This window comes from Rhinatrema bivittatum, unplaced genomic scaffold, assembly GCF_901001135.1.
Source record: "Rhinatrema bivittatum unplaced genomic scaffold, aRhiBiv1.1, whole genome shotgun sequence".
NCBI classification, from domain to species: Eukaryota; Metazoa; Chordata; class Amphibia; order Gymnophiona; family Rhinatrematidae; genus Rhinatrema; species Rhinatrema bivittatum.
In genome coordinates this window covers 106,579-178,667 of record NW_021820576.1, presented here as the reverse complement: position 1 = coordinate 178,667, position 72,089 = coordinate 106,579, and positions in this window count along the sequence as shown.

Sequence of the window (72,089 nt, the reverse complement as noted above, 5' to 3'; positions counted from 1 at the left end):
AAACGCACTCCATTGTGGATCTCAATCCTGGAAAGATTCCTATGTTTACAACCATAAATACCTTTGTCCCTACAATCGAGCAGCCAATCCATCCAGTTGGATACCGTGTGGGGGGGACCTGACTCTGTCTGGTTGGGCCCTGGTATGCGACTACACGGGAGGAGGTTACCATGGCTGCCACGGAATCGGCAGATTAACAGCAGTAACTGGTAACATTGTGTCCTTGCAATGGCCAATAAGAAGTGAAGGATCCCCCTGGCAAGACACTTGGGGATTTGGTATCGACGGAACTGGAAAGGACCCAATGACTTACATTACCATCACACAGCGAAGAGACAAACCCCGTCCAATCATCCACCAGACCACTGTGGTTGGTTATCAATCCTTCTTTGATGAAATATCCCATGTGACCGAAGAACTGAGAAAACATACATTTTCACATCAAGCAAAGAATATGTTCGTGAATTTGGCTGAGAACATAGCTCTCTCTCTCGAAGTTAAAAATTGCTTTGTATGTGGAGGTACAAAGACAGGAGAGCAATGGCCTTGGGAAGCCAAGGAGATATTCCAATCAGACCTCGATAAACTGAATACAACTGTAACTTATAAACGGAACACTAATCCATATGAGTGGGCTCTCCAGACTGATGTGATTGGCAGACAATGTATATCTCGACATCATTCACGTATATATACTATATCCGTTGGAAATTCCCCGTGTACAGGGGTTCTCACTGCTAACCTAACCAAACACACATGGTGGCAGACTGAAAATTCCACTATGCCCACTCCCTTTTGGACTGACTTAACCTTAAACAAAACATGGACTGTTGCAGGAGTGCCCACCACCCCCTTCGCTGCTCCAGATGGATATTATTTTGTTTGCGGGCGAAGGGCTTATGAACAGTTACCCACAAACTGGTATGGCACCTGCTTCTTGGCAACAATCCGACCAAGCTTCTTTCTATTACCGATCACTGCTGGTGAAACGTTAGGAGTACCTGTATACAGCCCCATGAAACCGAATAAACGTCGCAGAAATACTAAAGTTTCTATTGGAGACTGGAAGGATCAGGAGTGGCCTCCAGAAAGAATTGTACAATATTATGGCCCCGCCACCTGGGCTGAAGATGGTTCTTATGGATATAGAACCCCTATTTATATGTTAAATCATATTATCCGACTACAAGCAGTATTGGAACTCCTGACCAATGATTCTGCCTTGGCTCTCAACATCCTTGCCAAACAAAACACAAAAATTATCACAGCTGTTTACCAAAATCGTCTAGCCTTGGACTACCTCCTAGCTCAGGAAGGAGGTGTGTGTGGAAAATTTAATCTCTCTAATTGTTGTTTACAGGTGGATGACAAGAGTAAGGTCATCAAGGAGATCACTGATCGAATGGTACGCTTAGCCCATGTTCCTGTACAGACGTGGACTGGAGCTCTTGACTGGACAGCCTCCTTACCAAATTGGCTTACTTCGATTCCAGGACTGAAAGAACTCTTCATCCCTCTGTTGTTTCTTATTCTAACCTGTGTTTTATTTCCTCTGTGTCTACCTCTCGTTTTCAGAAATTTACGATCCATGATTGAAACCATTGCCGATCGAAGAGCTGCTGCTCATGTTATGATGATGAATAAGTATGTGTCAATTTCTACATTCCCCTCATCCGATTCATCTGATTCCGATGTTAATATTGATTCTGATGATGACTACCTTGATACTAAACTCTAATGCAATCTAAGTAACTAACCAATTTGGGCCACATTGTTAGCCAGGGTAAGTCGGGCTACAAAGGGGGGTGACACCAATAGGGTCCACCCGTCTCAAACCCGTGAAGAAACCAACAACCTGGCAACATCTTAGGGCCCACCTTGAATGTCACCAGTATTAATTCTTATCTGTCGTTTCAGTTACTTCCTAGATAAGAGTGATACTTCCGCCTTCCGTCGAAGTTGAAGTATCAAAGGGGGGAATGAAGGAGTTCAATTTCATGAACCTCTGAAGACGGAACAACTGAAAAGCCTCTCGTCTAACCATGCCAGCAGTGAAACACACAGCCATTTTTGATATACTAACATTTGCAACGCAAACGGCACCTAATACGTAGTGACGTAGTTACGTACTAACATTTAGTGGAACGTAACTCCATTTTGGAATAATAATTTGTATTGTATTAATACAGACGCCGCTGTAAAATGTCTAACACATCAATTAAATGACGAAACAATAGTCTGATCATAAGCTACACCTACTAGAGGACCACGCTAGCTAATGCTTGTTCAGCAGTTTGTAAATTGTTTGTTCAGCAAAAACCAGAATGCATGTGTGAAAGATAAGAACTGTAAAGTGTATAAAAGTTTGCTTCTGAGGGGGCGTGGCATGCAGTTGTACTAAGCCTTTGTCTTAGCTGCATCTTGCTGGCAATAAAAGTCTATCTTTACGGATCAGTTGTCTGGGCCTCCTTACTGACTTTTAGAGACGGTTACAATTGTATCAGAACCTGGGTGCCTTAACTCTGAGAGTGGGAGAAGAAGGTGGCACTCGCTTGAGACTACAGATATTTGGATTTGCAAGTCTCCAGTGGGAGGTATTAGAGTGAACCCAGAAGTAGGGTTAGCTGCCGGCATTGGATTCCTACGAGCATCGCTCCCGGCGGGACATTTCAGATATTTCTTTATTTTTTGGGGGGGAATTTCCCTTTGAATGACTGGAGAATCCCTGGACCTGTGACCACTGTGCTTGGGCTATAACTGGATAATTTTCTGGCTGGATGTTTTAATCACAAGACTGGGTGTTACACTTGCGCAAGGCCCCAGGGTTTGTTCTAACATTTGGAGTTCGGGTTGGCTGTGAGAGAGGCCACTCTTGTGGACGCCGGGGGCTCAGATACGCTGGAATTGGACAGAGGGGTGTGAGTACCGCGGGAAACGCCGCAGCAGGACCCTTCGCAGACCCAGCGGATAACGCAGCTAGATTTCTTTACTGACATTTTCATATGGTGTACACTCTATATTACAAGATTTCTCATAAAAATGGGTTGGGCTGTGGGGAATTCTCATAACTTGGATGGTGGTACTGATTGTCTGTTACCTCTCATAAACATTTTATTTAGAGTGTTTTCTATTACTGGTAACTTAATACAGGCTCAAGAACAGTTAGCTCGAATTGTTTCTAGGGGCATCACAGAGAACAGGTGATAGAGTCTCTGGGCCTTGTTTTTAGAAGCACCTCACAGGGGAGCAGAGTGTGCCAGTAAGACTTTTATTTTATTTATTTATTTATTTATTTATTTTATAGTAATACAGAGCATGCCACTCGCTTACGGTTTTGTTTTGTTTTTTTCAACAGTTTACTTATGGGGCAGGTGGGGGGGACGGTCAGTTCCCACTAGTTGTATGGTTATCTGATGTTTGGTGGGGCGAAGTTAGGGACACATCTATACGTGATCTCAGGTCTCCCTTTATGGGAGCGAGGGAACGAGGGAAGAAAGTATGTGGTTGGGGGATGAGTCAAGGGGACTTGGGTGGTGGGCGGAGGGTGGAACTGGGGGGATCAACGATTTGGTTGGGGAACATGGTTAAAAAGAATGATGGGGTTGGGGGGGGAGGGTGGGTGGTAATCACACAGAGTGAAGGCAATGCTGTTGTTCTACTAAATCCCCGCTTCTGCTTGTATTGTGTCATGGAAATGTGGAAAGTTTTCTCTGGGGGGAGCCCTAGCTGGGGGGGCTTTTTCCATTGGGTTTCTGTATTCTCATCAAAAAAGACTTCCTTCAGTTTATGCTATGAGTAATCCCATTAGGTTGGTTTCTTGGAATGTGTGTGGAATAAATTCGCCAATTAAACGCTCTAAAATAATTTCTCAGCTAAAAAAAAAGGCGACTAAGATAGCTTATCTGCAAGAGACTCATCTCTCTGTGGAAGAGCATGCTAAATTACAGCGGGATTGGGTTGGAGAGGTTCGTTTTGCCGTGGGATCATTGAGGTCGGCAGGTGTAGCCATATTGATTCACAAGACGCTTCCCATAAAAATTAGCAAGGAAATAGCGGATCCTCAGGGCTGCTATATTATTCTGATCTCGGAGATTTATGGTAAGACAGTGGTTTTATGCAATATATATGCCCCCAATACTTATAGCCCACTATTCTATCGTAACATCTACTCCCATTTACTTCCTTATATCAATGAGATTCTGTTGATTGGGGGGGATTTTAATACCATACGAGACGCTGATCTGGATTCTTCGACGTCGCGCGTACGAGAGCGGGGAGTGGGCAGAGGACCTCAGCTGTTAGAACAAGCCTTTCATTTGTTGGATGTATGGTGAGTGCTTAATCCTACGGAATGGGACTTTACACACCTGTCCCAAGCACACGCCTCTCACTCCAGGATTGATTATTTTTTAATTAGTGATCATGCCTTTTCTTTCGTCACAGATGCAAAGATTGGAAATATAGTAATCTCAGATCATGGACCTATTTGGGTTGATTTGCAATTCAATAAAGGCTATTCACCAGCACGTATCTGGAGATATCCCTACTTTTTGACCAATGACATGAAATTTCGGAATTTTTTGCGCGCTAAATGGACAGAATACGAATCCAACAATAAATTACACATGGCTCAACCGGCCCTGTTTTGGTCCACGGCCAAGGCAGTTCTTAGGGGGGAGATAATATCCTACGTCTCACACCGTAAACGTGTTTTGGATCGTCGTATAATATCGTTGAATCGTCAGATGCGCCGGTCTAAGAGGTTTATCCCGGCGTTAAGAACGACATCCTCCCAGGTGATTCAAGATACTGATGGTATTTTGGAACGATTTAGAGAGTTTTATTCGTCTCTCTATACTTCGGAGGGGGGGTCAGAGGAAACGAGGGACAGGTTTTGTAATGCTTTGCCAATTCCCACACTGACTCTACAACAAAGGGAGCGGCTAAATCAGCCCATACAGAAAGAAGAGGTAGTTCAGATTATCAGAGGCCTACCAAGTCTAAAGACACCTGGACCTGATGGCTACACTGCAGAATTTTTTAAAGGGGTGGTAGATCAGATAGCGGGACCGCTGGTGGCAAATTATACAGAACTGATAGAGCGAGGATCTTTCTCCCCACACGAAAATTTGGCCTTCATTACTTTGATTCCTAAACCAAACAAAGATCCCTTGAGACCGGAATCGTACCGTCCGATCTCTTTACTGAATCTAGATCATAAAATATTGGCAAAAATCCTGGCAGAACGCTTGGCTCCTTTGTTGCCCTTGTTGGTAGGGGATCACCAAGTGGGTTTTATTTGGCAGAGGTATGCTTTAGCCAACATAAGTAGAGTATTGATAGCTCAAACCATTTGTAGGCAGTTAGAACAGTCACACCTAGTAATAAGTTTCGATGCCAAAAAAGCCTTTGATAGAGTAGAGTGGGAATATTTGTTTTACATACTATGGCAAATGGGGTTCGAGGGATTTTACCTTCAGGCCATTAGTCTCTTATATACGGACCCCAGGGTGGTGATTTGGGCCAATAGTGGGCAGTCCAGCCCATTTGTGGTCGCTAGGGGTACCAGGCAGGGATGCCCGTTGTCCCCACTACTGTTTATATTACAATTGGAACCGCTCATGTTAGCAACACACCAAAACAAGAATATCCGGGGAGTGAGATTGGGCCCGCGAATTTTTAAGGGGGTGGCTTTTGCGGACGACCTGCTGGTCTTCATAACAGAACCCCAACGATCATTGCCGGTATTATTGGCTACGATCGAGGAATTCGGCCGTTTCTCCGGATTACGTTTAAATGAGTCTAAATCCTCGGTCTTGGCTTACCCTAACACACTCCCCGCACAGTGGCAGGGGGATTTTCCTTTACAATGGGCCCAAGATAATTTATCATATTTGGGTATTAATCTTCCTGCGGATCCTGACTGTGTTTATCAGACTAATGTCCCACAGAGATTGCAGGCTACCATTGCACAGTTAGCAACATGGACCAAATTACCGCTGTCTCTGCTTGGCAGGATAAATCTATTTAAAATGATGATATTGCCCAGGTGGCTTTATCTCCTTCAAAATTTGCCAATTCTCATACAATGGAAGGACTTACAGCGCTTGGAAGGAGCGCTGGGGAGATTTCTATGGAGAGGAGGGAAAGCGCGTCTGCCATTATCCTGGTTGAAATCTAGGTGGGGAAGGGGCGGGCTGGGCGTGCCGGATTTGGCTTTATACAACATGGCTTGTAATCTGAGGCTTGTTAGGGATTGGCTGCTGGGTTCCTCTGCTCATGCCCCGTTCTATGCGGATGCTGCTTTGATGAACCCCATTGCGCCGGCTTATGCGGTACAATCTGTGTCGCCGGCAATCCCCTCGTTTATAAAGAAAACAAAATTGGTGTGCCCACTTACGGGTCGATACAGTAAGGCCGCGGTAGAAACAGTGCGGCAGTGTCAGGCGCACCCTTCCTCCCCGCACGCACAGTTCTCTAGACCTAGCGCCTGATACTCTCTTCTAATTGCATGCAAATGCATGCCGCGGCTGTGAAGCGATAGGGAAGGGTTATGCCCGTACAACCCATTTTACTGTATAGGCGCTTAATACAGCGCCTATACAGTAACCTGGGTGCGCTGGTACCTGTCATTTCAAATGTCATTTCAAATGACATTTGGAATGACAGGCACCGGGAGGAGGGAAGCGGCGAAGCGACTTACTTCTTGCTTTGTCTCTCCTCCTCCCGGAGCAGGGCGCGAAAGCAGCCTTGCTCCGGGAGGAGGTGGGACACAGCGGCGAAGCAAAAAAAAAAACCAAAGGCGCGTGTTCGATCGGGCGGGTGGGCGCGTGTTCGATCAGGCGGGTAGGCGGCAGCAGCGGCGGCAGAGAAGAAAAAAAAAACCAAAAGCAATTTTGTTTTTTTTTAGAAAAAGCGACAATTTTGTTTTTTTCCAAAAGCGACTTACTTTTGGGATCTGTCAAGGTCCCAAAAGTAAGTCGCAAAAATAACTTACTTTTCTGAAGCCATCAGGAACAAGATCGTAGCTCCTCCCGATGAAGACGAAGATGGCCGCCTGCACAGGAAAGTGTGCAATTGGCCGCTGAAGACGTGACGTCACGACGTTTGGCGTCACGGGATGTGACGTCACGTCTTCAGCGGCCAATTGCACGCTTTCCCCCGTGCAGGCGGCCATCTTCGTCTTCATCAGGGGGAGCTACGATCCTGCTGATGGCTTCAGATCCCGGGGGGCGGGTGGGCGCGTGTCCGGCTCCCGCCGCTGCCTGGATGGGTGGGCGCGTGTCCGGCTGGATGAATGCCCGTGCGATTTTGGCGCTCATGGCATGAGCGCCAAAATCGCATGGGCATTCATTCCGGCGGGGGCCGTGCGTTCATCCAGGCAGAGGGAGCCGGAGGTCGTTCGCCGTCGGCTCCCTCTGCCTGGATGAATGCCCGTGCGATTTTGGCGCTCATGGCATGAGCGCCAAAATCGCATGGGCATTCATTCCGGCGGGGGCCGTGCGTTCATCCAGGCAGAGGGAGCCGGAGGTCGTTCGCCGTCGGCTCCCTCTGCCTGGATGAATGCCCGTGCGATTTTGGCGCTCATGGCATGAGCGCCAAAATCGCATGGGCGTTCATTCCGGCGGGGGTCGTGCGTTCATCCAGGCAGAGGGAGCCTGAGGTCGTTCGCCATCGGCTCCCTCTGCCTGGATGAATGGCCGTGCGATTTTGGCGCTCATGGCATGAGCGCCAAAATCGCACAGGCATTCATTCCGGCGGGGGCTGTGCGGTCATCCAGGCAGAGGGAGCCGGCGGTCGTCGGCTCCCTCTGCCTGGATGAATGGCCGTGCGATTTTGGCGCTCATGGCATGAGCGCCAAAATCGCACGGGCATCCATTCCGGCGGGGGCCGTGCATTCATCCAGGCAGAGGGAACCGTGGGCCGTTTTCGCCACCGGTTCCCTCTGCCTGGATGAATGGCCGTGCGATTTTGGTGCTCATGGCATGAGCGCCAAAATCGCACGGGCATCCATTCCGGCGGGGGCCGTGCATTCATCCAGGCAGAGGGAACCGTGGGCCGTTTTCGCCACCGGTTCCCTCTGCCTGGATGAATGGCCGTGCGATTTTGGCGCTCATGGCATGAGCGCCAAAATCGCACGGGCATCCATTCCGGCGGGGGCCGTGCGTTCATCCAGGCAGAGAGAGCCGGAGGTCGTTTCGCCGTCGGCTCCCTCTGCCTGGATGGATGCCCGTGCGAAATCGGGAGGAAGGGAGAAGGGACTGCCGTAGCAGGCCCGAGCCTTGCTACTTTTTCGTTTTTTGTTTTTTTTTGCTTCGGGAGGAGGGGACCGGACGGGCTGCAGGAGGCCGGACTGGGGCTACACCGGAGACCGGACGGGACCAGGGCAGGTAAGCAATGTTTTTTACACTACACTACACTACACTAACTCCTACTAGGGGGAGGCGGTAAACTAACACGTTAAGGCCGCGGCAAAACAGCGGGTTACTGAGGAGATAGTATCAGCGCCCGTTACAGTATCGGAGGGGAATAGCTAATTCCTTCATTATACAGCTTTTTTGTTCATTTACATGCTGGGTGCGGAAAGGGTTATGTGTCTATTTTAGGAAGCGCTAAGGACGCGTGAAACTGGAGACTGTATCGCTGGATCGCCTTACTCGTCTGTATTGTGCGCTCCCAGCACGTTACAGACGGGGAATCTTTAACTGCACGTTACTGTATCGACCTGTTAGGCTAACATGGAGGCGGCTGATGCGACTTTTAAAGCTGCCGACATCCTGTGCCTATTTTTTCCCGGTGGTGGGAAACCCTGATTTTACCCCGGGGTCTCAATCCTCATCTTTTAGGGTCTGGACAGAGAGAGGTATCACGCATATGGGGCACATATGGACAACCACGGGAGAAATACTTTCTTTCAAGGATTTCCAGGCCCTTTATGGGTTCGGGATCACACAAGCCTTCCCATATATGCAAATTGTCCACTATTTACGAGCGCTACCAGCTTCTTATAGTGATCCCTTGGTGTATCGGAGGCTGGATGAACTTTTCCGGTTTGCGGAAAATAAGACACCTTCCTTATCTCAGTATTATCAACGCCTGAAAAAAGGGCTGGATGTGGATATATACCCCAAATTGGTCACCCGTTGGGCAAGGGATGGCGATTTTACTATCACCCAGGATATTTTGAGCGTGGGATTTGGGTGAATCTCCAAGATCTCCACTAATATGTATTACAGAGATTTGCAATTTAAATTTCTAAGTAGGGCATATTTTTCCCCCCAAGTGACCTCCCAACTAACTATAACATCTTCAGCGAACTGCTCCAGATGCCATGACAAGCTGGGGACGTTGTCCCATGCTTTTTGGACTTGCCCAGGGGTACAATGCTTCTGGCGCAAAGTGGCAGATTATCTGGCGACGATATTGGATGTCGCATTCCCAGTTACCCCTTACTGGATGTTATTTGGTTGCATATCGCCCATTAGGATACGGGACCCAGGGTCACGCCTTCTACTTCAAAAGGCTTGCTTAGTGGGGAAAAGGGTGATACTCTCAGTCTGGCGGTCGACAAAACCTCCATCGTATTGGACCTGGAGGAATTTATTCCATGCAATGATGACTATGGAAGCTTTGGCTTCACATGCATCAGCACGAGGCAGACATCTCTTTCTGTCGGTGTGGCAGGCCTATCTGCAATCAATCTCCCATAGAGCACGAAGTCTTGTAGTGAATGATTAACTTTGTGGGTAGGCAATTGATTAATGGGATGGTGGAATATGTCACTCTGTGTGGATAGGAGGTGGGGGGGGGGTGAGGGGGGTTGTTCTGTACAGTTGTGATGTATTGTATTTTTGGTCTGAGGAGAGATCAGATTCCACTCTCCTCAGTGTTGTATTTTTATTGGAAACTCAATAAAAATCGTTTAAACATAAAATCTGCCCCTTTCTGTTGTGATGTTTTGTGTCGCTTGAGGGCAAATATTCATGTTTACATATTTTACCAATTTGTTTTTCATTTTTTTTGTTTTGGAAATAAGGGGTTATTTTTGCAAATAGTATGCACTATTTTTAAATAGTATACTTTATTTCAAATAGTGCACATGTAAAGGAGTGTAGTGTAGACCCTTTTTAAAAACCAGGCATTTAAGATGGTCCACCTTAAGCCACAGACAGGAAGGGATCTCTGTTCTAAGGACATTTTCCTTAGAAGAGGATAAGAAGATAGACCCAGGGAGAATAAGAGGCCCCAGAGGAAGAGACAGAAGCCAAGGAAAGGCAGCTATTGACTAACTGTGAAATACATTACTGTATTTTATTTTTTGAAAACTGCTAAGGTAAGCAGCGCTGTTTCTGTTTGTTTTTCTGCAAGTAATAAAAAGTTAAAGAACATAAGAAATTACCATACTGGGTCAGACCAAGTGTACATCAAGCCCAGCATCCTGTTTCCAACAGTGGACAATCCAGGCTATAAGTACCTGGCAAGTACCCAAACATTAAATAGATCCCATGCTAATGATGCCAGTAATAGCAGTGGCTATTCCCTAAGTCAACTTGATTAATAGCAGTTAATAGACTTCTCCTCCAAACCTTTTTTAAACCCAGCTACACTAACTGCACTAACCACATCCCCTGGCAACAAATTCCAGAGCTTAATTGTGTGTTGAGTGAAAACAAATTTTCTCCAATTAGTTTTAAATGTGCTACTTGCACATTTATGAGCAACGAGCCAGTGTCCAGCCTAAATCTATTCTCTGGCCAGCCACAGACTGCTCGTGGTACCATATATGGTGTCAGTTTGTGGATTTCTGTGCTAAGCCTTGTACTGGCAGAGAACCATGCCAAAAAAAAAGAAGGAAAATAAGAGAAACATTTTTTTTCTTTCCTGGGTCCTGGCTGGAGTTGTGGCCTGAGATTATTTTACAGCAGGCTAAGGAGGGTAGCTCCACTTGGTAAGAGGAACTTATATAGTAAGCCAGAGCTGAACCGGAAGGTTTTTTTGTTGTTTATGTTCTTCTGAATAAGACAGAGTCCTTCAAGAGAGCTTTTTGTACTAGCAGATCCAGTTAACTAGCATGGAGCAATTACTACAGACCCTCACAGAAAGGTAGCATCAGCTCCAGAAATGGGTTCAAATCCTACATGAACAGTATGGCTAGCATCTCGAAGTGTTGAACCAGCAGCAGGGCCTCTGACACAGATGGCCCAAGCAATATACACCGTCATTACACGAACTACCCTAGTACCTTCAGTGTTGTTAAGAACATAAGAAACATAAGAAATTACCATGTTGGGTCAGACCAAGGGTCCATCAAGCCCAGGATCCTGTTTCCAACAGAGGCCAAACCAGGCCACAAGAACCTGGCAAGTACCCAAACACCAAGAATATCCCATGCTACTGATGCAATTAATAGCAGTGGCTATTCCCTAAGTAAACTTGATTAATAGCAGTTAATGGACTTCTCCTCCAAGAACTTATCCAAACCTTTTTTGAACCCAGCTACACTAATTACACTAACCACATCCTCTGGCAACAAATTCCAGAGCTGAACTGTACGTTGAGTGAAAAAGAATTTTCTCCGATTAGTCTTAAATGTGCTATTTGCTAATTTCATGAAATGCTCCCTAGTCCTTCTATTATTCGAAAGTGTAAATAACCGATTCACATCTACTCGTTCCAGACCTCTCATGATGTCAAAGACCTCTATCATATCCCCCCTCAGCCATCTCTTCTCCAAGCTGAACAGCCCTAACCTCTTCAGCCTTTCCTTATAGGGGAGCTGTTCCATCCCCTTTATCATTTTGGTTGCCCTTCTCTGTACCTTCTCCATCACAACTATATCTTTTTTGAGATGCGGCGACCAGAATTGTACACAGTATTCAAGGTGAGGTCTCACCATGGACCGATACAGAGGCATCACGACATTTTCCATTTTATTAACCATTCCCTTCCTAATAATTCCTAACATTCTGTTTGCTTTTTTGACTGCTGCAGCACACTATGCCGACGATTTTAAAGTATTATCGACTATGATGCCTAGATCATTTTCCTGGGTGGTAGCTCCTAATATGGAACCTAATGACATGTAACTACAGCAAGGGTTATTTTTCCCTATGTGCAACACTTTGCACTTGTCCACATTAAATTTCATCTGCCATTTGGATGCCCAATCTTCCAGTCTTGCAAGGTCCTCCTGTTATGTATCACAATCCGCTTGTGATTTAACTACTCTGAATAATTTTGTATCGTCCGCAAATTTGATAACCTCACTCGTCGTATTCCTTTCCAGATCATTTATATATATATTGAAAAACACCAGTCCAAGTACAGATCCCTGAGGCATTCCACTGTTTACCCTTTTCCACTGAGAAAATTGACCATTTAATCCTACTCTCTGTTTCCTGTCTTTTAACCAGTTTGTAATCCATGAAAAGACATCACCTCCTATCCCATAACTTTTTAGTTTTCTTTGACTTTGTCAAATTCCTTCTGAAAATCCAAATACACTACATCTACCGGTTCACTTTTATCCACATGTTTATTAACCCTTTCAAAAAATGAAGCAGATTTGTTAGGCAAGACTTCCCTTGGGTAAATCCATGTTGACTGTGTTTCATTAAACCATGTCTTTCTATATGATCTACGATTTTGATCTTTAGAATAGTTTCCATTATTTTTCCTGGCACTGAAGTCAGGCTCACTGGGCTATAGTTACTTGGATCGCCCCTGGAGCCTTTTTTAAATATTGGGGTTATATTTGCCACCCTCCAGTCTTCAGGTACAATGGATGATTTTAAGGATAGGTTACAAATTTTAACTAATAGATCAGAAATTTCATTTTTTATTTCCTTTAGTACCCTAGGATGCATACCATCTGGTCCAGGTGATTTGTTACTCTTTAGTTTGTCAATCTGGCCTATTTCATCTTCCAGGTTCACAGTGATTTCATTCAGTTCATCTGACTCATCACCCCTGAAAACCATCTCCGGAACTGATATCTCCCCAACATCCTCATTAGTAAACACGAAAGCAAAGAATTCATTTAGTCTTTCTGCAATGGCCTTATCTTCCCTAAGAGCCCCTTTAACTCCTCGGTCATCTAATGGTCCAACCGACTACCTCTCAGGTTTCTTGCTTCGGATATATTTTAAAAAGGTTTTATTATGAGTTTTTGCCTCTATGGCTAACTTCATTTCAAATACTCTCTTCGCCTGTCTTATCAATGTTTTACACGTAACTTGACAATACTTATGTTTTATCCTATTTTCTTCAGATGGATCCTTCTTCCAATTTTTGAAGGATGGTTTTTTTGGCTAAAATAGCCTCTTTCACCTCACCTTTTAATCATGATGGTAATTGTTGCCTTCCTTCCACCTTTCTTAATGTGTAGAATACATATGGACTGCGCCTCTAGGATAGTATTTTTAAACAATGTCCATGCCTGTTCAACACTTTTAACCTTTGCAGCTGCACCTTTCAGTTTTTTTCTAACTATTTAACTCATTTAATCAAAGTTTCCCTTTTGAAAGTTTAGTGGTAGAGCTGCAGATTTACTTATTGTCCCCCTTCCAGTTATTAGTTTAAATTTGATCATGTTATGATCATTGTTGCCAAGCAGCCCCACCACCGTTACCTCTCTCACCAAATCCTGTGTTCCAATAAGAATTAAATCTAAAATAGTTCCCTCTCTTGTTGGTTCCTGAAACAATTGCTCCATGAAGCAGTCATTTATTACATCCAGGAACTTTATGTCTCTAGCAAGTCCTGATGTTACATTTACCCAGTCAATATTGGGGTAATTGAAATCTAGAAATATACGGAAGCAATCTTGCACATAAACAAATCCATAAAGTCACTGGTGCAAGTAAAGGAATAAGGTTCCATTCAATAGTATAAGAATTTTATTAGACAGAGTTTTATAATTCAATCATTTAACACGGCAACTTCATACGGGTAGCAGCAGAAGAGTTAAAGTCCCCCGACACGGTCCCGTGTTTCGCGGTGGCTGCATCGGGAGGGACCAACAAAACGTTTATTCACATCTGAAATATAATATACAGTAATAAGGAACGGAACAAGGAACTGCCATAAGGATTACATAGAAAATGATGTACATACCTCTTAGAGTTTCACAGGAGCGCAATCGCCCTCAGTGTTTCAAACATTTAAAGAGCAAAAAAAGGCGCGAAGGGCAACTCTCGCGGGATGCTGTGATTAGTGAGCCGACACCTGTAGTGCAGACATCCGATCAAGATTTAGTAAAACTGATACCATTCGATATCTTTATTTAAACCAGAAGGGGCAACTGTATGAAGGGTGTATATCCATCGAGCCACTAATCTAAGAGACCGACTCGTGCACACAGCTTTACCCACGCAATCGCCATTGCGGTTGAGTGGGCACCATAACCCTTGTGGTCATTGCACGATGTGTAAGCACACAGAATCAGTATCTACATTCACACATCCTCTGACTGGACGTGTGTTCAAACTCAATTCCCAATCCAACTGCTGCACAAAGGGGGTTATCTATGTCATTAGGTGCCCCTGCCCATTGCTATATGTGGGCAAAACTGCCCGGATGATTAAAACACGAATTATAGAACACTGCTCAAATATAAGATTATCCAGAGTGGATGAGCCTCTGGTGTCTCACTGGCTTGAGACTGCACACTCCATCGATGCTCTTTCCTTCACGGTATTGGAGGTGGTCTCGCCCCCCTTGCGGGGAGGGGACTTTGCCGGCATGCTGGGTCGGAAGGAGCAACGATGGATATACACCCTTCATACAGTTGCCCCTTCTGGTTTAAATAAAGATATCGAATGGTATCAGTTTTACTAAATCTTGATCGGATGTCTGCCCTACAGGTGTCGGCTCACTAATCACAGCATCCCGCGAGAGTTGCCCTTCGCGCCTTTTTTTGCTCTTTAAATGTTTGAAACACTGAGGGCGATTGCGCTCCTGTGAAACTCTAAGAGGTATGTACATCATTTTCTATGTAATCCTTATGGCAGTTCCTTGTTCCGTTCCTTATTACTGTATATTATATTTCAGATGTGAATAAACGTTTTGTTGGTCCCTCCCGATGCAGCCACCGCGAAACATGGGACCGTGTCGGGGGACTTTAACTCTTCTGCTGCTACCCGTATGGAGTTGCCGTGTTAAATGATTGAATTATAAAACTTGGTCTAATAAAATTCTTATACTATTGAATGGAACCTTATTCCTTTACTTGCACCAGTGACTTTATGGTAATTGAAATCTCCCATTATTATTGCACTGCCAAATTAGTTAGCTTCCCTGATTTCTCTTAGCATTTCATCATCTGTCTGACCATTTTGTCCAGGTGGACAGTAGTATACTGCTATCACTATACTCTTACCCAACAAACATGGGATTTCTACCCATATAGATTTTACTGAGCATTTAGTCTCTTGTATGATCTTTATCCTGTTGGACTCTATACCCTCCCGGACATAAAGTGCCACACCCCCACCAAGTTGATCCTCCTTATCATTGCGATATAATTTGTACCCTGATATAGCACTGTCCCATTGGTTATCCTCCTTCCACCATGTCTCTGTGATGCCAATTATATCAATCTCATCATTTGCTGCTATACACTCTAACTCTCCCATCTTACTTCTTAGACTTCTGGCATTGGCATACAGACATGTCAAAGTGTGTTTTTTGTTTGTATTAAGACCCTGCTTTTCAGTTGTTAGGGATAATTCAGAAATCATTAGCTTCGGTGATTTTTTACATATAGGCACATGGACTATGTTTGCTTTTAATGGAATCTCTCTGTTGGGATGCCCTAACTCTCCTGTTTCATTAGTATCCTTCAAGGATACATTTCTCCGAACCATGCACTGCTGAGTGACTGTCGGCTTTCCCCCTTGTTCTAGTTTAAAAGCTGCTCTATCTCCTTTTTGAAAGTTAGTGCCAGCAGCTTGGCTGCACTCTGGTTAAGGTGGAGCCCATCCTTTCGGAAAAGTCTCCTCTTTCCCCAAAAGTTTCCCCAGTTCCTTACAAAGCTGAATCCCTCTTCCCTGCACCATCGTCTCATCCACACATTGAAACTCTGGAGCTCTGCCTGCCTCTGGGGCTCTGCACGTGGGCAGGAATTATTTCAGAGAATGCCACCCTGGAGGTTCTGGATTTTGGCTTCCTACCTAAAATCCTAAATTTGGCTTCCAGAACCTCTCTCACACATTTTCCTATGTCGTTGGTGCCCACATGTACCATGACAGCCGGCTCCTCCCCAGCACTGTCTATAATCCTATCTAGGTGAAGCGTGAGGTCTGCCACCTTCGCACCAGGCAGGCAAGTTACCAGGTAGTCATCACATCCACCAGCCACCCTGCTATCTACATTTCTAATAATCGAATCACCAACTATGATGGCCGGCCTAACCCTTCCCTCCTGGGCAGTAGCCCTGGGAGACTTGTCCTCAGTGTGAGAGGACAATACATCACCTGGAGAACAGGTCCCTGCTACAGGATCACTTCCTGCTACACCAGGGTGATGTTCTCCTACTGGAAGACCTTTCTGATCCAAGGCAGCACTGGGGCTGCCAGACTGGATTTGGGACTTGGCTACTATGTCCCTGAAGGTCTCATCAATGTACTTCTCTGTCTGCCTCAGCTCCTCCAAGTCCTCCAAGTCCTCCAAGTCTGCTACTCTGGTGAAGACCCAGATGTTGTCCTAAAGAACTTTGAAAGAACTGCCTGCATGACCGGCTGCCCAGAAGTTAGCTGGATCACCTACTTGGAAAATCTACTTATCAGCAAGAGCCAAGCTACCTTTCAAGCTGCCAATTTATATGGGAGAGTCAATTATCCAATGTCAAAACTATTATCCTGTAAAAGGTGGGCTACATGATGAAAACATACAGTTCTACAGGAGCACCTTACATCCCAGAGAAACTCCATGAAGTCTTGTCCATCAGCTAAAAGATGCCAGATGGAAGTGGCTACAGCCAGAAGTGAAAACAGACCTCAAGGTAGCAGTTTCTGTATGGCTAGACTGGCCCATATGGAATTGAGTGTGTTGGCACCCAGGGTTCAACCTGGAGAAAGCATTAGTAGTGGTGGATGTCTTCCATCAAGCTGGTACAAAAACTAGAAAAACAATCTGCACAGGTTCCCTGTTGTGGCAAAGAGAGTGTAGAACCCCAGCAACGGTTCTCAGAGCAAGATAGCTCTGGTTCCATACTCGGATCACAGATTCCAGGTCCACTATCTTGTTCTAACTGTGAGAAGAGAGACCATTTGGTCAAAGACTGTTGTTATATAAGAAGCGAACCTATGGAGGTGACTCAAGTATCGTAAAGCTTAAAGTACCCACTGGAAAAGGGCAACCCCCAAAAGGGGGATGATAGCTGAATTGGAGGGGAGGACCTGAACAAACAAGTAGCAAGATTGCTGATGTTTTTCCCTTTTGCTCACTCTGTGCTGGACAGGGGCATAAAGAGGAGCAATGCCCATATGGTAAAGAATAGAATAAAGAACCCTTTGTAGGAAGCATTAAAGTTTAAAGGGGAACCGACTTCACATGTGTGCTCCTATTAAGGAGTGAAAGAGCACATTGTCAAAGACTGTCCCTGATTTGAAGATAAAGACTGGAAGCACATTTTTTAGGAAGAATAGGGGCACAATTTTGCATAGCTCCATAGCTGGAACTTCATGGATATTCCCCATTTGGGACGGACCCAGAAAACAAAGCGGAAGCCGATCCAGTTGGCTGTATTACAGTGAAAACAATAGGAATCGGATGATGATAAGAAGCCCTTTATTTCAATGCCCGACTCTGGCCAAGTTTCGCTCATAGAGCTGCCTCAGGGGCAACTAAAAAATGAATAAATATATAAATACAACAACTTAAAACAACACAATTAAATAAATCAAAACAATTAGAAACATAAAATACATGTATAGGTGTACATACTTAAATCATAAAATAAAATACATGTATAGGTGTTCAAATCAAAATTGATTCTAAATGTAAAGAAACTGAATTAAATAATTAAAAACATAGAATTATAAATACATGTAAAATGTGTAAACATAAAATACAATACATGTATAACTATACAAACTCATGGAATCCAAACAAATTAAACTTAAAAAAGTATTGGACACCAAGATGGTGTAGACAGAAACAATGAAGAGTTAAATGAAACTGGAGAGGCTATCTTAGCGTGATACTAATTGATAAACAGATCATATAGTGGAGTCAATGTCATTAGAATTAATGCTTACTTCAACTTGCAGGACTTAAAATATGCCTGCTGGGCTGCTTTCAAAATGTCACAATATCACATGCGAACATGCACTAGTTCCTAAATGGAAATCTCAAAATAAATAACATATCTCAATTAAATACTAAAACATATTTAATAAGCACTGTAAATAAATATAAGAGATCCGAGGGTCATAATCAGTATATACACCAGATATATAGTATGAGGGAAATTTAGAATTAGTTTAATACTGATTACGATCCTCGGACCTCTTATATTAATTTACAATGTTAGTAATAGTTGTGTGTGTGATATGTTTTAGCATTAATTGAGATATGTTATTTATTTTACAACGTCGGCATGAAACTGTTTACTGGCTGCATTCACATACACCAGATAAATATTATGATGGGAACTTAGAACTAGTTAATACTGATTATGACCCTCGGATCTCTTATATTTATTTACAGTGCTTATTAAATATGTTTTAGTATTTAATTGAGATATGTTATTTATTTTGAGAAACGGATAAAGTAGCAATCAAATGTATCTGAGCCTTAATGCTAAAGGATACACTTATGAAACATCGGCATGAAACTCTTTTTTGATTGTAATCATATACACCAGATAAATATTTATGATTATGAGTCACGGATCTCTCATAATTATTTACAGTGTTAGTAATAGCTCATTAAATGTGGTTTTGTATCTAATTAGCATTATGATATTTAATAAATACTTTAGGTACAATAGAAATTAATGTTGAGATTAATCCCCCGATGTTGTTTGTTTTGATATTCATTGTTGATTTCCATTTAGGAACTAGTGCATGTTCGCATGTGATATTGTGACATTGTGATATTTTGAAAGCAGCCCAGCAGGCATATTTTAAGTCCTGCAAGTTGAAGTAAGCATTAATTCTAATGACATTGACTCCACTATATGATCTGTTTATCAATTAGTATCACGCTAATATAGCCTCTCCAGTTTCATTTAACTCTTCATTGTTTCTGTCTACACCATCTTGGTGTCCAATACTTTTTTAAGTTTAATTTGTTTGGATTCCATGAGTTTGTATAGTTATACATGTATTGTATTTTATGTTTACACATTTTACATGTATTTATAATTCTATGTTTTTAATTATTTAATTCAGTTTCTTTACATTTAAAATCAATTTTGATTTGAACACCTATACATGTATTTTATGTTTCTAATTGTTTTGATTTATTTAATTGTGTTGTTTTAAATTGTTGTATTTATATATTTATTCATTTTTTAGTTGCCCCTGAGGCAGCTCTATGAGCGAAACTCGGCCAGAGTCGGGCATTGAAATAAAGGGCTTCTTATCATCATCCGATTCCTATTGTTTTCACTATTCCCCATTTGGGACTTAAGGACTTTATGATCACAGTTGAGCTGGATGAGATCCCTATCCAAGCTCTGGTAGATTCAGGGGGTGGAAAGACTCTTATCTGTAAGGAGTTAGACTAGAGTGGGTATATTGATTATAGGAAGAAGGTGACAATCTCCTGCATACATGGTGACCAGCAACAGTATCCAACCAGTCAAGTCTTACTGATGACCTTGGCAGGACAAGCCTATGTAGAAGTGGGAATATTTCTCAAACTTCCATACCCCATTGTTCTGGGATGTGATTATCCACAGTTTGAGACTTTGTAGGATCAGCTCATGGCCAGCTGAGCCAGCCCAGATGGAATAGAAACATCTCCTCTGGAAGCCTTTCCACTGGACATTGTGAATATATACCGCATGGAGTCAAAGATATTCAAACCACAGAGGAAGTACCTGAGAAGAAAATCTAAGAGGTCTCAGTGTCTAAAGACTGCCAGGGACTTTAATGTTTTAACTTTGTATAGTGAAATGTATGAGAGGGTCAGGGAGGATAACCTTAGGAAAGTTAAGGAAGCCCTGCTTGAAAGTAGTTCCCTTGAGTTGGGCCTGAGGTATATACAGATAGGGAAGGAAACAGTATCCTCTGTTCTAGAGGACCCTATACCTAGCCTATCTCCACAAGGGAAAGAAATGGTCAGTCCCAGTTTATGGTGGGAAAATACTTTATGAAGAATGATTTATTTTCCTTGGAGTTAACCTGGATAATGGCCTGACAAAGTCGAGCTGCGGGGGAAGGGTATTGTGACGGGGTCTATGTCCCAAACCCGAGAGGTCAGTTAAAACCCCGGAACCAAAGATCCAGGAGAGGGGGGGGGGAAAGGAAAACACAGCAACACCAAGCTAGGGATGTCCCCTGGTTCCTTCCCCAGATGATACAAGGACAGAAGAACCACAGGTGCGGGAGGTTAAGGGTGGGACTTCCCTGGAGCCAATCAGCTGGCAGAGGAGGAGGAGTTTCTACAGGATAAAAAGGACTCCCTAGTAGAGCAGTTTCAGTCTCCTGCTGGGGACTGAGGAGGAAGGATCGGATTACCGGGTTGCTCTGGGAGACCTTGACGCTGGATATTCTCCGACCGTGTGAAGAAGGACTGCACCAACTATCACAAAGAAGGTGAGCGCGGGGACTCCTGTTTGTTTGGACTTACGACACGGATACTTTGCCTGGAGAACTGCCAAGCGGGTGGTTGTATCGGAGGGACGAAGAAAAACATCCCGAGAGATACGGTGGGAGGTGGCAGTTAGGCCCAGTGGGGCCAGACTTTTGAACATTGGACTTGATATTGGTTAGAGATGAACTTTTGAAGCCAGCCTTCAGGAATTGAGTTGCTGGCTCAGTGGGGAAGGCATCCACCTTCCAGGGTTCAAATCCCACCTGAGGACTTTTTAAGATAAATAACTTTAAACAGCTATTTGAGTTTCCGAGTGGCCAGTGAAGCTCGTCCAAGGTTTGGACCCGGGAACGGACGCAATCTACGGTGCACGGACCGGTGAAAGCGTCACAGGTATGTATGTATGTATTAACTAGCTGCCTTCACTCTGGTTTACAGATACAACAACTTAATACATTTTGGAAGCAACTGAAATCAAACAGGTTAATGGTCAACAAGAATTGATTCAACTTATATAATTTATATCAACATTTTTTAAGTAACATGGGGGTGGGTTATGATACATAATCCGAATTATGTTATCACTGGATAGAAGCGAATATCGACGTTAGATGAACCTATGAATACTAATTTTAAAAAGCCTGTGAATAGATGTATAGTATCATCAGTCTGTGAATAGATAAATAAATAATTATTTACTTGTCGGTAAGTTACAGAGTTTAAAAGAACTCTATAGTAGTCTTGAGATTGTAATTATATAACCGAAAATGGTTATGTGATAGCTATGTTATGTGTGGTTAACCAATTCCATCTTTGAAGGTTTGTCTGAAGATCCATGTTTTGAGCTCTTTTTTAAATTTTTTGGTGTTGCTTTGTGAGCTTAGGTACTCTGGTAGTGACTTCCAGAGTTTTGGTCCTGCTATGGAGATGGCTCTATTTCTTATGTTAGATAGAGATGTGCTTCGTTTTTTTCTCGTTTAGATTTTTTGAAAACCAAAAAAAACCGAAACAGGGAAAACCAAAACAGGCCCAAAAACCGACGCATGAAAACGAAGCTAAAAAAAACTCACTCCAAGCATTTAAATTCATTTTAATATATTACATACAACCCCCCCCCCCCCCCCCCCACCATCCCGATCCCTTCCCAAGACTTACCAACATCCCTGGTGGTCCAGTGGGGTCCTGCAAGCCATTTGTCCCTCCGTGCCCGGTGTGCCAGCCTTGCTCAAAATGGTGCCGATAGCCTCTGAACTAATATGTCACAGGGGCTACCGGCACCATTGGTCAGCCCCTGTCACATGGCCATAGGTGCCATCTTGTGTTCCTACCATGTGACAGGGGCTGACCAATGGTGCCGGTAGCCCCTGTGACATAGTATGAGCAAAGGCTATCGGCGCCATTTTGATTACTGGCAGCCAACAACAAAATCGCTCCCGGACCCCCGCTGGATCCCCAGGGACTTTTAGCAAGTCTTGGGGGGGGGGGTCAGGAGGCCCCCCCAAGCTGACCAAAAGTCCAGCAGGGGTCCAGCAGGCGTCCGGGAGCAATCTCCTGCCCTCGGGCCGTCGGTTTAAACTTGATAGCATGTCAAACATGGTTGGCAGTTTTGCGATCTGGGGCTGGTGTCTGTGTGGAGGTTGAAGTCTCCAAGTATGATTGTGGGCTTTTTCATACTGATGTTTGTTAGGGATGTGAATCGTTTTTTGACGATTTAAAATATCGTCCGATATATTTTAAATCGTCAAAAATCGTTAGAGCCGCGATACAATAACAATTCCCCCGATTTATCGTCAAAAAATCGTAAATCGGGGCAGGGGAAGGGGGAGGGCGGGAAAACCGGCACACTAAAACAACCCTAAAACCCACCCCGACCCTTTAAAATAAATCCCCCACCCTCCCGAACCCCCCCCAAAATGCCTTAAATTACCTGGGGTCCAGAGGAAGGGTCCCGGTGTGATCTTTTACTCTCGGACCTCCTGTGCATTGTAGAAATGGCGCCGGCGCCATTTTGTTTTTTTGTCCCCCGACGGCAGGAGCGTAGGAGATCGCTCCCGGACCCCCGCTGGACCCCCAGGGACTTTTGGCCAGCTTGGGGGGGCCTCCTGACCCCCACAAGACTTGCCAAAAGTCCAGCGGGGGTCCGGGAACGACTTCCTGCACGCGAATCGTTTTTTCCGTACGGAAAAATGATTCGCGGCAGGAGATCGCTCCCGGACCCCCGCTGGACCCCCAGGGACTTTTGGCCAGCTTGGGGGGGCCTCCTGACCCCCACAAGACTTGCCAAAAGTCCAGCGGGGGTCCGGAACGACCTCCTGCAGTCGAATCGTGTTGCCGTATGGCCGGCGCCATTTTGCGGGCATTCTAAGAGGGGGGGAGATTTCGTTATCCAGAAGTTGGGGGGGGGGGGGGCAGTACACTAGGCATATTTGCAGGTTTTCTGAGTCAAAGAGGGATATTTCGTATTGTCATGGGAGAGAGTGTTGAATCATTTTCCTTGAGTAATGTTTTTTTATGATTAGGAGTAGTCCCTCTCCTCTGCGGGATTTCCGTGGGATTGAAAATATGTCATATGCGTTATTGTTTAGTTGGTTTGTTATTACTTGGTCAGTATTTTTAAACCAGGTTTTGGTTATGGCGATGAAGTCAGGGTTTTTTTCTTGAAGAATGTCTGATATTATGTAAAGAAATGTAGGGTAGTCCTTCATTAAAAGTCCAGGAACAGGCATTTAGCATGGTCCACTTTGAGCCATAGACAGGAAGGAAAATGTGTTCTTAGGGTGTTTTCCTTAAAAGGAGATAAGAAGCTAGGCCCATGGAGAACACGTGCCCCCAGGGGAAGAGATAGAAGCTGAAGAAAGGCCAATACTGACTAGCTGTGAATTAAATTGCTATATTTTTTGCTTTTGAAAACTGCTAAGGTAAGCAATGCTGCATCAGTTTGATTTTCTGCAAGTAATAAAAAGTTTATCTGTAAAGAGCTAGACTATAGATTATATGTAAACCGGCATGATGTGTTTGCAACATGAATGCCGGTATATAAAAATTTTAAATAAATAAATAAATTTTAAATAAATAAATCTATTCTCTAGCCAGTCACAGACCGCTCACAGTGCCACAGTACACTGTTTCCAAATAGTACACACTAAAAACGATAGAAGGAAAAACACAAAATTTTGTGGGGGGGTGGGGGTTTCTATCATTTCAGTTTGTAAATGATATGAAATAACAAACAATGTTGTTGATATTGTCTAAATCATTTCAAATGAATGGACATTCATAATTTTCGACAGAATGAAAAGCTCAAGATCAAGGGGCCAGAAGGAATAGAAGCTCAAAATTAATTAGAGAAAATACTGTTGCAAGGGTGGTGGATATATGGAACAAACTTGCAGCAGAGGTTATAAGATCCATAGCAGTGGCAAAAGCAAAAAAAAAAAAAAAATTGCTTAAGAAGCAAAAACAATTCTCTCAGAACTTTAAGAACTGAATGGGAGTTTGGGCATTGCATGGCTAAAACTCACTGAGAGCTGTGCAGTGCCAGAACAAAACAGAATAATTGTTATAGAGGCTGTGCCAGCAGCAAATTTCTAGAGAAGTTATAGGGAGGACTAACAAAGTGGAGGGAAGGATGGCTTGATGGGGTAAAGACAGGAAGGTGGAGGCAGACTGGTGCGATTGATAATGGCTGAGATGGGTGGGAAACAGTGTGCACTGGAGAAAACTGTGTGGGAGAGGAGCTGGGGGGGAGAAGAACTGGGGGAAGAGTGTTTGAAGGACACAGGCTGAGAGAGAGAGAGAGAGTGGGGGAACAAGCTTTATTCTAGTTACAAGAATTTTTCTGGCAGGCTGCACAGTCAGAGGCAACACCCCTCTCGCCCTGAGACGGTCACATGATTGGAGAAGACCCCCCTCCCTGCCTTGCCCAGAACACCAGCCACTTTGGTTGATGATGTTCATGTCTCTCACACTGAAGATTTCGCCAACGTGGCCCCTGCTTCAAAAATAGTGAAATTCACTGTGATATGCAGTGAGATGCTGATGTGCGTATAGCAGGAAAAATACCTCAGAAAGATTTTATCTGATGATTTCAACTTAGGGAAACAATAAGACAAGGCGGTGGCCAGAGACAGAAGGAAACTAAGTTGCATAAGAAATACTGCTTCTACTATTTATCACTTCTTGATGTACGCAGCACTGTTAAAAAACCTAAGACGCCTTGCTCTGTAGAGCTTACAATCTAATCAAGACAAAAATACAGAGCAAAATTGGGAATTTTAATTATTAAGAAAATGGCTTATAAAATAAGGCTATGAGCAGGCTAATCAGGGTTTAAGATTTAAAAGTAGCCTAAAAAAAACAAACAGAATCTTGGGAATTATTAGAAAGGGAATGGTGAATAAAATGGAAAATGTCATAATGCCTCTGTATCGCTCCATGGTGAGACCGCACCTTGAATACTGTGTACAATTCTGGTCGCCGCATCTCAAAAAAGATATAATTGCGATGGAGAAGGTACAGAGAAGGGCGACCAAAATGATAAAGGGGATGGAACAGCTCCCCTATGAGGAAAGACTAAAGAGGTTAGGACTTTTCAGCTTGGAGAAGAGACGGCTGAGGGGGGATATGATAGAGGTGTTTAAAATCATGAGAGGTCTAGAACGGATAGATGTGAATCGGTTATTTAGTCTTTCAGATAATAGAAAGACTAGGGGGCACTCTATGAAGTTAGCATGTGGCACATTTAAAACTAATCAGAGAAAGTTCTTCTTCACTCAACGCACAATTAAACTCTGGAATTTGTTGCCAGAGTACGTGGTTAGTTCAGTTAGTATAGCTGTGTTTAAAAAAGGATTGGATAAGTTCTTGAAGGAGAAGTCCATTACCTGCTATTAATTAAGTTGACTTAGAAAATAGCCACAGATATTACTAGCAGCAGTAACATGGAATAGATTTAGTTTTTGGGTACTTGCCAGGTTCTTATGGACTGGATTGGCCACTGTTGGAAACAGGATGCTGGGCTTGATGGACCCTTGGTCTGACCCAGTATGGAAAGATGGTCAATGTCTCTAGTATGTGGCAGGCCGGGAGGCAGATGTTCAGGCTGGACGTAGAGGTGCTCTTCACCCTGGAAGCTGGTACTCCCCCGGGAAGAGCCCGTAGGAGCCCAACCGCTGGGACTTAGGTGGCTTCACCCTTGGAAGCCGAAGCCCCCCTGGGAGGAGCCCTTAGAGGCCCGGCCGCTGGGACTTAGGCGGTAGTGGATCAGGACTGGGAACTGGAACCAGACTAGGACAGTAGGTCAGTACTGTAGCGGGGCTCAGGTTCTGGAACCAGGCAGGAACTGTAGCTAGACTCGGGTACTGGAACCAGGCAGGGCTCTAGCAGGCAACCAGGAACCAAGCAGGTACTGTAGCACGTAAACAGGAACCAAGCAGGTACTATAGCAGGCAAGCAAGAACGGAGCGAATAGCAAGGCAGGTCGCTCCGGGCCACAACGCAACAGGGAACCAGGAGGTAAACCCGTTGCAAGGCGAAGACTGGGTGGTCGGGGCCGGCTTATCAAGGCCGTGGCGTCTGACGTCAGGAATTGGGTGGAGTCACCTCTGACGGGAAACGGCCTAGAAAAGCGCCCAAATGGCGTGCGAGTGCGCCTAGAGACAAGGCATCCATGGAAGGCTTCCCGGTGGCGCGGCCCTCGCCGGGACACCGCTGAACAGGACAGGAACTAGGCCAGCGAAGAAGGGAACAGGTCCAGAAACACAGAGGTAAGGGTCTGGTCGCGGCGTCGTGGCCAGAACCGCAACACCTAGTCCTTCTATTATCCGAAAGAGTAAATAACCAATTCACAATTACCCGTTTTAGACCTCTCATGATTTTTAACACCTCTATCATATCCCCCCTCAGCCGTCTCTTCTCCAAGCTGAAAAGTCCTAACCTCTTTAGTCTTTCTTTATAGGGGAGCTGTTCCTTCCCATTTATCATTTTAGTCACCCTTCTCTGTACCTTCTCCATCGCAACTATATCTTTTTTGATATGCGGCGACCAGAATTGTACACAGTATTCAAGGTGCGGTCTCACCATGGAGCGATACAGAGGCATTATGACATTTTCCATTTTATTCACCATTCCTTTTCTTATAATTCCCAACATTCTGTTCGCTTTTTTGACTGCCGCAGCACACTGAACCAACAATTTCAATGTTGGTTCAGGCGTCAAACACTATGACGCCTAGATCACTTTCTTGGGTAGTAGCTCCTAATATAGAACCTTACATTGTGTAACTATAGCATGGGTTATTTTTCCTTATATGCATCACCTTGAACTTATCCACAATAAATTTTATCTGCCATTTGGATGTCCAATTTTCCAGACTCACAAGGTCTTCCTGCAATTTATCACAATCTGCTTGTGATTTAATTACTCTGAATAATTTTGTATCAACTTGTCATATTTCTTTCCAGATCATTTATAAATATATTGAAAAGTACAGGTCCCAATACAGATCCCTGAGGCACTCCACTGCCCACTCCCTTCCACTGAGAAAATTATCCATTTAATCCTACTCTGTTTCCTGTCTTTTAGCCAGTTTGTAATCCATGAAAGGCATTGCCACCTATCCCATAACATTTTACTTTTCCTAGAAGCCTCTTATGAGGAACTTTGTCAGATGCCTTCTGAAAATCCAAATATACTACATCTATTGGTTCACTTTTATCTACATGTTTATTAACTCCTTCAAAAAAGTGAAGCAGATTTGTGAGTCAAGACTTGCCTTGGGTAAAGCCATGCTGATTTTGTTCCACTAAACCATGTGTTTCTATATGTTCTGTGATTTGATATTTAGAACACTTTCCACTATTTTTCCTGGCACTGAAGTCACGCTAACTGGTCTGTAGTTTCCTGGATTGCCCCTGGAGCCCTTTTTAAATATTGGGGTTACATTAGCCACCCTCCAGTCTTTAGGTACAATGGATGATTTTAATGATAGGTTACAAAATTTTACTACTAGGTCTGAAATTTCATTTTTTAGTTCCTTGAGAACCCTGGGGTGTATACCATCTGGTCCAGGTGATTTACTACTCTTCAGTTTGTCAATCAGGCCTACCATATCTTCTAGGTTCACTGTAATTTGGTTCAGTCTAACTGAATCATTACCCATGAAAACCTTCTCCAGTACGGGTATCTCCCCAACATCCTCTTCAGTAAACACAAAAGCAATCATTTAATTTTTCTGCAATGGCCTTATCTTTTCTAAGTGCCCCTTTAACCCCTCAATCATCTAACAGTCCAACTGACTTCCTCACAGGATTTCTGCTTTGGATATTTTTTGAAAAGTTTTTACTGTGAGTTTTTGCCTCTATGGCCAACTTTTTTTTTCAAATTCTCTCTTAGCCTGTCATATCAGTGTCTTACATTTAACTTGCCAACCCTTATGCATTATCCTATTTTCTTCTGTTGGATCCTTCTTCCAATTTTTGAATGAAGATCTTTTGGCTAAAATAACTTCTTTCACTTCACCTTTTAATCATGCTGATAATTGTTTTGCCTTCCATCTACCTTTCTTAATGTGTGGAATACATCTGGACTGTGCTTCTAAGATGGTATTTTTTTAACAATGACCACGCCTCTTGCACACTTTTTACCTTTGTAGCTGCTCCTATCAGTTTTTTTTAGCTATTTTTCTCATTTTCTCAAAGTTTCCCTTTTGAAAGTTTAGCACGAGAACCATGGATTTGTTACTGTTCCCCTTCCAGTCATTAATTCAAATTTGATCATATTATGATCACTATTGCCAAGTGGCCCTACCATTGTTACTCTCTCACCAAATTCTGTGCTCCACTGAGAATTAGATCTAAAATTGCTCCCTCTCTCATCGGCTCCTGAACCAATTGCTCCATAAAACTGTCATTTATTCCATCCAGGAACTTTATCTCTCTAGCATGTCCCGATGATACATTTACCCAGTCAATTTGGGGTAATTGAAATCTCCTATTATTACCGCACTACCAATTTGGTTAGCTTCCCTAATTTCTCTTAGCATTTCACTGTCTGTCTCACCATCTTGGCCAGGTGGATGGTAGTATACTCCTATCACTATAGTCTTCCCCAACACACAAGAGATTTCTACCCATAAAGATTCAATTGTGCATTTCGTCTCATGCAGGATGTTTATCCTGTTGGATTCTATGCCATCCCGGACATAAAGCACTACACCATCTCCCGGGTGCTCCTCTCTGTCATTACAATATAATTTGTACCCCGGGATAGCAGTATTCCATATATTATCCTCCTTCCACCATGTCTCTGAGATGCCAATTAAGTCTATGTCATCATTCACTGCTATATATTCTAATTCTCCCATCTTACTTCTTAGACTTCTAGCATTAGCATACAAACATTTCAAAGTTTGTTTTTTGTTTGTATTTTCATTCTGCTTTTTAATTGATAGGAATAAGTTAAAATTTTTTAGCTCAGGTGAGTTTTTAGTTACAGGCACTTGGACTACTTTTCTTATTATTGGAACCTCACTGTCGGGATGCCCTAATTCTAATGCGTCATTAGTATCCTTTGAAGATACCTCTCTCCGAACCATGCGCTGCTGAGCGACTGTTGGCTTTCCCCTTTGTTCTAGTTTAAAAGCTGCTCTATCTCCTTTTTAAAGGTTAGCGCCAGCAGTCTGGTTCCACCCTGGTTAAGGTGGAGCCCATCCCTTCGGAAGAGACTCCCCTTTCCCCAAAAGGTTCCCCAGTTCCTTACAAAACTGAATCCCTCTTCTTGCACCATCATCTCACCATGCATTGAGACTCCGGAGCTCTGCCTGCCTCTGGGAACCTGTGCATCGAACAGGGAGCATTTCAGAGAATGCTACACTGGAGGTTCTGGATTTAAGCTTTCTACCTAAGAGCCTAAATTTGGCTTCCAGAATCTCCCTCCCACATTTTCCTGTTGTTGGTGCCCACGACAGCCGGCTCCTCCCCAGCACTATCTAAAATCCTATCTAGATGATGCATGAGGTTCGACACCTTCGCAACAGGTAGGCATGTTACCAGGCGATCCTCACGCCCACCAGCCACCCGGCTGTCTACATTCCTAATAATTGAATCACCAACTATGATGGCCGACCTAACCCTTCCCTCCTGGGCAGTAGGCCTTGGGGACATAACCTCAGTGCGAAAGGACAATGCATCACCTGGAGAGCAGGTCCTTGCTACAGGATCCTTTCCTGCTGCAGCAATTTGATGCTCTCCAATCATGAGACCTTCTTCCTCCAAGGCAGCACCAGGGCTGCCAGTTTGAAGTTGGGACTTGGCTACTATGTCCCTGAAGATTTATTTCTGATGTGATGATATTAATTGTTTAAATAACGTAGGGTTTGAGTATAAGAGAATGTTATGTGTAAGAGAATGGGTATTATTAAAGTAAATATTAATTATGTAATATTTTGATTTAGTGTATTTTTGTTAATTATGGATTCCTTTTTGTCTATTTGATTTTTATGACTGGAGGAATCTTACCTACACCTTCACTAGTTGGGGTTATCATACAAACAAAATGTGTTTCCAGGGTTCTTCTAGCAGTGGAGAAGACTTGTTGCATCAGGGCCCTTGGGCTTGAGACACTTGTTGGGAATTCAGGAATAAAGACATATTCACTTCAGTTTGGGCTGTTCCAGACTTAAAGTCTACTGAAACATATGATGATAGATGATCCATTAAAGAACAAATAAAATATTCCTGTGTGTTAAATCCAAAATTGAAAATAAATCCATTCATTCACAGATTGTTTGTCAGGGGCTCCTTCAGACTCCAAATCACTATCAAGATATCCCAGGAATTCTTATACTTAGACTCCCCTTTTTGGTAACTGAAGCAGCCTTAAGATTTCTTCCCTCTCCACTGAGATCCTCTGAGGCACAGGGTTGATCCCTTGCATCAGATTAGATCTTTCTCACTTTAGAAGTTTTCCACTGAGAATTCCTCTAGAATTCACACTGACAGAAGTTCCTGCTACCATTCTGCTGGGTGCATAACCTCCTCAGCTGCAGACACAAACTCCCTGGAACTTTTTACTACTCCTGGACGTATATCCATTTCTTCACAAAATACACATTTGGATGACTTCCAACAAAGTAAAAGAAACTTGGGATAGGTTTCCCTTCCAAAAGGAATCTTAATCAAGATTCCTGTATAGGGCCCCCTCATGGCTGCTGCAAGTATTCCCTCCCTCTCCTGCGGCTCCAGAGTCTCCTGCCTTGAGTCCTGGACTGCTTCAACAGAAGAATAGCCTAGAAGTTCTCGGTTTCTTAGTTTTACCCAATCTAACAAACACTTTGGATACCTCTCATTGGGAAGAGTCTGAACAGCACTACATGACCTCTGAAATCAAGACAGTGTGTCTTTGTGAAGACACACGCCTAATTAGTAAGGAACTTTCAGATCCCCTTACATTTATTTTAGGATTTTTGTACTCCACTTTATGGTCTAGTTTAAAACTGACAACAACTAGTGAAATACAATCTGTAATCAAGGATAAGGCAAAGGGGCCTTGCCTATATATATCACTGATTATCTTATGTTGAATTTCAATGCCAAAACTCATCCAAAATTTAAAAAAAATTAAAAAATGTTTCACATGGCACATCTTTAACTCAATAGCTTTCCAATGAGATATTAGAGGTCTGCACTGAAAAGGTTTTGTTTTGGTTTTCTCAGTTTCAGGGTTTTTAAAGAAATTAAAATGTGATTTCTGCTTTATTTTGTTTATTTTAAACAAAATAAAATGAAAGAAAGGATAGTTAAAAACAAAGCAAAACATGAAAACCACAAACCTTACCCTATTGCCAGGGATCCAAATGGGGCAGGAATGTACCCAAGTCACTCCTGCCCTGCAGGTGCTGTACTTCAAAATGACATCGGCAGAGCAGAAGCAACTGGGGATTGCTCATTTGGACCCTTACTATGGGGTAAGGTTTAGAATGAAGGGGGATTGGGAGGAAGGTCAGGGTCAGAGGGATGGGAAAGGAATATTTGAAAATATATTTTTCTGCATTCATTTAGCAAATTGTTTGTGTAATTGAAACAAATTTAAAAAATGAAATTATGTTTCATTTTTTGTTCATTCTGTTTTACAAAATGAAAGAAAACTAAATAGGAAACATAACTGACATTTCCTATTTCAATTAAAATGAAAGCACCTCCCTATGAACTCATTGAAATCAGATAAAAACAGAAAGAGTATGGGCAGACAGAGATGAACAAGGACAGATGGCAAGATATAGAAGATAAAGGGGCAGAGAAATTACTCTTAGGTTTTATCTATAGGAGAATTTTAGTAAGTGGCAGATTGTTACACCCATGAAAAATTATAGCAATGAAATGAAACAACCTTTATCACAGAATGAACAGAATTCTGAGGTTAGAGATGGGTGATGTCATTGCATTGACTTCAGAATGGGTCAAAAGAATGTGTTTCTGTAATAATATAGAACATTCTTAACATAAAGTTGGTCTTCTAATCTCATAGAATTTAACTACTCACTTGAAAAGTTTATTTCCAGGCAGGATTCTTTATTACGCAAATTGTTCGGTTCTCCTTCAGTCCAATTATTATAGAACCAAGTCCGTCCATCTTTCCACAGAAAAGGACCACCCTGTCATCATAAAAACAATAAATTCTCATTAGAAATAGGGTCAGGTGAATTATTGTTATTGTTATTATTGTTGGATATTATATATACATGTACTACTACCAGGACTCCAGTTAATCTCAGTTTGGATATCCCTTTTTTTACTTTCACATATTTCCTTAAGTTCCCACATAGGTAAACCATCAAGATTTGCTGATTAACAATTATGAAAGTTACTTATGTAAACCGTTGTGATCATTTTATGGAATAACAGTATATAAATTTTTTTTATAGAAAAGAGAACTAGAAGTAAATTACTCCCATCATTTAGACATGTTATTTATTTAGACATTTTATAGAAACAGAAATGACGGCAGAAGAAGACCAAATGGTCCATCCAGTCTGCCCAGCAAGCTTTCATACTTAATTTTTTTCATACTTTTCTGTTATTCTTGTCCCTTTAAATAACTTTTGTGGTTCTATTTCCCTTCCACCCCTGCCATTGTAGATAGCAGTGCTGGAGCTGCATCTAAGTGAAGTATCTAGCTAATTGGTTTGGGGTAGTAACCACCGTAATAAGCAAGCTACTCCCATGCTTGTTTACCCAGCCTGTGCAATTCAGTCCTTGTTGGTTGTTTGAATATAAATCCTCTTTTCTTCATTCCCTCTGCTGTTGAAGCAATGAGCTGCACTGGATATGTATTCTAAGTGAAGTATCAGGCTTGATTCAGGGTAGTAACCACCGTAACAAGCAAGCTACACCCATGCTTATTTGTTTTACCCAGACTATGTAATTCAGTCCTTGTTGGTAGTTGTCTGAATATAAATCATCTTTTCTTCATTCCCCCTGCGTTGAAGCAGAGAGCTATATGCATTGAAAGTGAAGTATCAGGCTTATTTGGTTTGGGGTAGTAACCGCTGTAACAAGCAAGCTACTCCCCTGCATTTATGTGGATGCAAATCCTCTTTTCCACATTTCCTCTTGCCATTGAAACATAGAGCAATGTTGGAGTCGCATTCACCATGTGTATGTTTATTGAATAAGGATATTAACCTCCAGGTAGTAGCCGTCATTTCCGCAAGCCACCCCCATGCCTCTTCTCTTCATTCACATCTTCTAGACTTTATGGATCCACAGTATTTATCCCACATCCCTTTGAAATCCTTCACAGTTTTGATCTTCACCACTTCCTCTGGAAGGGCGTTTCAGGCATCCACCACACTCTCCGTGAAGAAATACTTCCTGACATTGGTTCTGAGTCTTCCTCCCTGGAGTTTTAAATCGTGACCCCTGGTTCTGCTGATTTTTTTGCAACGGAAAAGGTTTGTCGCTGTCTTTGGATCATTAAAACCTTTCAAGTATCTGAAAGTCTGTATCATATCACCCCTGCTCCTCCTTTCCTCCAGGGGGTACATATTTAGATTCTTCAATCTCTTCTCAAATGACTTATGAGGAGAGATTGAAGAATCTAAATATGTACACATTTAAAACTCCAGTGGAAGTGGTGGAGACAAAAACAGTATTTGAATTCAAGAAAGCATGGTTATATTCATGAGCTCTAAGGAAGTGATGAGAATTATAATACTAAATTAATTGGATGGCTAGGCAGACTGTATGGGCCATTCAACCTTTTTCTGCCATCATGTTTCTATGTTTCTAAATATAGATGTCCAAAAAAGAACTAGGATTTTCAAACCAGAAAAACCTGTTTGGCTAAGTCTAAATATATGGGAATAATCAACTATAAATAAAACTGGCTAACCTTATGTATAAATATCACTACTTAGCTGAATAACCATGTTATCCGTCTAAGTACAAATATCACTACTTAACCAGATTAATTAGTAAACACGTGGTACAGCCTTAGCAGGGAATTGCACCCTCTATTGGATGTGCAGACACAATCTAAAATGACTACTAGAAGCAGGTCAGAGAATTATCTGGAGAAAGAAAGACTGATCCGACTGGTGCTTCCAGCTCAGGAGGTAATGTTTTCTCCTGGCCCCAGAAGGGGTAACCTACATGAAAGGACAGCTCTCTGGACAATCATCCAGAAGGCTTTCAATAGATAAGATACTATTTATTTATTTATATTTCATAAACCACCTGTAAATACAGTTTAATAAAGGGGTGTAAATACCAAAACATACATATTAAAATACAATTATTTAAAACAAAGGTTAATAGGGTTACTGTCTTTATCCGGGGGGGCAGGGGGGGGGGGGAATGAAGTCTGGGTGGCATTTGTAGGTGATTGTACTACAGAGCTTTTAAGCAGTTGGTCATCATCACAATGGGCATCCTAACTGAAATGCTGGGTTTGTGAGTGGCTCCCATGTTAGGAGCTGTGTCATCAATGGGAAGGCGCAAAGCAGTAGATGGACCATTGGGTTATCACTATTTTCCCCTGGCCTTGCTCCTAAAATGAGTGTCTTGAGCAACAGCATATCCAATGGTAGACAGGAGCAGCAATGTTCTGTTGATATTCTCATGGTTTTATCTTCCACTTGCAGATCAGCATTAGCAGCACAAGTGTGCCAAAGTGAGGGTAGGGCTTAAGGTCAGGTCTGGTGACTAATAGGAGTTGATTTGATTTGTATATTGAAAAAGCGATCACACGTGCCTTTTGACTGGTTGCAGTCCAGCTGACTTCATAACTTGTTAAAGTCAACTTCGCCACGGGTAAAATTAAGGATGGGTAAAGTAGAGCATTGTTTGCAGTAGGGTTAGAGAAGAGAGAGAAACTATATGGGAGAGGAATTCAATGGGGAAGTGATAGTTGGATGTGTCTACTGTGATCATCAGTGATGGACTATAACAAATGACTCATATAAGCTATTTCCCCCAGGCGAACGAGCAGCAGAAGGCTGTGGAGACAGAAGCTTGAACTCATTCAATGAGTCCAAGAGGAAATGTAGGCAGAAAAGAGTAAGTGTTCACAAGTATCCATGCGCCTGTTAGCATATATCAAATTCTGGCTATATGAAGATGTTTTTAAAGTTAACTTTGCAATGGAGTGTTGGATTAGCACCTTGAGATAATGTACATAGGATGACAATTTTCTGGTAGTATACCTGTCATTCCCATATGTTAAGAATGCACATATGTATATAAACAGAATGTCATGACTACTGAACAAAGATATTACTTGCGATGCAGAACAGATATAAGTATGGGCACAAGTATAAGCTGACATCAGACAAAAAGGCTAAAAACACAGCACTGACAGTACCCACACAAAGCGTTAGGTTTCCCCAACATACTAATCACAACTATATGTGTCACTTTAGTCAGTATCAGTAACTGGTCAACTTATTTCAATTTTTGTTTCCTTATCTCTCTCTTTATGACTTCACATTTTTGGCCCTATCACTTTTAACTTCTCTTTGATAGTAGCTATGTATAATTAGGTTGTAGCTGTATTCTCACAACCAGCATTTGATTTGGAGCTTTTTCTTTTATGCAGCTAAACCATTTACATCACTTTGTCATGGCAAACCAATTTCTATGCTATGTGTTGAATTATGACAAACTTGCAAATACTATTTCTGGCCTATTGGTAAAGGTCACTGTGCCAGTTACCTGTCATATGCATTGTACTGACTCATGAACTTCCTTGTGCACACATAGTTTATGCACGCACATACAGGTTCAAAGTGACTGTGCAAATCCTGTAAGTTACAGTAGTAGGCATACATGAAGGGATTCTATAAATGTGTTTCCTCCTTTACCAAAGATGTAATAATAGTAGAACCCCCTTCCCTTAGAACATAAGAACATAAGGTTTGCCATACTGGGTGAGACCAAAGGTCATCAAGCCCAGTATCCTGTTTCCAATACTGACCAATCCAAGTCACAGGTGTCTGGTAGGATCCCAAAAGGTTGATAGATTCCATGTTGCTTATTTATTTAGTTATTTATTTATTTATTTATTTAAAAGTATTTATATACCGTTTTTCAAAACAGGGTATCTTGTCAAAACGGTTTACAATAAAAGTAAAATAAGTAAAATAAGCTTAAAAAAATAAAAATATAAAATACAAAAACTGGTATATACCTTACAGGTAAAATAAAATATTAACAAAAATAGCTAATAATGGAGCTGGGCCAAAATTCATGTTGTAATCAGAAGGGTAGTGGGGTGGGAGAGGGGGAGGGGGGGTTTGAAATAAAAAGAGAGAATGAAATAAAGATAAGGGGGTTGGGAAGGATACTAGGTTGTGGGATAATGTTGAGTTGATTGTGGAGGAGTATTGAATGCCATTTGGAAAAAGTGTGTTTTTAATGATTTTTTGAATTGTTGAGAATTGGATAGTAGACAAAGTGGGTTGGGTAATGAGTTCCAGAGGGAAGGGCCTGCTACTGAGAAGGCCCTTTTTCTGGTGATATCTAGTCTAGCCTGTCGTGGGGAAGGAGTGTCAAGTAAGTTTTGAGTTAGTGATCTTAGGTGTCTTGCTGGTTTATAGATACGAAGTAATGAACAAAGCCATGTAGAAGATGGGTTATTTATTAGACCGTGAATGATAGTAAGGATTTTATATTTTATTCTGTATTTTATGGGTAACCAATGGAGAGATTGAAGGATAGGTGTAATATGATTTCGAATAGGAGTACCTGATAGAATACGAGCTGCACTGTTTTGAATAATTTGTAAGGGATGAATTATAGAGTTGGGGAGTCCTAAATAGAGAGCATTACAATAGTCTAAGCCAGAAAAAATTAGAGATTGGAGGATGGTTCGAAAATCTTGGTGAAAAAGGAGGGGACGGAGGCGTTTAAGAAGCTGTAACTTATAAAAGGATTTTTTTGTTATAGAGGAAATGTGTTGTTTCATTGATAAATCTGAATTTATGATGATACCTAGGTTTGTAGCGAATTATGTAATGGGAACCAGGGGTAAGCAGTTGATTTCCCCAAAACTTCCTTAATAATGGTTTATTAACTTTTGAACCAGGAACTTGTCCAAACCTTTTGAAAACCCAACCACATTTTCACCACATCTTCTGGCAACGAATTCCAGAGTTTAATTATGCATTGAGTAAATAAAATATTTACTCCTATTTGTCTTAAATGTATCATTGGAGGAGCTAATGGGATGGATCTCAGAGTTGGCTATGATTAGAGGCAGATTGGTGACAATGATACACACTGAGACCCCACAAACGGGCCGATTCAGTAAAATCCGCGGAAAAGCGGGCGAATGCCCGCTCTCCCGGCGCGTGCACAGGCCACTCTCCTGTGTGCGCGATTCTGTATTTAAATGAGGCCTGGCAGTAAAAATGGGCAAAAGGAGGCGCTAGGGATACTAGCGCGTCCCTAGCGCCTCCTTTTGGACCGGAGCGGCGGCTATCAGCTGGTTTGACAGCCGACTCTCAATTTTGCCGGCGTTGGTTCTCGAGCCTGCTGACAGCCACGTGCTTGGAAACCGGACGCCAGCAAAATTGAGCGTCCGGTTTTTGACCCGATAGCCGCCGGCCGACTTCAAATTTTTTTTCTTTTTTTTTTACTTTTGGAAAGTTTCGGGACCTCCGACTTAATATCGGGTAGGCGCTAATTTCTGAAAGTAAAATGTGTGACTTGGCTGCACATTTTACTTTCTGTATTGCGCGGGAATACCTAATAGGGCCATCAACATGCATTTGCATGTTGCGGGTGCTATTAGGTTCGGCGAATTGGACGCGCGTTTTCGGCCCCTTACTGAATAAGGGGTAAGGGAAAATGCGCGCCCAGTGGCGGGTTAACAGTGCGCTCCGTCGGAGCACACTGTACTGTATCGGCCTGTATGTGGGGTGGTTAGTGTCTTTTTAAACTACTTGGAGGATATGGGACTTTCCCAACTTGTGCATGTACTGAAGCAGAGGGCTGGACATTGCTGTGATTTGATTTTTAACTCAGAAAGGGTTCTGATTGATTCTGGCACCACTGTGTATGATCCTGTGTCATGGTCAGACTATTTGCTGGTTGGCTTTAAATTAGTAAGTCAAGCCTCTGTGCATCAGACAGCTAAGAGCAGTCTACCAAGAACTTGAGGAATATTAATATGGTAAATGTTACAACTGTGGGGCCTTCGAACCCTGTTGAGGACACGGAGGCACGGTTGACTGCTCCTGGGAGACTGTGAGCCCTTGGGCCATGGGGTGGCTCAGGGAGGAGCCCCAAGACACACCATAGGAGGTGAGTTTATACAGGCATGGGTGGAGCAGGAACAAAGCTGAACTGAAAACAAGCCAAGGAACGTCTGGAACAGGAACAAGGCAAGCTCAGCCCTCCACTGGACCTACACGTACTAGTGAGACCCAGCAACACAATGCTGGTCTCAGGAGTAACCCTCCGGCCACTCAATAGCCCTTCCAGACCCGCTGCTTGGGAACAACGAGGGCATGAGGACAGACAGAGGCTGAGGGCAGGAACAAGACGAGACATGGAACTTGGAACAGAAGACTCAGGATACTTGGAGGACTCAGACGAGATTACGTGGAACTTGGAAGACTCGGACGAGGACTCAGGATACTTGGAGGACTCAGAAGAAGACTCAGGATTCTTGGAGGACTCGGACGAGGTTACGTGGAACTTGGAAGACTCGGACAAGGACTCAGGATACTTGGAGGACTCGGATGAGGTTACATGGAACTTGAAAGACTCGGACAATGAATCAGGATACTTGGAGGACTCAAACGAAGACTCAGGATACTTGGAAGACTCAGATGAGGACTTGAAAGAATACTTGGAAGACTCAGACAAGGTTTCGTGGGTCTTGGGAGTCTCAGGCAAGCATTCAGGATTCAGGCATTAGTACTGGGTAAATGCTGCATTGCAGCATGCCCTACACAGCTGCCCATGGCTTGTCGTGGACTAGGCCAGAAGCGAAGCAGACTCCAGGCGAAACAGTGGAACTTGAGACCGGAGACATGTCGAAGATTCAGGAGAGGACTGCACCGAGGCGCACCCTACACAGCTGCCTATGACTGGTCGCAGACCATGCTGAAGCAGAGCAGGTTCTGAAAGAGTCCTGAGCATGGATGGAAGCAGGCACAAGGTACTCCGAAGACCGCAACATGATTCAAGACTCAGGATTCAAGACTCTGAATTCAGGAACAGACCTCGGCATTAAAAACAAGCGCCTTCCAGAGACTTGTGCTGCAGACATGAAGACAGGCCTAGTGCCACAGGGTGCCCTACACAGCCTTCCATGGGCTAATCACGGACCACGATGGTGGCACACTCGGAAAGGTGGACAAGCAAGTAACCTGGAAGCAGGATGAAGAGCCAGAGGTGAGGACATCAGGACCAGGATTGGAACACAGAACATCAGGGACGTCTGGAACACGGAGCAAGGAACAGCAGGAACTTCTGGACTGGGAACATCAGGTCTTGGAACATCAGGACTTCTTGACGAGGAACATCAGGACTTCTGGAACAACAGAACTTCTGGACAAGGAACATTAAGACTTCCAGATGAAGAACATCAGGATTACAAGACAAAGAACATGAGGACTTCAGGACAAAGAGCATCAGGACTTGGAACATCAGGACTCCTGGATGAGGAACATCAGGGCAAGGAACAGGCAACTAAGGAGCTCCAAAGAGGGATGAGACCAGGAACATGAGACGGAGGAGACCAGGAACAAAAAGAACATGGAACATGGAGCCATCTGGAAAGGAGCAGACCACAGAAGACCTGGAACGGAGAAGAGGAACATGGACGACCATGGAATCCGATTTGAAGGCTCCGAGGAAGTGAAGCTGAGCCCTATTATATGGCTGGACTAGGGAACAAGGTGATGACAACATCCAGTAGGGCTGCAGGCTTTTCCCGCTGCTGGCCCTTTAAATAACCTGAAGAGAAGCGCACCCACGCTTAGAGGAGCCCAGGAGATTAAGCATTCGACAGCGGCTCCTGCCACTTAGAAAGGGTTCCTGGTGGCATCTACCCCGCCGTGAAGGCGGAGGTCAGCGGCGGTGGTTTCAGGCCGCATGGGGGGAAATCTTTTGTGGCTTGCAAGCCGCAAAGAAGCTGAGTCCCGGTGGCAGCACTAAGCTGCAGAGGTAGAGGGATGGTGGCTGCACTGTCTGGGAGCGGCCTAGGCTGACTGAAGTCCTACAGCATCAGGCCAACACAGCGGTAGGTGGAGGGCTTGTTCACGGGATGGGCTCCATGAGCAAGATCATAACAGTAAAATTGTCTGAATTGACTAATGCCATTTTTTCAATTATAAGGGAAGATCACTTGGTCAAATGGCTGCATTTTGGAATGAAGATCTTAAGTTTAGAATAGATATGGCTGGTCTTGTGAGGATATGTTAGATAATACCAGTGGGAATTGCCCCATGGTATCACACTAGGTTGTGGTTGCTTAAGCAACAAAGACATCAACTTGACTGCTGATGGCACAAAAAGAAACTACCAGTACATTTAAATCTCTGCTTTACTGGGAGTTGCATCAAGCCACTAAACAATAGTTAAACAGAGCACTATCATGGCAATATCACAAAATATAAGTGATATTTTACATCTCCCAGCCCTTCTACCCTCCCCTATTACAATGGCCTTCTTTCATGTAATTTGCAGGCATGAATAATGCAAATGCATGCAAAGAAGGCCATTACTAGGCAATCTGATGCAAATATTTTATTGCAGCCAACCTAGAAATATGGTAAATATGTGGGGAGAGGCCCAGGACCCTGACTCGGGTCCCGAGGCTCCTGCCACACATTTAAAGTGCTGGCCCAAAAAAAAACCCCCACGGCTTAAGAAAAGTTTGAGCTGGGGTCAGGGCTGGCCAAAAGTTAAAAAATAGAAACATATAGCTGCGCGATGGCCCCGGCCACCCATCCCCAAAAGTCCAACATTAAAATAACCCCCCCAACCCTTCCCCCCAAAATCCAACATTAAGATAGGCCCCCTATTCCCCTACCCCTCTCCCATTCCCCCGTAAAGGTGTCTATGGGAAAAGTTTGGTGCCATCTTGATGAGATTGGTAAGCAAAGATAGCTGTTTTAGAGATTAGGCATATTCCCTCGAGGCAGGCAGAAGTTGCCGAAACATTGTCAATGTCGGGAAGGCATAAATACTGAGCGAATGTGGAGAGCAGTTTGATGTTTAAAAGATAAGTTTAAAGAAGTTTTTAAAGAATATTTTGGGTAACAATAATTAAGGGTGATTTTTGAGGTTGAAAAGGAATAAAGTTGTTAAAGTGAAAAATAGGAATGAGTAAATGACGTAAAATCAATGTGTTCAGTATCAGTAATATGATGCTGGTTGAAGCCCATTGTGGGCAAGAGCCTGTGGATTATTTATAAGGGAAAAATTTAACATACTGGCAGTAATTCTAAAATGTCCATAAACACGCCCCTTTTTCTTAGCACGGGCATTATCCATGCGTTATCATTGCATTTTGATGAATCTAGGGGATAGTTTGCGCTTGAGTTCATTGTCATGCTAGCATCTGTTTCTCCTTTTACAAACAATATTATCTGGATGATGATGCATCCTCTGGTCTGTTCTCCTCCATAAATAACTTACTACACTAACTTTAAACTAATCTAACTGCACTATTCCTGAAGTTTCTTCTGAACCCTAAATATCAGGGATACCTTATTGTCACTGAATATTTAGTGTGTGCCAAAATAATATGATACTTTTATATGTTTCCCTATATTATTCGTTATTCAGGTTACATTTTATTTATTTATTTATTTTTATTTTTTTCTATACTGACATTCTTGTAGAGATACAAATCATATATGACTGTTTAGATATACCTCTTGTTAGTCTAATAAACTGTATTTCAATATTTATCTTTATTATTATTCAGATCAGTCACTCTTTATCAATGTTACTTTAAACTTATCTCTTGGAGAACCTACACTAGTTTCTTTTTCTGTCTTTCTGGCCTTTCCTGGTCAAGATCTTTGATGCTTTTCCCAGTAAAAGGCTGTCCTTGACTGTGCATCAGTGATCCATGCCACTGACAGCTTCTGAATAAGCTGCCAGTACGCAAATTGTCACTTCCCGTCAGACACTGTCTGAAGGATCTGTTTTTGTCCAGTATGATTTTAAACAAGCTTATGGTCAGAAAAAAGCAAGTTTGCTTACCGTAAACGATGTTTCCGTAGATAGCAGGATGAATTAGCCATGCTGTCATGGGATCTGTCAATCAGGCCCGGGAGGCGGAGCTTGTCAAAGCAGAGAACAGAGCTTTGCTCTCTGCGGCTGCGCGTGTGTTCCCGCGCAGGAAAGTAACAGTATCTCCTCAGTCTGTAATAAAGCTGTAGTGTAGTCGAAGACTATGTGACTGCCAGGGAGGAGGGTGGGTCAGCATGGCTAATTCATCCTGCTATCTACGGAAACATCGTTTACGGTAAGCAAACTTGCTTTTTCCCGTCGATAGCAGGGCTGAATTAGCTATGCTGTCATGGGAGTCCAAAGCTCCCAATCACGTCATTTATGACATATATGGTTGGACATGATCTTTGACAGTGTGGCAGTCACCGTGGACAGGAGGATAGAGATTGCAGTATTGCTTGCCCTATCTTCGCATCCGTGGCTGCTTGTTGGTCAAGGCAGTAATGAGATGTGAAGGTATGCAGTGATGACCATGTAGCTGCCTTGCAAATGTCTATGGGTTGCACATTCTTCAGGTGTGCTAAGGATGTTGCTACTGCTCTGACTTGGTGAGCTTTAGGAGTAGACTGTAAATGTAAATTCTGTTTGTCGTAGCAGAATTTGATGCACTGTGCTATCCAACTGGAGATGGTCATTTAGCTACTGGTAGTCCAGGTGCCTTCGGGTCGTAGGAAACAAAGAGTTGAGAAACACGGGAGTCCGAGTTCATCCTTTCTTTGTAGTGTGTTAAAGCTCTCTTACAATCCAGTGTGTGCAGTAGCTTTTCCCTATCGTTTGTATGAGGTTTAGGGAAAAATATTGGTAATTCCATTGTCTGATTGAGATGGAATGGGGTAACTACTTTCGGTAGGAAGGATGGGTGAGTTCGTAGAACTACCTTTTGTTGATGAAATTGTAAGTATGGAGGATAATGGACCAAAGCTTGTAACTCACTAACTCTTCATGCTGATGTTACTGCAACCAGGAATACTACCTTCCAGGTGAGGTATTTAATGTGTGCTGAGTCCATAGGTTCAAATGGAGAAAGCATGAGCTGTTCCAGAACTATGTTGACGTTCCATGGAACTGGAGGTTTGGATACCGGAGGACGAATGTGTGTTAAACCCCTTATGAAACGAGTCAGTAATGGGTGATTGGATATAGGAATGTCATTGATTGGTCTATGATAGGCGCCTATGGCGCTGAGGTGAACTCTGATGGATGATGTTGCTAGACCAGCTACATAAAGTGTATGAAGATAATCAATGAGCAATTCCGGGGAACAGTCCAATGGTGGTACACCTTTGGAAGTGCACCATTTATAGCTATAATTTTTCCTGGTTGAGAGTTTCCTTGATTGTAACAAAATAAATTGTGCTGAAGTGGAAACTCCTTGTTCTGTTAGAAGGAGCCTTTCAATCTCCAAGCTGTCAAGTGTAGAGATGAATGCAGCGGGTGTAGTAGTGTTCCTTGATCTTGGCTGAGAAGATCTTGACGATTCGGTAATAGAATTGGATCCTTGATGGATAGTCGAAGTAGGAAACTGTACCATGGTTGCCTCGGCCATGCCGGGGCTATGAGTATCAGTTGAGCTTTGTCCGCTATGCACTTCTGAATTGTTCTTGTTATGAGAGGTATGGGAGGAAGGCATAGAGGAGGCCTGTCATCCACGGAATGAGGAAGGCATCTTGGGCGATCCTGAATTGGCTTGGTCTTATCGAGCAGAATTTGGGAACTTGAGAATTGATCTCTGTTGCAAAGAGATCTATGGAAGGTGTCCCCCACTGCAGAAATATGTCCTGTACTATTTCTGTATTGAGTGTCCATTCGTGGGGATGAAAGATGCGGCTTAACCTGTCCGCTCTTGTGTTTGCAACTCCCGGTAGGTAAGTTGCTTGTAGATGTATGCAATGCTTGTGAGCGTGTTCGAAGATTGTCAGGGTCTCTTTGCAGAGGGACCATGAACCGGACCCTCCTTGTTTGTTGATGTAAAACATCGCTACCTGGTTGTCTGTGTAGATCATGACCCTGTGTCCTTTCAGGTGGTCTTGGAAGACACGTAATGCGTTGCGAATTGCTCTGAGTTCCAGTAGATTTATTTGTAGATTTTGTTCCGAGAGTGTCCATAACCCTTGGGTTTCGTAAATCTCGAGGTGAGCCCCCCATCCCTTGCGAGACGCATCTGTGGTTAGGACTGCATTGTGAGAAGGGGGCTGAACAATGCTCCCTTGGATAAGGTGGAGTCTAGGAGCCACCATGCTATATCTTTTTTCATTTCTGCGGTCAGCAATACTTTTTGCGTCAATGGTTGTGAATGCTGTTTCCATTGTCGTTTTAGACCCCATTGTAGGCGTCTCATGTGTAGTCTGATGTTGGGCACCATGAAATTCGCTGCTGCCATGTGGCCCAGAATTACCAGGACTTGTCTTGCTGATGGCCTCTGAGTATGTTTCAAGGTGTGCAGAAGTTGACGGAAATGTGATATTCTGTCGTCTGGGAGGTATGCCCTGTTGCACGTAGTGTCCAGGCATGCGCCTATGAACTGTAACTGCTGTGTTGGTTGTAGATGTGATTTCTGAAAATTTATCACCAACCCTAGTTCTTGTAAGCAATGTATCACCCGATTGAGGTGATCCTGTAAGATGTTCAGAGTTGAGGCTATTATGAGCCAGTCGTCCAGATATGGAAAGATGGTTATACCTCTTTATCCCCCCCAAGGAACGATTTCCTCCTGCTAATCCCATGGAGACCCGAGTGTCGGAGCTGTCTCTGGTTGGGACTTAGACTATGAAGGCTGGGGACACCATGCTACATGGTGGGACGCTGAAACCAATGCACCTGGCCCCTATGACGGTTGCAGGGGGCATAGAGGCCGTTGCTGCTGGATATGGTGGAGCACAGCAGGAATGGCTGCCTGTAGTTCAGACCCTTGAGCTGGTAAGACCAGTTGAATTTACTTTGGAAGCCATTTGAGAGGTGATCCAAGCTTTGAACACTAACATTTCTAATCAGATTAAACCAGTCTTTAGCTACATGGTTGATTTAGAAGGTCGAATGAAAGTAATGGAAACAGAGATTTCAACTAATAAAAAGAACTTTGAGTCTTTGAGGAAAGATTTTGATACAACTACTGATTTGCAATATCTATTTATTTGTGGTTTTTATATACCACTCATCGTTTGGAACATCTGATCGGTTTACAGTATAACAGCAACAAATTCAGCAACAGGCTTTATCCCCCCCAAGTCGTTCCTTCGGGGGGATAAAGAGATCGGAAGCCTAGGGAGGGGGCAGAGTGCTACCTCTTCCCGGCCTTCCTCCAGTGAGCACAGCCCCGAGACTAAGCTTCCCTGACAGACATGGGTGTCTATCAGGTCAAACATGGTGCTAGCAGGGGGATCAGAGAGTTGCTCACTCTCTCTGGCCCTTCTCTTCCTGCCTGAATGAGGCATAACAGGAAAAAAAAATTAGCCCATGGAGTGACTTCAGGCACTTCTTTCTAGGTCAGCCATCTTGGAATCTCCCAGAATTTTTATTTATTTTTTTTCATATCAAACCTTTATTCTTAAATCAGTGTATTTAAGTATCACAACGATACTAAGTAGGAGGAACCACAGAGAGTAGTATTTTTTTAAAATTTGTAATGAGCCCTTGACGCGCAGATTGACTTAATGCCAGCTCCAGAGCTGGAGTTAATTTTGCCACATTAAAAAGTGTGTTGGGCGCCCAGCGATTTTATTTTTTTTTCCCTGCATTGGGGGTAATAGCTAATAATAGCCTCATCTACATGGAATTTACATGTGATGAGCGTTATCGGCTATGTGTTTGGGTGCATGTTTTGGATGTGCTAATCTCCTTATTACATTGGGTGCTAGTCGTGTGTCCAAAACAGGCGTCCAAATACACGTAAACCTGTGGCTAGGCTGGGTGCCATTTATTGTATCGACCCCATAATCTTTTGATTATTTAAAATTCTGATTTGAGTTTATAACAAATCACATAAGAGGATCAGAAGAAAATAGGAAAAAGCATAAGCATTGGCAAGTTAAATGTAAGACATTGATAAGACAGGGTAAGAGAGAACTTGAAAAGAAGTTGGCCATAGAGGCAAAAACTCACAATAAAAACTTTTTAAAAATATATCCGAACCAGAAAGCCTGCGAGGGATTCGGTTCGACTGTTGGATGATCAAGGGGTTAAAGGGGCATTTAGAGAAGATAAGGCCATCTCAGAAAGATTAAACAATTTCTTTGCTTCAGTGTTTACTGAAGAGGATGATGGAGAGAGAACCTTCTCCGGAACACGTTTCATGGGTGATTCAGATCAACTGAACCAAATCATGGTGAACCTGGAAGATGTGATAGGCCTGATTGACAAACTGAAGAGTAGTAAATCACTTGGACCAGATGGTATACACCCCAGGGTTCAGAAAGAACTAAAACATGACATTTCAGACCTATTTCAGCTAATTTGTAACCTATCATTAAAATCATCTGATGTACCTGAAGATTGGAAGATGGCCAGTTTAACTCCTATATTTAAAAAGGGATCCAGGAGTGATCCGGGAAACTATAGACCAGTGAGCCTGACTTCAGTGTTGGGGAAAAATCATGAAAAATATTATAAAGAATAAAATCACAAAACATTTAGATAGACATGGTTAGATGGGACATGGTCAACATGGATTTACCCGAGGGAAGTCTTGCCTCACAAATCTCGTACTTTTTTTTTTTAAGGGGTGAATAAACATGTGGACAAAGGTGAACGTTCTCTCCACCTAGCTTGCTGGACACTCTACCTGGGCAACAACAAGCTAGGTGGAGAGAACGTTGCCCAAATCTCCTCTTGGAGTGAGTTTCCTCACTCCGACGGCCAGCAAATCTTCACTAGAGACCACTGTTCTTTCCGTAGGTCTCATGTGGAATGCGAAAGTGGCCCCCAACGCTGATACCTAATCCCCACCCCGAGTTAGTAGGTGGCCCTCCCATAGGGATTCAAATACCTGTCTAGGGCATAGGCACTATAGTAAGTCTCTCTCTCTCTCTCTCTCTCTCTCTCTCTCTCTCTCTCTCTCTCTCTCTCTCTCTCTCTCTCTCTCAATCTCTGATACTCCTTTTCTGGCCCGTAGCGAAGTCCATAACGCAATTTGAGGGTTGTAGTTATTAGCTGCGATAGCAGCCGCGCTAACACTGCGGCTGTTTCGCCGCACACGATAAACAGGTTCCCGCTTTACATATGCTCCGCCCCAACTTCACCCCTGAATACCAAATTACTAATTTGCGAATTTATCGCATGCGGTAAAGTGCTTGGAAAATGAGGCCCATAGTCTGTCTTTCCCAGGAAAATAAACATTAAACATTCACAGGTAAATTTTCAAAGGAGTAATGCATATAAACGAATGATACTATGAGCCTGAATTTCAAAAGCATTTACATGCTTTAAACTGGGTTTTACATGTGTAAATGCACTTTATTTGTGTAAGTGGGCTTTTGAAAATTGCTGCAGTATATGACATTGAATTACGTTTTTTTAATCTGCATTAAATGCTCTTAATGTGGGTAAAAGGCTTCTGAAAATTGCTATGATAGAATGTTACATTTCTATGTGTAGCTCCTTTGAAAATTCATCTGTATCATAGCAAAAAATAAATGCAGCTCTAAAAGATCATGACAAGTAGCAGGAAAAGTAACAAGGCCAGACAATCATTGGAAAGAAAATAATCTATAGAAGACATTCAATTTTGACATAAAATAACATAATTAAATGTAAATTAAATAATTAGTCCATAGATCTCAACATTACTATAAAATAGAAATTATGAAGTTAGACCTGATTGAAAATAACTGGGAAATCCAGAGTTAAAATTCCTAGAAATCTCCACGAGCTCTCCAAGGGGCTCCTTTAAAAGAAAATCACCTTTGATGGTGACTCGCCTGCTGCGACAAGCTGTCTTTTCAAGCTGCCAGCCCAGAAATAATGTCACCAGGGCAGGGCTTCTATCTGTGTTTGCTGGAGACTTGGGGATATCTGGCTGAAGCTAAATAAACAGAAATGATTCCACTGAAGTACCCTAAGTGCAGGAAAGACCAATTGGAGCTCAAGTTGCAGCACTAATCATAATCAGTACAGATCAGCAGTGCTAGAAAAGGAAAATTGTGTCCATTCTGCCCATGAAGAGGAAGCAGTGAGATTCCAGAGTTTGGGAGGGTCTGGAATCTTCACATGGGGGAAGGGAGACCAGAGGATAATTTTACCAGGTGGAGTGGGTGGGAAGAAGGGGATCATGCCATGGGGGAAAGATGCTTGATTGGTTTAAACTATTGGGAGGTGGGGATGATTACAGTACTGGGGGAGGGGGGTTTAAAGAATCTGGGTTTGGGGAGAAATGACAAGCACATTTTGAATTTGTCGTTTTATTAAGGTGAGCCATTTTCAGCCAACACTGAGTCTCTTAAATCTAGGTGGGCCAAACTTTAGCTATATAGATTTAGCAATTTGGCTGCCTAGATGACATGCTCAGTCTTGCTGAAAATTGTCCAGATACTAAATTATGGTAGAAAAAGACCAGCTGGCCCCATTCATTATCTAGTTATTCCTGTCCACACTTTCTAGGACATATCCCAGCTGCCAGCTGTTGTGTGCTGCAGCTGCGACCCCCTACCTGAGCCGTGGTGTTGGGCCGCTGCGGCAGCACCAAGGAGCCCAGGCCTTTCATCCCCGCACCTCCCCGCGGTGATGGCCGGCAAGGGAGACGCCTCAGGCCTCCCCTCGTGGTGTTGAGCCGTTCTGCAGGGCTTCCGGGATCCAAGATGGCCGCCCTGCCCTTAGGCACAAGGCCGCGCCTCCTTGGCTGATTTAAAGGGGCCTCGTCCTCCAAATTGCCTGCACCTGTTTCCAATGGACTAGACCAGGGGAAGTATAAAAGGAGACTTCCTCCGGTCACTCCTTGACTTGGCAACTTGTTTCCTACAAGTCTGCTCGCTCCGGTGAGTCTCCTGGTGTTTCAGTTCCTGGTTCCTGATTCCTGCTTCTTCTTGGTGATTCCTCAGTGTGTGACTTCGGACTGGCAAGCGGTGATTCCTCGGTTGTGACTTCGGACTGGCAAGCGGCGATCCTCTGGTACTCGACCTCGGACTTCCCTCGGACCATCCTCTTACAAGGGCCCACCTAAGTCCCAGCGGCCCGAGCCTCTTCGGGCTCCTCCCGGGGGGACCACGGGCTTCCAGTGGTGAAGATCCAGTTGGCCCTTGCATCGACCTCTCGCCTCGCCGACCTCTCAAAGGTCCCCCTAAGTCCCAGCGGCCCGGGTTCCTATGGGCTCCTCCCGGGGGGGCCATGGGCTTCCAGTGGTGAAGATCCAGTTGGCCCTTGCACCGACTCCATGCCTCTTCAACCTCTCAAAGTTCATCCAAGTCGCCTGCGGCAAAGTTCCAGCCAGTTCCAACTTCTGTTCCGCCTCGCCATCCAACGGGGGAACCTGAGGAGCCATCTCCTAAGGTCGTACCAACTTCCCCGTCTGTCCAAGGGTTCACGATCCCTCCTGGCCGTAACACCAGCCATGAAGTATAACCACTTGTAAGATGATATTATGATTATTATTATTATCATCATGTGTATAGTGCATACCAGACATGCAGAACTGAACAGAGAAATAGAATTGAAAGTCTCTACCCTTGAAGCTTACAGGCCAGACAAGATGGACAGACAAGACACAAAATAAAAAAACAAATAGGCTTTCAGTTAAAGCAGTGATTTGGAAAGAAGCAAATCAGGTGGGTTATAAGTAGAATTAACTGAGGAATGAGCAAACTTAATTGAGAAAACCTTCACAGAATGAGGCCTCTTGTAAGAGTCTGAATACGAAAAGCAGCCCATGGGTTAGTAAGGTGAGGGGTAGGCTGGGAGGGAATTACAAGTGAATCCGCTCTGTATCTGAAAAACAATTCCCTGTCTCCCCTTTATCGCCCCTTTAGTTCTATGTTATGCATTTTTGCAGCAAATTACAAATGAGAAAGCAGAATAAAAAACTTCCCTTATCATCCAGACACATCCTTTACCTGGTATTTTCGCACTCCTCCCAGCCATGTTCTTGTTGAAGTTTTGGCAGTTGCAATAATCAAGTAGACAAGTTGCCAGTTAAGTGCATCAGAATTAACTGAGGCCAGGGTCCCTCTTCTGCCCTCACAATGTGCCTGGTATAACATACAGATATGCATGAGTTAATAACAGAAACAAATTTAACACTATTATCTATTGCAGGAGTCCCCAGACTATGGACTGTGGGCCAGGTCTAGCCCACAGAGTATATCTCGCCTGCCTATGAAATGTTCCCTGGCCATGGCTGGATAGGCCTAGAGCAAGGTTTATTATTTGTTTTTTTTCACCCACATGCTGTGTGGGGGTAACAATATGGCAAATGCTGCACTGCCAGAAGAGGTCTCAATCCCAGTGACCGAAGAGGATCCATGTGGCAGCACAAATGCAAGGAGCTAGCAGAGGCTCCAACCCTCCCCCCCCCCCCCCCCCACTGGCGAAAGGGCAAGATGCCTGGGTAAGAGGGGAGGGGGAGAAGAGAAGGGAAAGAAGAAGGGAGAATGGTTAGAGGAAGGGAAGGGAGTGTTACTGAGATGAGAGGAAAGGAGAGGAGGGGAGATGATGGGAGTGTGAGGGAGGGTATGAGTGAGAGGTGAGTGAAACGGGAGGGGGAGGTGAGAAAGGAAAGGAAAAGAGGGAAATGGGTGATGAAGGGAAGGGAAGAAGAGAGACAGCAAGAGTGTATGGGGAGTGAGTGAGGGGGAAAGCCATAAAAACACCGTCATTTATCCACCCCCATAAATTCTGCTGGAAATAGTGCTCACATAAATAGCAGGTGTAAGTTTCTGCAGATACTTTTTTTTTCCAAACCAGCTTTCAAAGGGAAGATCTGTAGGTAAAATTTATCGGCAGACTTTACCTTTCTTCACACATTCTTACATTTCCCACACATATTGATAGAAAATAAAAACATTATACATTACAGCATCACATACGCTGCAGTTAGAAAGGAGGTCAAATTATATAACTGTTCTAGCTGGCAGATAACAAACCTTCTTGGCCCAGGCAGTGGCGTGAATCATTCCTTACTGTAGGTGCTTGTGTCTCACTGCCTCTCTCTCTCTCTGTATATGTGAAGTTATGCTGCAGGAACAGACAGGCTGGACACAGTTGTGGGTTTTGAAAATAAAGTTTTACTGATTTCTTCAGAAGTAAAATCAATGTTTAATGAATAACTACGGTGTCACTTACAGCTGGGGTTATACATATTACTGACTCTCTCTGGTATATGTGTCCTCTCTCTCAGGTCCCTGAGATTAAGCCCCCTCACACCTGGACTGAGCCCAGAAACTGTCCCAGTGGGCTAGGGAACTCCTATGGCTGAGGGGATCCCCATAGTCCCAGAAAAAAAATCCTTACAGTTCTGTCTTCTTTACTCCAGGCTTGAGTCCTATGTCCCAAGGGCAGAGATCCAGTGATGGGTCTCCTAATCTTTCCTCCTTACTCTTGAACACCCAGGAGCAGCTCTATAATGAGGCAAAATTTTGAGGTGGCAGCAAGTGCCCCCCCCCCCCCCAATTACCCCTGCAGTGACTTCATTTCCCTTCCTGACAAGAGTCCTCAGGCAGGAAGTGAGGCACGATTTATGGGCAATGCCAGTGGGGTTCCCATCTCACACCAGCAGCGCTCGGCACTGGCAGGGAAAGCCAGGACCAGCCAGCGAATTAAAAGCATCAGGGCCGCTCCGCGGAAGAGCCGCTGGAGGGGAGGCCAAGCCTCGCCAGCAAAAGAAAAACAGCAAGCCCGCCCCAGAGAAGAGCCGGTGGCTGAAAGGCTGGGTTCCACCCTGTCAGTGACAAAAGACCCGGTTAAGGAGGAAGGGAGGGGAGCGGATGAGAGAGAATTGAAGGAAGTGAAGTGAATAGAGTGAATGAGAGGGATGAGAGAAGATTGAGAGTGACGTGAATGAGGAAAGGAAAATATGGCAGAAGAGCTAGAATATGAGGCCTAAATGAAGGGAAGGGACAGAATGAGAAGGAAAGGTGGAAAGGGACGGAATGTGAGAGGTGATTGGAGGGAGAGAACATGAAGATTTGTGCACCATCTGAACTCTCTGCTCTCCCCTCCCCAGCAGAAAGACAACCTAGACTGGCAGTACCCTAATTTGCCAGTAGGAAGAGGAAGAACATTGGACAGTGGGAAGTTGAGAGTGAGAAAGGAAGGAGAGGGAAAGAGGGTGTGGGTGAGTAGAGAAAGGAAGAAGGAATTAGGCCTGGCATTCCTGGGGGCACACAGCAGCAGTGGTGGAAGAGATGGCGAGGCCTGGTGGGGCCATCACAGACAAAGTTCTTGGAGGGAGAAGTCCATTACCTGCTATTAATTAAGTTGACTTAGAAAATAGCCACTGCTATTACTAGCAATGGTAACATGGAATAGATTTCGTTTTTGGGTACTTGCCAGGTTCTTATGGCCTGGATTGGCCACTGTTGGAAACAGGATGCTGGGCTTGATGGACCCTTGGTCTGACCCAGTATGGCATGTTCTTATGTTCTTAAGGAGAGAGAGAGAGAGGGCTGGTAGCTGAAGAAATAAAGCCCATCCAGCTGGCAGTGGAGATAGAGACCCTGGTGTGAGTGTGTGTGTGTGTGTGTGTGTAAGAGAGAGGGAGGGAGTGCATGAGAGAGTGCCCATACATGTGAGTAGTAGACAGAGGGTGATAGCGCATGTATGTGAGTAGAAGGGAGTGTGTGAGAGAGATCCTGTATGTAAGAGTGAGGAAAGGAGTGTATGTGAGAGTGCATGCGTGAGAGAGAACATGTCCATGTTAGAGTGTGTGCCTATGAGAGAGAAGAGATAGTTTGTGGGTCTCCATCCCCCCCCCCCCCCCCCAAAGTCCATAACAATCTCAGGGTGACTGGAAACCAAAGGTTCCCAGCATTGGAGAGGTAGGAATATATTTAATCATTATTAGTTTTAATTACTGAGTGTTATTTGATGGGTCTGCAGTTTTGAAAAATTTTGTTGTTTGGGAAATTTAAAAAAATGTTTAATTAGATGTTCTGTTACTTATTTTAAAAAATATTTATTCTTTTTATTAGAATGGTTTTACTGTTATGATTGTGTTATATTTCTTGATTTTATTATTTAATGTTTTGTGAGGAATAGTAATGTTTCAGTTTTTCCATTGCTGGACTGCACACAGAGTCTGTGTTGCAGTTTCCTGTTCAGTTTTTGTCTGCAGGTTTCTGTTTATGCTTCATAGTCTCTTTTTTGTTTATTCTGTAATTTGGTGAAGATATGACTGCATTCTACATGTGGCTGAGGTGAAGTATTTGTGTAGGGATCTATAGCAGCTTGGCTTGTTCTGTTTCCTAATAGCAGGTGTATTGGTGTTTTAGGGCCTGGTGTAAAATTTGCAGTGTTGCTTTTTTCACAGGAAGGCAACACTGTTACTATCTGAAGGCTGACAATTAGCCCTGTTTTGGTATAAGAGGCTTACTCTACTGTAATTCAATTTACTTATGGCGGCTATCTAAGGGTCAAGTCCACACTAAACAAACATTACAGTAGGCCGAATACCATATGAAATTCATGAATTCTAAGTGTCTTTTTTGAATCGTTTTCTGGCTGGTACCTCAGTAATGTAGAAAAATATAGAGTTTTTGTAAGTGATTTTTTTTCCCTGAAAGACTCTACTTTGATGTCCTTTTTCATGTAAGCTCTGTTATTATTAATGCATAATGTTTAATTGTGTGTGGGAAGGGCTGGGGGGAGGAGGAGGGAACAAGGCTGTAAGGATCACATAGGGCGCCACACACATACCCCCACCATTCACCTATCTCCCACTTCCTCAGTGCACAGATCCCACCACCCTCTCATACACACACACCACCACAGCACCCTTTCATACATACACAATTCCCCTACTCATATACACACACACACACACACACACACACGCCCTCACCCTCACACCCTCCCTCACCCACACAACCCCCTTCACCCACCCATCCATACATACACACCACTCTCTCATATGCACACACAGGCATTCACCCCCTCCAACACACACACAAGCACTCACCCATCTACCTGGGCAGGTAGTCACCCACCCGTACACATACACACAAGCAGTCACCCAGACACACCCATAAGGCCCAGGCCTTTTTTTCAGCCCCCCAATAGGATGGGGTCCGCTGTCAGCCACCGTGTCCTCCTCTTCTCTTAAGTCGCCAGTTGTGGGGTAGGCGGCAGCAGGAGTCGCATTTATCCTGACGTCATCTCCTGCTGCTCGGGGCCAGTCTCACCGTAAAAAAACAGCGCTACTTATCCGGCCACACAAATCCCAATAACTTAAAAACCTAAACGGTTATAGTCAAACAAAGCCAGTTACATTTGTAAGGATTCCGGCCTCAAGTTGCCAGTTAACTTTAAGCTCATATATTCAGCCCAACGTTTATCTAGCTGAATATTCGGGAAAAGTTATTTGGTTTTACTTTAACCGGATAACTTGTCAACTAAACGGCTTACTGAATATGGTCCTCAGTGTTATTTGAAAGGATAAATAACCACTCCCTATTTACTCATTACACCCGGTCATGATTTTATAAATCTCAATCATATCCCCTCTCAGTTGTCTCTTTTCCAAGCTAAAGAGCCCTAATCTGTTAAGGCTTACTTCAGGCATTTTATATTTATTTTTTTATTGTACACCGTTTTGTGATTATATTGTAGAAAATCAGTCTATAAAAATAAATTGCCATTACTATGGCCAATAAGAGAGATTTCCCTCCATTTATCATTTTTCTCATCCTTCTCTGTATCTTTTCTTCATCCACAATTTCTTTTTTTTTTAGATGGGGTGATCAGAAATGCACACGATTCTCAAAGTGCAGTCACACCATGGATCTATGCAAAGGCACTATGAGTGCTCGGATCAGATTAGCGAGAAGGGGGAGAGAGTGGTCAGTTCGGACTAGGCAGGTAGGTGGTAAGAGTGCTGGAATTGGATTGGGGAAATGGGGAGAAATAGGAATGGTAGGGTTAGGGGCAGGGGGAGAAGGAGAAAGAGAGGGAGAGGGAGAAAGTAGGGGGAAGTAAGGTAGTGGGGACTGAGAAGCTGGTGGAGACAGGGTGACAGGATTGAGAGAGAGAGAGGGAGAAAGAGAGAGAAAGAAAAACTGGTGGGGATGATGGAGGGAGGAGGAGACCTCAATGGGACCGCTTCCTCCCTCCACCTCTTTGAAAATGTGAGGCTCCTTGATACTGTACATTCTAGTTCCTTGACTCTTGCTGAGTGAAGGTTGGCCACCCCAGATCTAATTTAAGAAATTAGGTGCCAAAATCTCGAAAATTAAAACTTTTCCTTGAGTGTCTGAATTAAATGCCTATTTTTATTAGGCACCTGAATATAGGCATATGAAAAGTGGGTGGCATATGGGTAGGTGTCAGGCCAGGGGAACTAAGTTAGGTACTCAGTACTGATTTTGTGCACTAAGGAGTGAATTTCCAGAGAGGTTCTGCACGCAAAAACAGCACATATGGAGGTGTATGGCATGCTACATACTATTTCTACACCCTTGCTCCATAGCACAGCCATTGACAGATCAAAGCTCTCTCTGCACCCTAAGCCTGGCCAGTAGGTTAGTTGACAAGTGGGACATTTTCTAGGGGACTATGATTTCCATTTATCCAGATTCTCTAAGAGCTGAATTTTCAAAATGATTTACATGCATAAAACCTGGTTTTATGTGTGTAAGTTGGCTTCTGAAAACTGGGTGGAGAAGGGAGACAGGGTTTGTGCATCCTGTTTCCAACCGTGGCCAATCCAGGCTAGAAGTACCTCACAAGTATGTGCAAAAGTGATTTTTTTGTATACTTTTATGTGCACTAGAAAAAGCCATTCCTAGGGATGGAATTAGGGTATGCATACTTTCAGTATTCAAAGTATGCACAATTGCACATAAATTTACAAACGCACATCTACACTTGCTAAGTTGCAATGCAGGTGTAAATGTGTTTGTCTATACTACCAGGGTTATAAGAATATAAGAACATAAGAAATTGCCATACTGGGTCAGACCAAGGGTCCATCAAGCCCAACATCCTGTTTCCAACCGTGGTCAGTCCAGGCTAGAAGTACCTCACAAGTACCCAAACACTAAGTAGATCCCATGCTACCACTGCCAGCAATAGCAGTGGCTATTCTGTAAGTCAACTTGATTAATAGCAGGTAATGGACTTCTCCTCCAAGAACTTATCCCAACTTTTTTTAAACCCAGCTTCACTTACTGCACTAACCACATCCTTGGCAACAAATTCCAGAGATTAATTGTGCATTGAGTGAAAAAGAATTTTCTCTGATTAGTTTTAAATGTGCTACTTGCTAACTTCATGGAGTACCCCCTAGTCCTTCTATTATCCGAAAAAGTAAATAACCAATTCACATTTACCCATTTTAGACCTCTCATGATTTTAAACACCTCTATCATATCCTCCCTCAGCCGTCTTTTCTCCAAGCTGAACAGTACTAACCTCTTTAGTCTTTCCTCATAGGGAAGCTGTTCCATCCCCTTTATCATTTTGGTTGCCCAACTCTTACCTTCTCCATCGCAGCTATATCTTTTTTGAGATATGGCGACCAGAATTGTACACAGTATTCAAGGTGTGGTCTCACCATGGAGTGATACAGAGGCATTATGACATTTTCCGTTTTATTCACCATTCCCTTCCTAATACCATAATTCCTAACATTCTGTTTGCTTTTTTGACTGCCACAATACACTGAGCTGATGATTTCCCACACACGCCAGCTAATTTTTCAAAGTGATCTTATGCACGTAAGTCTGCCCTGAAAATTCAGGTTTAAGTCTGTGTGTTATAAAATTGCTCGCCCTGTGGCCTTACCAAGCATGTTAAGCTTTAGCGTATAAACCACATGGTTAGATGATGGCTGGATGATGTGATGGGGACAGGGGATATTATGGTTGTAAATTTGTTATTTGTACTATGCTTTGATATTTATTGCTCCGCGCAGGGGCTTGAAGGGTAAATAAACATAGTCCAAGAGGCAAGACCCAAAAGAAAGCCACTGTGGCTGATCTCAAGCAGGGAGGATCAGAAGGCATTTTGATCATGTCGTTAATCTTCCTCTGTCAATCCCATGGAAGGTGGGAGAAATTAATCCCATAAATCAGTTTGTCAGCCCACAGCATAGCAAATGATATCACTTCTGTCAATTATCAAGATCAAAAAAGTATTTTTCAATATCTGAATAAGCTTTCAGATTCCAAGTAACGTTTAAGAATCTTACCTGTGCATCAAAAAAGGTCTTTGCATCATTGTAATACTTATAGCAATAGGAACCAATTTGCATCCAGTCTCCATATCCTGCCACTCGGCATCTTCCTTTGGTGATCCAAGGAAAATAATAAAGAAATACTGCATTAGAAGATGTACAAGTTTTTTAAATCTAGGGTTTGATACTATTTCTACACCATGCCCCAGAGCATAGCCATTGACAATTCTATTGCCAAGGGCTGCTATCACAGCTGTAAACCTATTTAATACATATGCATCTTGGCTGTATGGCCTAATGGATAAGGTGTTTGACTTCAGATCAGACGATTAATTATTCACTTCCCTTCATGGTCGATTATGCAGTTTTTTCTTCTAGAGGAAAGAGCTTACTGAAACTCTCAGAAGATGTCTACTGATGTTGCATAATTGACTGAGACTCACAACAACTTAGAAGTGATTATTTACACTACAGAGAAGATTCTTATCCTCTCTCACAGATGTTCAGATTGAAAAGGTGAGACAAATTGTCAGTTCTCCTAAGACTTTTCATTTACCTTGCTATACCTTATCTGTTTACTAGACCTCATTTGTTTTTATTTGGTCCTATTTGTTTTGATTTTACATGGTAATTGTGTTTGGTAGGAGTAATTTGTTGCTGATTTTATACATAAGGAATCTAATTCAAAACAAGAGTCATGAGTCAATAAGTTGGATAACTAGGAAGATATAAGTAGATTAATTGTAGTGTATTGAGGGTCATTGCCAGACACATATAAAATAAATCCATAGACTAAAAGTACTTTAGGTTAGCTTTACATCCCTGCTCCCTTAGAAATTTTAAATTGATAAATCAACAAAATTATGATGCAGGAAATAGTCCAGCAGCAAGAGGAAGACTTTCCAATCTTTTGCACTGAGAGCCACATGTATGATTATCTCTCAGCTGGTGAGAGTTCATATGTGTGAACCAAGTACAAAGAGCACCAAGCCCTCAGGGAATGAGTCTGATCTCTGAAGGCTAGAATGACAGACCTGGAGGAGCTAAGGGAGACAGAGAGGTATAAAGGGGAGACCTTCAGGGAAATAGTAGAGAAGGCCCACCTCCAATCTGGTAGCCCCTGTGCTACTTTGGAGGAGAAAGGTCACCAGAAGGAGAGCATCAGATTGATGAGGCAGGAAGCAATCCTGTAGCTAGGACTTGCCCTCAAGATGATGTAGTATCCTCTCGCACCGAGGATAGGTCTCCAGAGGCAAGTGCCCAGGAGGGAAGAGTTAGGATGGCCGTTATAGTTGGTGATTCAATTATTAGGAAGGTTGATATCTGTGTAGCTGAAGGACATGAGGATTGCTTGGTAACTTGCTTGCTTGGTGCAAAGGTGGCAGACCTCATGCATCAAATAGATAGGATTTTAGATACTGCTGGTGAGGAGTCAGCTTTCTTGGTACATGTGGGTACCAATGACATAGGAAAGTGCAAGATGGAGGTTCTGGAAGTCAAATTTAGGGTTTTAAATAGAAAGATGAAATCTAGAACCTCCAGGGTAGCATTCTCAGAAATGTTCCCCATTCCATGTGCAGGACCCCAGAGACAGGCAGAGCTCCAAAGTCTTAATGCATGGATAAGATGATGGTGCAAGGAAGAGGGTTTTAGGTTTGTTAGGAACTGGGCTTCATTTTGGGGAAGGGAGAGGAGCCTTTTCCAAAAGGATGGGCTCCACCTTAACCAGCATGGAACCAGGCTGCTGGCACTAACCTTTAAAAAGGAGATAGCACAGCTTTTAAACTAGATGATGGGGGAAAGACTATAGTCACTCAGAGCCATTTGGTTTGGAATGATGTATCTTTTAGGGATGTGAATCGTTTTTTGATGATTTAAAATATCGTCCGATATATTTTAAATCGTCAAAAATCGTTAGAGCCGCGATACAATAACAATTCCCCCGATTTATCGTCAAAAAATCGTAAATCGGGAGAAGGGGGAGGGGAAGGGGGAGGGCGGGAAAACCGGCACACTAAAGCAACCCTAAAACCCACCCCGACCCTTTAAAATAAATCCCCCACCCTCCCGAACCCCCCCAAAATGCCTTAAATTACCTGGGGTCCAGAGGAAGGGTCCCGGTGTGATCTTTTACTCTTGGACCTCCAATGCGTTGTAGAAATGGCGCCGACGCTACCTTTGCCTTGTCATATGACAGGTCAAAGGTAGTGCCGGCGCCATTTTGCTTTTTGTCCCCCGACGTCAGGAGCGTAGGAGATCGCTCCCGGACCCCCGCTGGACCCCCAGGGACTTTTGGCCAGCTTGGGGGGGCCTCCTGACCCCCACAAGACTTGCCAAAAGTCCAGCGGGGGTCCGGGAACGACTTCCTGCACGCGAATCGTTTTTCCGTACGGAAAAACGATTCGCGGTAGGAGATCGCTCCCGGACCCCCGCTGGACCCCCAGGGACTTTTGGCCAGCTTGGGGGAGCCTCCTGACCCCCACAAGACTTGCCAAAAGTCCAGCAGGGGTCCGGAACGACCTCCTGCAGTCGAATCGTGTTGCCATACGGCCGGCGCCATTTTCCGTACGGAAAAACGATTCGCGTGCAGGAAGTCATTCCTGGACCCCCGCTGGACTTTTGGCAAGTCTTGTGGGGGTCAGGAGGCCCCCCCAAGCTGGCTAAAAGTCCCTGGGGGTCCAGCGGGGGTCCGGGAGCGATCTCCTATGCTCCTGACGTCGGGGGACAAAAAACAAAATGGCGCCGGCGCTACCTTTGACCTGTCATATGACAAGGCAAAGGTAGCGCTGGCGCCATTTCTACAACGCATTGGAGGTCCGAGAGTAAAAGATCACACTGGGACCCTTCCTCTGGACCCCAGGTAATTTAAGGCATTTTGGGGGGGGGTTCGGGAGGGTGGGGGATTTATTTTAAAGGGTCGGGGTGGGTTTTAGGGATGTTTTAGTGTGCCGGTTTTCGATTTACACAATTTACACGATTTACACGATATTTAAAAAACCCAAACTGCGACGATCCAATTCCCTCCCCCTCCCAGCCGAAATCGATCGTTAAGACGATCGATCACACGATTCACATCTCTAGTATCTTTAAAGGATACTAACAGAACAGGAAAAATAGGGCATCCAGATAGAGAGGTTGCAATAAATGTCAAAGTAAAGTGCAGAAAGATTCCAAATTACCCCTTCAACTGATGAGCAGTTTGTTAATACAAACAAGAAACATACTTTGAAAGGAGGAGGGGGGTATACTATAACCCCCTCCTCCACTTGCCATATGTACAGTAATATATAATGAACGCCTTATACTGTGTACAGCACCCCCCTCCCACCCTGCCCCACTTTACCCTGTATCCCCCCTTCCCTAATGCTGCTCCCTTGCATACCCCTGCCACCTTTCGCATCTCTCTCATCCCCTCTTCCTCCCCCCTTCCCCTGTGCGCTTCCCCCCCCCCCCCCCCCGCCCTATCCCTAGCATTGCTTCCTTTTGTACATAGTTAATTTTGTCTAATTTTGTCTAATATGGTTTATTATATGTAATCTCTTTTATCAGTTCATTTCGTCTATTTAACCAAATTAACTGTGACGCTCGTTGGCTCTACAGTAAAGTTACCTTACCTTTTTATCTAACTATCCTTCCTCCACCTATCATTGTAATTTCCTTTCTCAGTTACCTGTAAACTGACATGATGTTTTTACGAATGCCGGTATATAAAAGCTATAAATAAATAAATAAATAAATAAATGTCTGTATACAAGTGCTAGAAGTCTAAAAAGTAAAATGGGAGAGTTAGAGTGTAAAGCACTGGATGTAGATATAATTGGCATCTCAGAGACCTGGTGGAAGGAGGATAACCAATGGGACACTGTGATACCAGGGAACAAATTAAATCAAAATGATAGGATGGATCAAATTGGTGGAGGGGTGACTCTATATGCTAAAGAGAGCATTGAGTCAAACAGGAAAAAAAAGTTCTGCAGGAAACAAAATGCAATGCTGAATCTTTATGGATAGAAATTCCTGGTGAAAAAGGGAATGAAATAGTAATGAGTGTATATTACCATCCACCTGAACTAACAGACAATGAAATGCTAAAAGAAATTAGGGAAGCTTACAAAATCAGCAGCACTGTAATAATGGGTGATTTCAATTACCCCAGTATCGATTGGGTGAATGTTACATCAGGACACTCTAGAGAAGTAAAGTCCCTAGAGGAAATAAATGATTACTTCACAGAGCAGCTGGTACAAGAACAACAAGAGGGGAAACTATTTTAGACCTAGTCCTTAGTGGAACACAGGATTTGGTGCGCGAGGTAACAGTATTGGAGCCACTTGGCAACAGTGATCAAAACATTATCAAATTTGAGCGCATCTACTATGTTAAATGCTGTCATCTACTATGACAGCATTTAACTTTCAAAAAGTTGACTATGATAAAATGAGGGAAATGGTTAGGTAAAAACTGAAAGGAGCAACTGCACAGGTTAAGAGTTTAGCTCAGGCATGGACATTATTTAAAAATACCATCTTGGAAGGCCAGACCAGATGTATTTCACGCATTAGAAAAGGTGGAAAGAAGGCTAAACAACTAATGGCACAGTTGAAAGATGAGGTGAGGTGAGAGAGGCTATAATATCTAAAAGAAAATCTTTCAAGAAATGGAAAAGGGATCTGAATGAAGAAAACAGGAAACAGCATAAGCACTGACAAGTCAGATGCAAAGCATTGATAAGGAAGGCATAGAGAGAATCTGAAACTAAGCTTGCCATGGAAGCAAAAACTCATAATAAAAACTTATTCAGGTACATTTGTGTTTCTTACTTCCAGGGTTCCTTGACAGATTGGAAGTAAATAAATGTCATTTCTTAATTGTTCTGCTTGCATGCAATGAATATCCAGATATTTTTCTATTAAAGTTGGATAATAGTATTTTATCATCATAAAACAAGCTGCTCTAATTTACTGAGGTTTGAAGCTATTACTATTACTATCTTAACAAAACAATGTATTTCTTGTGTTTTTAACTTGTAAACCGTTGTGAAGGCATGTCTGATGTAACGGTATAGAAATGCTAATAAACTAAACTAAACTAAACTATTTGTATGCATTGGTTGTATCACAACATTCTTTAAGCTAATACATGAGGACTAATTGATTTTCCTAATTACTGTAACTTCTCATATTCTTAGTATTACTGGAAGCTCTGACTAAAAAAGAGGTCTTGAATTTTTAAGATATTTTCTCATCAACACAAAATAGAAGAAATTATTTGAAAACCAGTAAGAATTTTAAGGTAATTTTCAGCATGCATACAAATAGTAATGACTCCAAACTTGATTATAAGGCCTCTTTTCTTAGTAACTCTGCCCAATCTGAAATGTTTTTATTTATAATCATATATTACATTTGCACAATCATCCAGTTTTCAGTCCACATGTATTTATGTTCAACTCTGTTTTGGAGAGTGGAAAAGAAAAAGCAGAAATACTGATCAGATAATTTTGTTTAGTGTTCACTGTAGAAGGGATTGGAGAAGGCCCATAGATAGATGGCAGGAGTTCATATGGTAGAAAGCAGATTCCATTTACAGAAGAGAGGGTTTGTATGGAAAATACCAGAACTGAAAATGAACAAAGTGATTGGGACAGATGGGCTATACTGTATCTTAGAATATTAAAAGAGCATAGAGGAGTTCTGACAGCTTCAGTAACAATCCTGTTTAACAATTTGCTGGAATCCAACTCAAAAAACCCCCAAAAAATCCCAAAGATCCTGTATTTCATCTCATTGTTGGAATGTAAACCGATGCGATGTGTAAAATTGAACACCGGTATATAAAAATAAATAAATAAATAAACTATTTTGCAAAAAGCAGATTTTATTTATATATCAAAAATTTTCTGGTTTTATTCTCTTTTTTACTTTCTCTCCAGGGTGAATGATTGAGAGGACCAGGCAACCACCTTTCAGGTGGTCTTACACTGGCTTCCTGGTTTGCTGACACCTGTCTGGAGATATACAGTGATAAGAACATAAGAACATAAGAACATAAGAAAATGCCATACTGGGTCAGACCAAGGGTCCATCAAGCCCAGCATCCTGTTTCCAACAGTGGCCAATCCAGGCCATAAGAACCTGGCAAGTACCCAAAAACTAAGTCTATTCCATGTAACCATTGCTAATGGCAGTGGCTATTCTCTAAGTGAACCTAATAGCAGGTAATGGACTTCTCCTCCAAGAACTTATCCAATCCTTTTTTAAACACAGCTATACTACCTGCACGAACCACATTCTCTGGCAACAAATTCCAGAGTTTAATTGTGCGTTGAGTAAAAAAGAACTTTCTCCGATTAGTTTTAAATGTGCCCCATGCTAACTTCATGGAGTGTCCCCTAGTCCTTCTACTATCTGAAAGAGTAAATAACCGATTCACATCTACCCGTTCTAGACCTCTCATGATTTTAAACACCTCTATCATATCCCCCCTCAGTCGTCTCTTCTCCAAGCTGAAAAGTCCTAATCTCTTTAGTCTTTCCTCATAGGGGAGTTGTTCCATTCCCCTTATCATTTTGGTAGCCCTTCTCTGTACCTTCTCCATCGCAATTATATCTTTTTTGAGATGCGGCGACCAGAATTGTACACAGTATTCAAGGTGCGGTCTCACCATGGAGCGATACAGAGGCATTATGACATTTTCCGTTTTATTCATCATTCCTTTTCTAATAATTCCCAACATTCTGTTTGCTTTTTTGACTGCCGCAGCACACTGAACCGACGATTTCAATGTGTTATCCACTATGACACCTAGATCTCTTTCTTGGGTTGTAGCACCTAATATGGAACCCAACATCGTGTAATTATAGCATGGGTTATTTTTCCCTATATGCATCACCTTGCACTTTTCCACATTAAATTTCATCTGCCATTTGGATGCCCAATTTTCCAGTCTCACAAGGTCTTCCTGCAATTTATCACAATCTGCTTGTGATTTAACTACTCTGCACAATTTTGTGTCATCTGCAAATTTGATTATCTCACTCGTCGTATTTCTTTCCAGATCATTTATAAATATATTGAACAGTAAGGGTCCCAATACAGATCCCTGAGGCACTCCACTGTCCACTCCCTTCCACTGAGAAAATTGCCCATTTAATCCTACTCTCTGTTTCCTGTCTTTTAGCCAGTTTGCAATCCACGAAAGGACATCGCCACCTATCCCATGACTTTTTACTTTTCCTAGAAGCCTCTCATGAGGAACTTTGTCAAACGCCTTCTGAAAATCCAAGTATACTATATCTACCGGTTCACCTTTATCCACATGTTTATTAACTCCTTCAAAAAAGTGAAGCAGATTTGTGAGGCAAGACTTGCCCTGGGTAAAGCCATGCTGACTTTGTTCCATTAAACCATGTCTTTCTATATGTTCTGTGATTTTGATGTTTAGAACACTTTCCACTATTTTTCCTGGCACTGAAGTCAGGCTAACCGGTCTGTAGTTTCCCGGATCGCCCCTGGAGCCCTTTTTAAATATTGGGGTTACATTTGCTATCCTCCAGTCTTCAGGTACAATGGATGATTTTAATGATAAGTTACAAATTTTTACTAATAGGTCTGAAATTTCATTTTTTAGTTCCTTCAGAACTCTGGGGTGTATACCATCCGGTCCAGGTGATTTACTACTCTTCAGTTTGTCAATCAGGCCTACCACATCTTCTAGGTTCACCGTGATTTGATTCAGTCCATCTGAATCATTACCCATGAAAACCTTCTCCATTACGGGTACCTCCCCAACATCCTCTTCAGTAAACACCGAAGCAAAGAAATCATTTAATCTTTCCGCGATGGCCTTATCTTCTCTAAGTGCCCCTTTAACCCCTCGATCATCTAAAGGTCCAACTGACTCCCTCACAGGCTTTCTGCTTCGGATATATTTAAAAAAGTTTTTACTGTGAGTTTTTGCCTCTACAGCCAACTTTTTTTCAAATTCTCTCTTAGCCTGTCTTATCAATGTCTTACATTTAACTTGCCAATGTTTATGCTTTATCCTATTTTCTTCTGTTGGATCCTTCTTCCAATTTTTGAATGAAGATCTTTTGGCTAAAATAGCTTCTTTCACCTCCCCTTTTAACCATGCCGGTAATCGTTTTGCCTTCTTTCCACCTTTCTTAATGTGTGGAATACATCTGGACTGTGCTTCTAGAATGGTATTTTTTAACAATGACCACGCCTCTTGGACATTTTTTACTTTTGTAGCTGCTCCTTTCAGTTTTTTTCTAACAATTTTTCTCATTTTATCAAAGTTTCCCTTTTGAAAGTTTAGCACGAGAGCTTTGGATTTGCACACTGTTCCTTTTCCAGTCATTAAATCAAATCTGATCATATTATGATCACTATTGCCAAGCGGCCCCACCACCGTTACCTCTCTCACCAAGTCCTGTGCTCCACTGAGAATTAGATCTAAAATTGCTCCCTCTCTCGTCGGTTCCTGAACCATTTGCTCCATAAAGCTATCATTTATTCCATCCAGGAACGTTATCTCTCTAGCGTGACCCGATGATACATTTACCCAGTCTATATTGGGGTAATTGAAGTCTCCCATTATTACTGCACTACCAATTTGGTTGGCTTCCCTAATTTCTCTTAGCATTTCACTGTCCATCTCACCATCTTGACCAGGTGGACGGTAGTATACCCCTATCACTGTAGTCTTCCCTGATACACAAGGGATTTCTACCCATAAAGATTCAATTTTGTATTTAGTCTCATGCAGGATGTTTATCCTGTTGGACTCTATGCCATCCCGGACATAAAGCGCCACACCTCCTCCCGACTGCTCCTCTCTGTCATTGCGATATAATTTGTACCCCGGTATAGCACTGTCCCATTGGTTATCCTCTTTCCACCATGTCTCTGAGATGCCAATTAAGTCTATGTCATCATTTACTGCTATACATTCTAATTCTCCCATCTTACTTCTTAGACTTCTGGCATTAGCATACAAACATTTCAAAGTTTGTTTTTTGATTGTATTTTTATTCTGCTTTTTAATTGATAGGGATAAGTTAGAATTTTTTAGCTCAGGTGAGTTTTTAGTTACAGGCATTTGGACTACTTTTCTAATTATTGGAACCTCACTGTCGGGATGCCCTAATTCTAGTGCATCATTAGTATCCTTTAAAGATACATCTCTCCGAACCATGCGCTGCTGAGCGACTGTCGGCTTTCCCCTTTGTTCTAGTTTAAAAGCTGCTCTATCTCCTTTTCCTAAGTATTGCACTTTTTTAATTAGTTACTTTAGTCGGGCGTAACGGTTTGTTGGAGAGAGGAATGATTCCAGAAGACTAGAGACAGGCAGATTTTGTCCTTCTTCATGAAAGTGGAAATAAGAAAGAATCTGGTAACTACAGGGCAGTCAGTCTAACTTGTCTTGCAGGTACTTTAATGGAATCATTACTAAAGGAAAGAACAGTAAACTATGCTGAATACAGTAGGCTACATGATCCAATATTGTATGGTTTTAACAGAGGAAAATTATTTTATTTATCAGTTCAATTTCTTTGATTTGGAAATCAAAGAACTGGATCAGGGTTGAGAAATGCATATGATATATGTTGCGCCCATCGGTCGCAGACGGCTGCGCCCTCTCTGTCTCACCTCTTTTCTTCCTTTTTCCGCTCCAGTGGGTAAGATGGCTGCCTCCACTTCTGCACGCCAACCTCCCCAGTGTCCCCGGACTGGCATGGGCAATTGCGTTCACCATTTTCCTTCTGGCATCACCTAGGGCACGTGTGCGTGCGCTGGCTCTCCTTTATGTGCATCATGGCGGGAACCTCGGGGGCATCCCCTCTGCATGATGTCACTACCTACGGGTATTTAAACTCCATTTACTAACCCACCTACGAGTTAGCAAGGATTCCTTTCCTCCTGATTTCGCTCATGCTACAGACGCCTTCGCTCTTTATTCCTGCCTCGGACGACCCAGATACCCGCTCCTCCGTGGCCTTGCCATGTTCCAGATTTATCCTTCGGGGTCAGCTTGCTTCCAGCTCAGGATGCCTAAGGTACCCGCTCCTCATGGGCCTTGCCTCGTCCTGGGCCTCCGCTCCATGGAGGTCCCTCTCTTCTTCAGCCTACTACTACAGAGTGAGTACCCCGGCTTTCCAGCTTGTCTCTCTCTCTGACCTTCTACAGTGTGGATTCACAGCATACCCCGCTCTGCGGACCACTACCGGATCTACCTCTCTGGCCTATTGTCTACAGTGTGGATTCACAGCGTACCCCGCTCTGCGGAGGACTACTACCGGATCTACAACTATCATCTACTGGTGAGAGTGCATCTTCGTGATTATCACGCTGCGGAGTACTGATGAGACCACTCCTCTGGGACTACCCTCTTCTGTGCAGGGGTTCTCTTCCTGCTCCTCTGGTTATTCCCATCATCGGCAATATAATAAAGACTCTCTTGACTCTGTATGTGTGCTAATAGAGCCAGCCTATCGCAGCAAATCCCCACAGGACTATGCCCTGTGGGAGGATCCATCTCTGGCTGCGACCAAGGGCCCACAACACTACCAAATTATAACAGTATACTTAGATTTCAGTAAAGATTTTGATACTGATCCATACAGGAGACTTATATGTAACCCCTCTTGGCTTCATAGTCCCTAATTCAGGGGTTATGGCAATTCTAGGGACACATTCACTGTCCTGGACCATTTTTGTCTATCTCTCTCTTTGTCTTTTCAGTCTCACCCCAGTAGGAAGCCACTAGAAGGCTGGGGTCCACATCATCAGAGAAGAGGAAAAAACCTCCAGGGCCCTTGGTGTTCTTGGTATTATCACCCAGTCTCTCACTGTCAGTGTCCCATTCTGTACTCACTGTTGTAGCTCACTCTTCAGTCAGTCTTTACACTGTTTGTTTCATAAACTCAGACACAGACAAGGAGTGATGTTCAGAATTAAAAGAGTTTACTGAAGTTTAAAGAAAAGTATCCATGAGAGGATTGTAAAAATCATCATGACCTGTAAAATAATCACTCCCAAGGACACTGGTTCAGGCTCTCCCAATACTGAAAAAGGGAAAACTGCTCCTTAAACAAGGGGAGAAACTCTACAACTACTTCTCTCCAGCCCAAACACTTTTCTTGAGCACTACCAACATCCTTGAAGGTTAAGTATGCAGGCAGCCTCAAACTGTTCCTACCCAGAAGGGGGCTTCCCTTCAAGGCTGGAAAAACTCACAAAAATAGGCTCACTCTCTGGAAATCCAAAAATCTCCCCTCTTCACTCATAATATAGGGAAACTCCTTTTTTGACCAGAGAGCACGAAAATAGGAATGTCTTCCTGCTAGCCCCTTTGTAGTAGGCTGAGGGCCCACTTGGATCTCCAAACTTCAAAAAGGCAAAGCCACCAACTCCAACAGTAACAGCAAATGCAACTCAACTCGAACTCATGGAAAACTGAGAAACTGAGCTGAGCATGCTCAACCCCAGAATGTAAAGGGGAGCAACTGACCAATCCCAAAAGCAAGGGGACTGGCCATCATCTGGGAAGGATCCAAAAGATGCAAAATATCTCCCAGCAGATAAAAAATAACTGCTTGGTAATAGTGCAAAGCCACTGTTATATATATATATATATATATATATATAAGAAGAGCAGCCTGGGGTGGGTCCTGAGGTGGTGAAATTGACCAGTTTTGAGATATGCAACAAGATATGCAACAAGAGGATCAAGAGGCAGACATCAGGACTGGAAACAGCGGGCAGACATCAGGACTGTAACAGCAGGCAGACATTTGCAACAGAGGGCAGTGGCAAATGGAATTCACAGCAAAGAAAGGCAGATTATCAGGCCTGTGTTGCGATCCTGCCCGCGAGGAGCGCGGGCAGGCTGTTACCTTCGCGGCCAGTCGGGCCGTTGACGCTGCTGCTTCCCCTGAATCAGCTGGGGCCGTCCCCACAGCTGTTTCCATGCTACCGGGAGCTCCTCCATGCAGCCGGGTCGGCTGCTGCTGCTCCAGCTCTCCCCCGACGTCCTGCCTCACTACCGGGGTCTTCAGCTGGCAGGGAGACCATCCCTGCTGGTGCCTGCTTCAACCCGGGTCCTCGCCCGGCAGGGAAGCCGTCCCTGCTGGTGCCTGCAACCTGCTACAGCTCCCTGCTTCCCCTGCAGCCAGCCTTACCTCTCTCTGCTTCTTCCTGCTTCAGTCCTTGCGACTGGGAGCTGCTCCAGCGACCTGCCTTCACCCAGCTCCAGTCCAGGGCTGCTCCGCTGCTTCCCTGGGCCCTCCACGTGGCTGAGGACGCCACCAGCTTCCAGCTCTTCTCTCCAGCTTCCTTAAGCGTGGGCGCGCGCCACTCGTCTGTTCTTCAAGGGCCAGCCAGGTGTGGCCCTCTGCTGACCACTCCCTGGGCATTGTTCACTTCTGTCCTACTAAAGGGCTCAACGTCCAGTCTGTCTTTGCCTTCGCAAGGAGTTGGTCACTCCTGAGACCCTTCGCTCCAGGACGTCGTCCATGTTCCAGCACTTCTGCAAGGTCCTGTGTTCCCTGTTCTCTGTCGGAGCTCCTCGTCCAGTCCTGATGTCTGCCCACTGTTCCAATCCTGATGTCTGCCTGCTGTTACAGTCCTGATGTCTGCCCGCTGTTTCCAGTCCTGATGTCTGCCTCTTGATCCGGTACCCGTGTACCTGTCCAGATGATGCTTTAACCTGCCTTAGGCTGCCGGTGTGCAGCAAACCTCGCCTTGAGCTGCCAGGAGTGCAGCAACCCTGCTTTAGGCTGCCAGGAGTGCAGCAACCTGCTTCTTCCCTGTGTCTTCAAAATGTCCTGGTACCTCGCGGCAAGCCATGTCGTGGTCCATGACCAGCCCCACGGGTGGGCTGAGTAGGGCGCTTCGTGATGCAAGCCATGTACCTCGGTTCTGAGTCTCCAAGAAGTCCTTACCTCGTTCCTGTACTCTCCAGAGAGCTAGCACCTTGTTCCTGTGTCTTCTGAATGTCCTGGTACCTCGCGGCAAGCCATGTCGTGGTCCGTGACCAGCCCCACGGGTGGGCTGAGAAGGGCGCTTCATGATGCAAGCCATGTACCTCGTTTCTAGTCTCCAAGAAGTCCTTGCCTTGTTCCTGAACCCCCTGAAAGCCTGGTATCCTGCGGTAACCCATGTCGTGGTCCGTGACCAGCCCCACGGGTGGGCTGAGTAGGGCGCTTCATGTTGCCAGTCTCGTACCTCGCCCTTGAGTCTCCTGTACGCATCATACTTCGTTCCTGAGCTCATCAGTGCCTAAGTCCATGTCTCTACTTCCAGTACCTCATTCCTGAGTCTTCGTCTGCACTTCCAGTACCTAGTTCCTGAGTCCACGTCTGTGCCTGGGTCTACCTCGTTTCTGAGTCTCGTCTGCATCCATGTTCCAGCCTTCGCTGCCCTGGCCTCCATCCAGCCTGCCGCTTCGTGCCGTACCCTGCGACAGGTCCGAAAGGGCTGGGAATGGTCGGAGGACTGTTCACAAGACCAACATTGCGTTGTTGGGTCTTCCAAAGCATGCAGGTCCGGAGGAGGGCCTGTCTACCAGTCATCACTCCAGTCTTGCTTCCATCCAGCTCATGCTCGGGCATGCCACGCCTCCCGTGGCACCTCCTCAGAGTTCCACTGGGGTCGAGCCGTGGCCCAAGGACACACATCTCCCAGGAGTGGGATCGCTCTCCTGGCGCTCCATAACAGCCTGGGTCTGTTTCTGTTCAATATTTTTATAAGTGATGTTAGAGGAGCTGATAGGAACATTTGGGGATTTTAGTAGATGAAAAGGTAATTTTCAACAGGAAATACATTCCAAATGGAGAAGAAGAAAGAAATAATCATCGAAGAAAGCTTGAAAGGTAGTCGAGTTTGGCACTTATGATTAAATGAAAAGGAAAAAATGTAAAACCATGCATTTGGAGCAAAGAAATACAGCACAGCTGTACAAGATAGAGTGAAGCACTGATGTGCACCAATCAGAAGAAAGATCATGGGGTGAACACTGATTATCTCTAAGTAGCAAAACACTAAAATATGGTAGGAAAAGCCAGAGTAATATACTAAGGTACATAGGGATAGGCATTACCAACAGATAAAAAGGAGATTAGAATGTCTCTGTACAGGTCATTGGTGAGACCTCATCTGGAGTACTGTGTACAGTTCTGAAGGCCATAACCCCAAATGGCTACAGACAAGTCCAGAGACAGGCTACCAAAATAGTATAGAGTCTCCACCACAAGATCT